This window comes from Phacochoerus africanus, chromosome 2, assembly GCF_016906955.1.
Source record: "Phacochoerus africanus isolate WHEZ1 chromosome 2, ROS_Pafr_v1, whole genome shotgun sequence".
Classification (NCBI taxonomy): domain Eukaryota; kingdom Metazoa; phylum Chordata; class Mammalia; order Artiodactyla; family Suidae; genus Phacochoerus; species Phacochoerus africanus.
Genome location: NC_062545.1, coordinates 265377111 through 265449199, shown reverse-complemented (window position 1 = coordinate 265449199; position 72089 = coordinate 265377111). Strand labels below are relative to the sequence as shown.

The following is a 72089-nucleotide window of genomic DNA, read 5'->3' as shown; positions in this document are numbered from 1 at the left end:
AAAAGTGAAAACAATTTTTATACATGAAAAAGAAATATTTTGGTCACGTCTGTGGCATGCAAATTTTTCTGGGCCAGGGGTTTAACCTGAGTAAAAACAAGAGCCACAACAGTGACAACATGCTAAGCCAACAGGGAATGCCTAAGGAAAAGTATTTGAAAGAGAAAAATGAGGAATTATAAAAATCATCTAGTTGAAAATTAACTAAACTATATTCTCCCCCTCTTCCCCTCTCAAATGTTTGCAAAGACATTCAACAGCTAAAAATTCAGTAATTATTTTCAGTAATATACTGCAATGTGAGGGATTTTGGACTATAAGTCTTCATAGAGGAAAGAAATTTGTTCAGGAAATGTCTTTGGGAAAACTATTAAAGCAGTATCTGGAAGATGAGCAAGTGACGACTCTTCCTAGGAAAGAAGAGGAATAGTGAGGGAGTATATCATGATATAAGCAGAAGCAGGGCAAATTGACGAGTCCTCAGCCCTGGATGTAAGTGCCCACAGAAACCTTGTCTCACACGTAGCAACATCCAAATGCTTGATTGTTAGTCAAGAACATATAGAAAATAGAATCCTGTATAAAACACTCCATTGTGTATTAATCTAAAGGATACTGCCTGGAGTTTCCTCCTGCCCACCTGCTTCCTCAGGCCTTGTTTCATGTCTTTGTTTCTCAGGTTGTAGATAACAGGATTTAGTGCCAAGTTTAGAAGTGTGTAGACAGTTGGTGCCATGTGGTCCGGTACAGTGTTCGAGGAAACAGGCTGTAGATAACAGGATTTAGTGCCAAGTTTAGAAGTGTGTAGACAGTTGGTGCCATGTGGTCTGGTACAGTGTTTGAGGACACAGGCTGTAAATAAATATAGAAGATGATTCTATAAAAGAGTATCACCACGGTGACATGATAACCACAAGTGGAAAAAGCTTAGGATTTGCTACCAGCTGAGGGAATTTTGATAACCACCATGATTCATATATAAAAGAAAGCAATGCATTGAAAGGGGGTACCCCAAAAAACAGATGTGGACAAACAAGACAATTTCACTAGAGAACTGAAGTCACAGAGAAAGTGATGGATAATGTTAGAGTCATAGAAAGTGAGCTTATTCAGCAGAAGTATATGTAGGAGTGAATGGAGGTGAGGCAATGAGCAGGAGAAGGCCACCATCAGGACACAGCGGTGGTGACTCATGATGGTGACATAGTGGAAGGGATCACAGATGGCCACATAGCAGTCAAAGGCCATGACTGCTAGAAGGCAACTGTCAGTGTTTCCCAAAGCATAAATGAAATACATCTATGTCAGACACCCAGCATAGGAGATGGTCTTATGGGACAGGAAGTTCACCAGCATCCTGGTGACAATGGTTGTTGAGAAGCAAATGTCAGTGAAAGACAGGAAAGTCAGGAAGAAATACATGGGGGTCTGGAGCTGGGGGTCCGAGTGGATGGCCAGGATGATGAGCAGGTTCCCTGTGATGGTGACCAAGTGCATGCTGAGGAAAAGGATAAAGAGTGGCTTCTTGTCCTCAGTCTGAGAGGAGAGTCCCAGGAGGATGAACTCAGAGAGACTGCTGGTTTGGTTGACTCTTTCCATTGATGTGGGTCTAGTTACATACAAGAAGTTCTGTTACTAAACATGCTCCAATTCTACACCCTAGACCATGAGAACCCAGCAAGTCTTCGTTTCCTTGATTTAGTCACAAAGAGCAGCTGTGCAGGGAAAGCTTGTCAGCCTCCTGGTGTTTGATGTGGTCCTTCCATCCCAAATCCATGGGCATTAGGTGGTATGAAATTTAGAGAGACAGAAGAGGTGTTTTTCCATTAGAAACTATCAGGGGTGGATCTCCTGATTCAAGATTTTTAGTTCCTATTCTTAGAAAAGCTCTGGGTGCTGATAACAGCATAAAGCAGAGAAATCTTTGCTTTTGTGTAGTTCAGATTGTAGTTTGGGAGCTAGATCATCGATGAACAAATATGGAATCTAATATCAGGTTGGGATATATTTGATAACAAAGGAAATCATTATAAGAGGATGGAGGTGACTGGGGATTGGAGATGGAAGTATTTTAGGTAGCAAAGTCATAGGACACTCATTCCTTATCAAAGCAAATTCAATTTTTATATCACTAGGGTTTATCTTTGCATTTTCTTGGACAGAAATCAGCATTGGCCAAAATAACCAGCAGGGCAAATCTAACAGGATTATTGAATCTACTTCAATAGTGTTTCTTTCCTTATCTGGGCACAAAATGAGAGCTTCATCCTCCTTCACTCATGGGATGCTGTCATCCTCAGTCTGAGCATGTCTCCCTTCTTTGGTCAATTTTTTTTCTTTAATTCTCTGTCCTAAATCATATGAGTACTGGATGGGTGTCCATTGGTGACTATTCAAATGATGTTTTAAAAATTCTTCTTTAATATGTATGTGTGTGTGTGTATATATACATATATATATGATATATATTATATGGATGTATATATACACATCAAGTTTATTTCACATGTGTGTGCATTTATCTATATACACTTTTTTTTTCTGTCACCAGTTATCTAGTGTTTCTTGCCACTCTAAACAATTCTGTAACAACAGATCTTGCATTAGCTAAAGTGCTTTAAATCACTTTTTAGAGACAGCATATTCATCTGTACCTCATGAATTATATTTTACACAGAAATTTTAAATATTTTGAGACATTGGTTATTCATGTATTCTTCAGTACCACACAAATCTATACAATAAAATACATATATCATGAAATTGTTTAAAAATTTTTTTACAGAAATGTTCTTTCACACATTTTATAAAGTGCTTTTTTTTTATTTTTAAGGCCATACCTGTGGCATATGGATGTTCCTAGTCTAGGGGACAAATTGGAGCTGCACCTGCTGGTCTATGCCATAGCCATAGAAATGTCAGATATAAGCCATGTTTGTGACCCGCAGAATAGCTCTGTGCAACATCAGATCCTTAAACCACTGAGAAAGTCCAGGAATTGAACCTGTATCCTCATGGATACTAGTCAGATCCATTTTCACTGAGCCATGACAAGAACTTCTATTTTCCTCATTTTGATAATTTCCTACATGAATTACCCTTCCATTCCCCTTAACTGATTAGATTTCTTCTTCCATGTTCAGACCTCTCCTTGTAGTTGCATGAGAGATGACTTATCTTTATATGTTGTAGAGATGGTGGAATTTGAAAATTTGGATATGTACGATTAACTGGCTCAAATCAACAAGAGATAATTGGCCGTGCATGGTCAAGGTGTGTCTGGTGTATGGAGCTGTGGTCGTGCAATGGACACTGCCCTGGACTTAAGATGAAAAGTAGGGGTATGATTTGTCCCGCATCACCTGCTCCCAAGCTGGTTCCTGATGTTTTATGAATAACAAGGGAGATACTATGTCTGTAAAACAGATTATCACACAAAGATCAACATTCAAAGATGAGTCATTTGTGGAAGGGCCGCCTGGGGAAGGTCGAATAGAAAACTCTGGTGTTTTGGTGAATTATTGGGAACCAATGCTCCAGATGGAAGATGTCAGGAGCCCCCACGCAGACAAGTAGCAAAAAGGAGGAAGGTTTTGGAGCTGAGATTCAGGAATAACAGTTCTAAAAGCACAGGGTGAGAGGCCAGGAATACTATATACAGTTTTTCTTTCCTCTTTTTCTGGTTATGCTTCCCTGAAAACATGCAGTACAGGTAACCTAGAAGTCCAACCGGATGTTCTTAAAACCAAGTGCCAAATGGAAAATTTACTTGGACATTATGACTTCTCAATCCATGAAATGTGTGAAAGTATCAAGGAAAAAAAATAGTAAAGTACCAAATTGAGTTGGGGAGCCCCTGGGTGGCCAGCTCACTGAAGCTCACCTCCATGTCCAGATGTTTTCTTTCCTTACCAACCTCCCCAGAAGATGATGGGCACCACATCTGATCAACAGGTGCACATCTACTTCTCAGCCAAAGTCCAGCTTCTCCCTCTGTCTCCCATGAAATCCTGGGCTGATTGGAAGGAGAGAAGCAGGAAAGGAGGGAGGAGCTGATGTCCTCCTCCAAAGGGAGAACACTTATCCCTTCCCTGTCCTTAGACCCCCATTACTTTCCTGCCACCTGGACCCCAGCTCACTGCTGCTTCTCCCAGCTCCAGATCTCAGGAGGCAGAGATCCTCTGACTCAGCAGGGAGGATTATCCTGGTTCTGGAAGCCCTGCCAGCTTCTCAGGATTTGGAGGTCTGCTGTAACAGCCTCTTGGGGCACTTGTTAGGCTGAGGGTGTTTTGGTGTGATGACCTCTCAGGGGAGTTTGTCCTGGGATCTCTCCAGGGAGAGAACACAGAATGGGAATCATGGTTAGCACAGCTGACTCCAAGGGGACAAGTGGATGCCTGAGGCTTCCTGTTTAGATGTTGGGGTGAATCTCATAGCATCTCAACCCCATGGCAACATTTCACAGGCATAGTTCCACTGCCTCAACTGTGAATTGGCAAGTGTGGACCAATAATTATGTGGTTGACCGTTTTCATTTTAGGAGATTCCATTGTGGATCAAGGTATATTCCAGAATCAGGCAGGTCCTAAGTCAATATGGGGAGGTTGCAGTTTTCAGGGGATTCAGTGGGGGTTGATCAATGGTGTGTACGCACTTTGCAGTGCCAGGGGATGTTTGTGGATAAGGTTTTTTTCTATGTGGGGTGAGGTTAATGTTAGTTTATGTATGTTTAAAGCACAGGGTTAGGCCAAGGTTATTGTCATATTTAGGAAAGGAGCTTTGGAAAAAATCATGTATGTTTTTTCAGAGTTTAGGCTCAAACAGTGTTTTGAAGTTTAATGTGGAGGAAATGAGATTCCCATTAGAATGTTGGCCTCCTTCCTAAGTGGTTGTTTTTACCAAGTTATTGAACCTCTATGAGCCTCAGTTTCTTCATCAGCTAAATGAGGAAAGCAACACCTCTTTGAACTAAAATAAAAAAAATTGTTTTGAATTTTATAGAGTTTATTTTATATTATGGTGATTGTCATCCACAACATTATAGGAAATAAATCATATTCTGCTGATGTCCTCAGAAGAAATCAGTGTCACACAACACATGTGCACCTGTTTCCTTAGACTTGAGTTAATTTTTAATATTTAATCTACATATTAAGATGAAATACTATGGAGACAGAAAGTCCTGTGTTTCAGACCTGCCTCCTGCTCTTACTCTTCACATGGCATTTGTCTTTCCATTCATTCAATTGACAATTTAAAATCAAATTATAGGTTTCCATCATGGTGCAGTGGAGGCAAGTCCAACTATGAGCCATGAGGTTGTGGGTTTGATCCCTGGCCTCCCTCACTGAGTTGGCGATCTGGTGTTTCCATGAGCTGTGGTGTGGGTCATGGATGCAGCTGTGGTGTAGGCTGGCAGCTATAGCTCTGATTGCACCCCTAGCCTGGGAACCTCCATGTGTCGTGGGTGCAGCCATAAAACAAAAGACAAAAAATAAAATTTTGAAAAAATTAAAAAATAGAATTAGTTCCCAGCTGTACTGAGACAATCCTCATATAACACTGTTTAAGGTGTATAACCCAATTTTTTGAGAGATGCATTTATTGCAAGATGATAAGCATTATAATGTCATTGAACATATACATTGCTTCATGTAGCTATAACTTTTTTTAGTAGTGACAAATTTTCAAATCTCTTGTAGAAACCTTCAAATATACAACACAATCTTGTTAACCCTAGTCAACATGCAGTAAGGTACAGCCCCAGAACTTATGTACCATATGTCTGAAAGTTTGTACCCTTTGACTACCTTCACCCATCTTTGCCAACCAGAACTACTCTCTCATGGCAATCTACTCCATATTATTTTTATTTTTACTTTTCACATGCACATATAAATGAGAACACAATGTTTTTCTGTCTGACTTATTTCACTGACATAATGTTCTCAGGGTTCAATATGTTGGTGCAAAGGGCACAATTTCCTTTTTTATGACTAAAGAATATTCCAGTAGTATTCACATTTTCATTATCCAGTCATCCATTGATAAACACTTAGGTTGTTTCCATATCTTTGCTATGATAAAGCTGCAATCAACATAGTGGTGCAGTTATCTGTTTGAATAGTGATTTCATTTCCTTATGATATATACTTTGAAGTAGGATTACTGGATCATATGGTGCCTCCATATTATTTTCTGTGTTGCCTTTCATTTTCATTTTGTTGATACTATTTTGCTACACAGAAGTTGTTTAGGGGAGTAATCGCTGTGGCTCCATGGGTTACAAACCCAAGTAGTATCCATGAGGACTCAGGTTTGATCCCTGGTCTTGCCCAGTGGGTTAAGGATCTGCCATTTCTGTGAGTTGTGATGTAGGTCACAGATGCGGCTCCAATCCCTAATTGCTGTGACTGGTGTAAGCAGGCAGCTGAAGCTCTGATTTGATTCAACCCCTATCCTGGAAATATACATGTGGTTGTTACCCTGAAAAACAAACAAACAAACAAAATAAATAAAAGCTTTTTTATTGTGTGTGTGTGTGTGTGTTTGGCTTTTCTTGTTTGTGCTTGGATGTCATATCCATAAAATCATTGCTAAGATCAATGACAAGGAAGTTTTTCCTTATTTTCTTCTTAGAGTTTTGTGATTTCTGGTTTTACATTTGTCTTAATTTTTGGGAGTAGTGTAAAATAGCGGTCCAGTTTCATTGTTTTGCCTGTGATATTCAGTTTTCCCACTACCATTTTTTCTAGGGCTGCACCCATGGCATATGGAGGTTCCCAGGCTAGGGGTCTAATCGGAGCTATAGCCACCAGCCTACACCACAGCCACAGAAATGTGGGATCCAAGCAATGTGTGCAACCTACACCACAGCTCATGGCAATGCTGGATCCTTAACCCATTGACCAAGGCCAGGGACCGAACCTCCAACCTCATCATTCCTAGTCTGATTTGTTAACCACTGAGCCACAATGGGAACTCCCTGTATGGGTTTATTTCTGAGTTCTTAAATCTTTTTCATTGGTCTGTGTTTCTCTTTTTTATACAGGTACCACATTATTTTGATTACTATAGCTTTGTAGTATATTTTTGAATCAGGAAGTGTGATGTTTTCAGCTTTGATCTTTCTCAGGATTGCTCTGGCTATTTAAAATCTTATGTGGTTCTATCCATATTTTAGGATTTTGTTCTCTTTCTACAAAAAATGCCATTGCAATCTTCATAGGGCTTGCATTGAATCTACAGATTCCTTTGGGTAGGGCAGATATTTCAACAACATTAATTCTTCCAATCCATGAAGAGGGTACATCTTTCCATGTGTTGGTGTTATCTCCAATTTCTTTCATCAATGTTTTCTAGTTTTCAGTGTATAGATAGATCTTTTATCTTGTTGATTAAATGTATTCCTAAGTAGGTGGTTTATTGTTTTTGATGCTATTGTAAATGGGATTTTTTTTCTTTGTTCCTTTTCCTTTCTCAGATAATTCATTTTTTTTTCTTATGTCTCTTAAGGGCTGCACCTGTGGCATATGGAGGTTCCCAGGCTAGGGGTCTAATTAGAGTTACAGCTGCCAGCCTATGCCACAGCCACAGCAACTCGAGATCCCAGCCATGTCTGTAACCTACACCGCAGCTCATGGCAAGGCCAGATCCTTAACCCACTGAGCAAGGCCAGTGATCAAACACAAAAACCTCATGGTTTCTAGTTGGATTTTTCTCCACTGTGCCACAATGGGAACTCCAGATAATTTGTTTTTAGTATATATAAATGCACTTAATTTTTTGTGCATGTGTGTGCCTTCTAGGATGACACCCACTATATGTGGAGGTTCCCAGACTAGGAGTCCAAATGGAGCTACAGCTGCCAGCCTACACCACAGCCACAGCAATGCCAGACTAAGCAGAGTCTGAAACCTATACCATAACTCACAGCAACACCAGATCCTTAATCCACTGAGTGAAGCCAGGAATCAAATCTACATCCTCATGGTTCCTAGTCATATTTGTTTCTGCTGCACCATGATGGGAACTCCAAAATGCAGTTGATTTTGATGTGCAACTTTACTGAATTTTTTTCATTCTTTGATGAATTCAAAAATTTTCTCTATATATTATGTCCTCTGCCAACAAAAACCATTTCACTTCTTTTTTTTTTTTTAGATTTGTACTCCTTTTATTTCTTTTTCTTCCCTAATTGCTTTTGCAGGGACTTCTAGTAATATATTGAGCAGGAGTAAGAAGAATGGGCATCCTTTCATGTTCCTGATCATAGAGGAGACTCTTTCAACCTTTCACCACTGAGTATGATGTTGCCTGTGGGCTTGTCATATATAGATTTTATTATGTTGAGGTTGTTATCATAAAAGGCTATTTTATTTTGTAAATGCTTTTTCTGCATCTATTGATCATATGGTTTTTATTTATTCTATTACTGTGGTGTACCATATGTATTGACTTGCACATGGTGAACTATTCTTGCCCAAAGGGATAAACACCACATGGTCATGGTGTATGATCCTTTTAATGTATTGTTGAATTCAGGTTGCTCATGCATTGTTTTGCAAATTTTGTTTAGTTGTTTTGTGTTATTGTTTGCTAAACTTTTTTAAGAGGATTATTCTGAATTTTTGCCAGACTGTTCATAGATCTCCATTCCTTTATGGTCAATTATTGGAGCTTTATTAGTTTCCTTTGGTGATGTCATGTTTCCCTGGTTCCTCATGATCCCTGATTCCCTATGTAAGTGTCTATGCACTTGAGTAAGTTTTCTCCCATTTCAGACTTTGCATTTTGTCTTCTGCAGTTATAGCCCTTCATCAGTTAGCTCATTTTGGGGTCATGGATAGTCCAGTGGTGGTGTCCTTGGGCAGGTAGGGCTTTGTGTTAAGGTCCCTATTTGGTGAAGCCAAAGTCTGTACTCTTAAGTTCAGGATAGTACCACTGGCTGGGCCCTAGTTTGGGTAGGATTTCTGGTTGTGCTCTGTGGATGGGTGGGGCTACTAGCTGGGCTCTGCATTCACCTCTGGGTCAGGATGCTGGTTATGATCCCAAGCAGGGTGGTGCCACTGGTTGGCCTCTTTGATTCGGCAGGGCTATGGGCTTGGCCTCATGGTCCCTACTGGCCAGGTCAAGTATAATCAGGCTGTGATCCCTGATTAGATGTTCCCTTTGTCTGGACTCTAAGTTCAAGCAAAGCCACAGGCAGGATTTCATGGTCGTATAAGTTCTCAGGCTGCTTTTTGCAGGTAGTCTAAGAAGCTGACTGATTCTCAAAGTAGGGCAGGGCGGCAGAATGGGCTTCATGAGGAGGTAGGCCACTGGCTTACTCTGCTGTTGGGAAAGGTCTCTGACCAGGCTTTTGTGTTGGGAGGGGCTGCTGGCTGTTTCCTGCAGCTGGGCAGGGCTGTGACTGTGGGGCAGGCATGGTTATTGTATAGGCTCCCTTGTTGGGTGGCCACAGGGTCTGCTCTGTGATTGGACTGTGTCATTGGCTGGACTCCATGTTTGGATGAGGTCACAGTCTGTGTCCAGCAAAGATACAAAGCCATAGGCCAGGCTCTGCTTCAGGGAAGGGCTGAAGTTTGGGTTCCAAGGCTGTCCAGAATCATTGTATTTAACACTTGGGGAGGACTGCTATTTTGGCTTCCTGTATAAGCATAGCTCTTGCATAAGTTAAACAGCTGCCTCAGTTTTTTGGCCATGTTTCCTGGTCCAGAATGGCTGCAAGTTGTTTTCAGCAGTAGGTGGGGCTTCATATTTGCTTTACGCATTGGCTAGAACAGGCTCCAGTTCTGATAAGGCTCCTTGGGTGGTGACCCTAATCCAGCAAAAGTGCCCATGGTTCTCTCTGGTCAGACAGGTCCACCAGCCAGCCACTGCAGATGGGCAGAGTCATTGGTTAGGATCTCTGCTTGGGTGCAGCTGCAAGGAAAAATGTGTGCTTCTAAGATCTGAGCACTGGTGGCTGCAAGCCACACTCTCCTTCTCTATATGGTGTGAATATACCATACTTTATAAAATGAATTTATCCATTCTACCGTAGATGACAACTTAGGTTATTTCCAGGTTGCGAGGCTCCATAAGTTTAACCTCTGATGTCATGATTTTATACCTATACCTTGTTGCACAGGTACGTGTGTTTGTCAGGAGTGTATACCTAGGAATGGTATTTATGGAGTATGTTTATCTTTACCTGTACTATTTAATAACAAATTGTTTTCCAAATCGACTGCACTAATTTATATTTCCACTAGTAGCATACTTTTCTGTGGCTCTACATTTTCTCTAACCCTTTATTTATTTTATTTTATTTTATTTTATTTTATTTTATTTTATTTTATTTACTTTATTTTTATATTTTTGCCTTTTTTAGGGCCACTCACATAGCATATGGAAATTCCCAGGCTAGGGGTCTAATTGGAGCTATAGCCGCTGGCCTATGCAAGAGCCACAGCAATGTGAGATCTGAGCCATGTCTGCAACCTACATCACAGCTTATGGCAACTCCAGATCCCCAGCCCACTGAGCAAGGCCAGGGATCGAACCCACAACCTCATGGTTCCTAGTTGGATTCATTAACCAATGAACCATGATGGGAACTCCCATTTTCTCTAAACCTTGATATTTATCCTCTGAATTTTAATTTTTGTCTATCTTCTCTGGATGTACAATGGCTTTACACTATGACCTAACTTGAATATCTCTGATTTTTAATGAAGCTTATCATGTTTCTATATGATTATTAATCATTTGGAGTTCTTTCTCTTTTGTGAGATATTTATTCAACTGTTTTTCATGGTTCCCCCCAACTCCCCCCACTGGCTTTATCTGTTTGTTTGTTTTTTTTTTTATTGATTTATAGGATCTTTATGTACTCTTAATCTGAGTGTTTTGTTGGTTTTGTGAATCTCAAATATCCTTCACCATTCTGTTACTTGTCTTTTTTTTTCCTTTTTCTTTTAAAATTTTTTTATGGCCATACCCATGCCTTATGGAAGTTCCCAGGATGGGGATAGAACCTGAGCTATTGCAGTTGGATTCTTAACCCACCAAAACACAGCAGCAACTCCCTGCTGTTCTTTTGAATTTCTTTCCCTTTAACTCAATGAAACAGCCTCTCCAGAAAATGAAGCTATCAGCCTTCATCACAGTTTTTCTTTTTGCACATCCCCGGGCCATAGGCAGGACCATCAGGCAGAAATGCCTGGGCTGGGAGAGGCTCCTAGGCCCTCCCTCCCCACTCCCTACCGACACACCCCTTTCCTGAAAGCTCCTCTGGCCTTGGTAGAGGCAGTTGGGCCTGTGAGCAGGCATCATGGTGCCTCTGGAAGACAGCATGTCGAAAATGATCTGTTCCCACTCATACATTCCCTGAATGGCTCTGCAGCTTGCAGGGTGACTGTGCTGGCCTGCTTCTGTGATGAGGGCCTACAGCCCATCCCCAGAGTGGCCACTAGAAGCCATAGTGCCCCATACACACCCTCTGCCTGCTGGATGTACCAGACCTCGTCTCTTCAGTGTAGGGCTGCTGCATAACTTTCTGACATATCTTGAAGCCTCTTCTCAGCTCTGCATCCTTGTGGCCACTCCATCCGTGGACAGGCTGCCCCAGGCTGCCATGTCATGGCTGCCTGTCTTTTTTCTTTGATGATGTCTTTTGATAAATATAAGTATTTAATTTCAACATTGTCCAATGTACAATTGTCTTTTATGTTTAGATTTTTCTGTCTGTTTCTTTTTTAAGAGATATTTTCATATCTAAAGGTAGCAAAGATATTCTTCTATATTATTTTCTAAAAACTACTGTCTTTTGGTTTTTCACTTGTAGGTTTGTTATTCATCAGATGTTACTTTTTGCATACGGTGTACAGTAGGAATCCAATTGTATTTTCCAACTGTCTTAGCTCCATTCCTGAAAAGATGTTCTTCAGTTCCTCATTCATAAGTCAATAGTATAACAATGTTTGGGTATGTTTCTGGGTTCTCTGTCTTATGGAAGTTATCATTTTTATTTAGCCAGTTACCAAAACCACATAGCCTTAATTACCTTATGCCTATAATGTGTCTTAATACATGGTAGACTAGTGACTCTCCAAGTATTGTTTCTAAATTAGTATGTCAAAATCACTTGAAGTTCCATAAGAGATGAAAACTCTTGGATCTCATGCAGACTGACTCAAGGGACATAGTCATAAGTCCATGGCCATGCCCACTCTTAGAGAAAAGTGTTGTGATCAAGATATTCCCTTCCAGGAGTTCCCATCATGGCTCAGCAGGAATGAATCTGACTATTATCCAGGAGCAGGCAGGTTCAATCCTTGGCCTTGACCAGTGGGTTAAGGATCCAGCATTGCCATGATCTCTGGTGTAGGTCTCAGAGGTGGCTTGGATCCTGTGTTGCTGTGAATGTGACGTAGGCCAGTGGCTACGTCTCCGATCCAAACCCTAGCTTGCGAATCTCCATAAGCCACAAATGTGGCCCTAAAAAAAAAAAAAAATGAAAATTTTTCTCTTCCAAAGCCAAAGTGCTGATAGTGATTAAAGGACAACTCTACATTGAGTAGAGATATGATTTCTTCATGCATGGAATGTTTCCTCCCTACCTATTTCCTCTCCTAAATGAGAATTAGGACAGTCAGTGGAAGATCCCTTTGGTGATCTGACCTAATTTATATCAGCCCTTTCCTGTCATGGCATGATGCTATTTCTCTTTAAACAAGACAAAACAAAACAAACTACAGAACAATAGATTATATTTCACATTTCTTAATGATTAGTAGTTTTAATTATACAACAAATACCCATCCTCTTTTATCAAATTTAGATGTTGCAGATAAAAACTAAAAGGCAAACATTATCTCCTTCTTCCCTATTCCCACTGTTCTTTCATAGACTAAACCATTTTAAAGGGTAAGTTTTCTTTCTGGTACATGATTTCGCCAAACACATGCAATGAACTTATATATGTTCATCATATGTACATACACATTCACTTATATCTGTATTTTTGCTCAAATAGGTTTACTGTTAAACATTTTTCTCTTTTTTATAATGGCTTTTTAGGTCAGTGATAGAGATATACCTCATTATTTGTAACTATTACTTGAGATTTCATTCATTGGAAAAATCAAAGCACTATTTATCTATTTCCCTTGATGTGCATGTAGATTATTTCTAATTTTTCTATTATAAACAATGCTGCAATCAGTGAGTGTCTATACACATACAGTTTTATGCACAATACAGTATTATTAAAGGCATGAGTCCAAGAACTACAAACAATAGGTCATAAGGAGTGACCAGAAATTTTCAAACCTGCACCTTCTCGTATAAAGGTGAAGTTAGTTTTCTTGAGGGGGGTGCTGATTAAAATGCAGATTCAAAGGCCGCACCTGCTACCTATTGAATAACAGTTCTGAGAATAATATAAGAGAATAGTAAAGGATAAAATTCTAAGATAAAAATAAAGTTTAAAATCTTGGAGTAAATAATAGCAAAGAATGAAAACAAAAGTGAACAGGATAAAAGTCACTGTCTGGATGACTGTTTACTTCCCAGGACAGTCCAATATGCCTCTGTGTCTGGAAGCTCCTAGTTATGTCTGTCTTCAATACACACCTATGAGTTTTAACACTTTTCAAGTCATTGAGAATCATTCTGAGTACATACATTAAATCTTCCCCTGGGAAGCAGACAGCTTTCTGAATGGTAATGATGGTGAGACTAGGGGAATCGAAGATAAGAGAAGGGACAAGAGGAGCCAGTTCCTAAGAGGCACAAACACCAGATGACCAGGGTAGAGACCCAGAGGCAACCTGGCCCTGTGCACACTGGCCTGATCATCAGGGCAGCTGAAATGGTAGGTCATTTGGCTAAGCAGGGCTAAGAGTTGGGCTTTTGTTCACTATGAATCCCAGAACATTCTGCAGTCAAAAGTATGGAAGAATGAAGAGGCATGATCTCTGCACAACTGTTGGACCAGACACATTCCTTGTTTGGTGGAAGTTTCCCTTTTATAAAAGTCTCAGTTTTGTTGTCAGTGTCTCTGTGACTCCTCCTCTCTTCCTATATCACTGTAAGGACTTTTGAAAAACTAGTTCATTACAGAAAGTTTATTAAGATTAGAATGATACTAAAAGAATACAAACTCATTGAATGCATATAAATTAGTTCTGGGAAATTTTGTGGAAAATAAAGATTTCAACAGTACCTAGGGAGTACCCATTGTGGCTCAGTGGTAATGATCCCAGCTAGTAACTATGAGGATGTGGGTTTGATTCCTGGCTTCTCTCAGTGTGTTAGGGATCTGGTGTTGCCAGGAACTATGGTGTAGTTTTCAGACATGGCTCGGATCCATTGTTGCTGTGGCTGTGGTGTAGGCCAGAAGCTGCAGATCTGATTTGACCTCTAGCGTGGAAACTTCCATACAACACATATGTGGCCCTAAAAAGCAAACCAAATAAAGAACAACATAATACCATTTGCAGAAACATGGATGGAACTAGAGACTCTCATCCTGAGTGAAGTAAGTCAGAAAGAGAAAGACAAATACCATATGATATCACATATCGGGAATGTAATATACAGCACAAATCAACCTTTCCACAGAAAATAATATCATGGACTTGGAGAATAGACTTGTGGTTGCCAAGGGGGAGGGAGTGGCATGGATTGGGAGCTTGGGGTTAATAGATGCAAACTATTGCCTTTGGAATGGATTAGCAATGAGATCCTGCTGGTTAGCACTGGGAACTCTGTCTAGTCACATATGATGGAGTGTGATAATGTGAGAAAATGGAATGTATACATGTATGCATAACTGGGTCACTACAATGTACAGTAGAAAAAATGGTATTGGGGAAATAACAATTTTAAAAAAGCAAACAAAAACCAAAACTAAACCAAAACTAAACAAATACCAGTACTTAGAGTGAATGAAAAAGATGTGGTTTCCTGGAGAAGAGAAAGATGGGAAGAATGGCATATATATATATGCAAATTGGAAGCCAAAATTTTGGTAGATTTGAACTGATTACTGAATCATAATAAAGTCTCAATGGTCAGAGTTCTGGTCTTGGCTCTGTGGTTAATGAACCCGACTAGTATCCATGAAGATGCGGGTTCTATGCCCACCTCACTTAGTGGATTAAGGATCTGGCATTGCCAGTGAGATGTGGTGTAGGTCGCAGAGGAAGCTCAGATCCAGCATTGACGTGCCTGAGGTATAGGCTGGCAGGTACAGCTCTGATTTGACCCATAACCAGGGAATCCCCATATGTCGTGGATGCAGCTCCAAAAAGAAAAAAAGTCTCAGTGGCCAATAGTTGCATGTGTAAAGATGTGGATACAACTCAAGATTCACTACACATGTATATCATATACCTGCTGATTTGCAAGAGTTTATTGTGTGTATCAGGATCTAGTAGAAACAGAGTCTTGAAGAGTTGAAATGCTTAGGAACATGCCTGCAGAGATTCTGACTAGGATTTCCTCCTGCTCATCAGCTTCCCCAGGACCCTCTTCATGTCTTTGTTTCTCAGACTGTAGATGAAAGGGTTTAGCATGGAGGACAGAACTGTGTAGACAGTTGTTGCCATGTGATCATCAACAGTGTAGCTGGACAAGGGCTTTAAATAGATGTAAAAGATGCTTCCATAAAATAGGACCACCATGGTAAAATGGGAACCATGGGTGGAGAAGGCTTTGCATTTGCCAGCAGCTGAGGGAATCCTGAGAACGGTGATAAGGATTCATATATAAGAGAAAGCAATGCCTAGGAAGAGGGTCACCAAAACAACCAGTCCTTCTGTCTTTATTGTGACATCATTGACAAATGTGTATGGAGGAGCAGGACAGTTTCAGCAGAGGGTTGATGTCACAGAGGAAGTGGTGGATGACATTGGAGTCACAGAATGTGAGACGATTCAGCAGAAGTGTGTGTAGCAGTGAGTGGAGTTTAGAAAATGAGTAAGAGGAGGCCACCAAGAGGACGCAGACATGGCAGCTCATGGTGGTGACATAATGCAAGGGGTCACATATGGCCACATAATGGTCAAAGGCCATGACTGCCAAAAGGCATCTGTCAGTGTTGCCCAAAGCATACACAAAATACATCTGAGTCAGACACCCAGGATAGGAGATGGTCTTCTGCTCCAAGAGGATTTTCACCAGCATCCTGGTGACAATGGTTGTTGAGAAGCAAATGTCAGTGAAAGACAGGAAAGTCAGGAAGAAATACATGGGGGGTCTGGAGCTGGGGGTCTGAGCGGATGGCCAGGATGATGAGCAGGTTCCCTGTGATGGTGACCAAGTGCATGCTGAGGAAGAGGATAAAGAGTGGCTTCTTGTCCTCAGTCTGAGAGGAGAGTCCCAGGAGGATGAACTCAGAGAGACTGCTGGTTTGGTTGACTCTTTTCATGGTCACGGAGCCAGGAAAAATAGTCAAGGTCCTATGATTTGTCACACATCTTTCTTTCATACCTGCAACCACATACAAGCCAACAAGATTTACTTTCCACCCATAGGATCATCATTTGCTAACACAAAGGCAACTATGAGCTTCGTGGTCCTTGAGGCTGCTCTTCCTTCCCCACCTCAAAGATTTCCCAAGCTTCTTGTATGGATAGTATGAATTTAGGAGGAAGAATTTTTGTTTAGGATCAGAAGTGAAACTTTCTGATTCCATTTAGTATTAAATCTTAGAAATGATTTTTTATTGAGCACCCACTATGTGAAAAATATTCTTCTGGGAGTGGGGATACAATTGAATATGACATACAAAGGCCAATTTGTGAATACTGTGTTCTAATGGGGAAGTGAATCAATCAATCAATCTATCTATCTATCTATCTGTATATCTATCTATCTATCTATCTTACCTCTGAAATTTCTTGGCAAAAAAAGGTTTGATAAAATAATCAGCAGGGGAAATTGGCACAAAATTGTAAATATACCATATTTTAATACAGAAATAAAATAGCACAACTAAAAACGATGTCAAAGGAATAAGGAACCTAGGTTAACAAAGTTTTCCTGGGCTTGTTTTATTTTTAGAGGCATTTATTTGAAAGCTCATATTCCTCAGCAAACATCAATTATACTATCAGTCCATACAAAGCTTTATTTGTATTTTTTCTTGTCTTTTTTGTCTTTTCTAGGGCTGCACCCATGGCATATGGAGGTTCCCACACTAGGGGTCAAATCAGAGCTGTATCTGCTGGCCTACACCACAGCCACAGCAATGCCAAATCTTTATCTTTAAAGTTTCTTTTTACTCATTTTACCTCTAATTCCTTAAAATCATGTTACTGCTAAGACTTTGCAACCATAAACATCCTCATGCTCACACAGTGTTTTATTTTTAATTTATTTTTTAATTTTTTGGTCTTTTTAGGGCCACACTCATAGTATATGGAGATTACCAAGCTAGGGGTCAAGTGAGACTTAAATGTTAGGCTGAACTCTGATATGCAGTGTCCATGCAATTTTTTGAACTAAATCAAATTCAAAAACCATATTTTGAGGGTGAAATAAGTACCTGACTGAGGTGGTATGTAGCTGGATTGCTGATGTTCACTTTCCATATCCAGATACCTTCTCACCTTTCCCAGTCAAAAAAAAAAGTCTGTTCTCCATCCTGTACCAAACTGGTTAAGTTCACATATAAAAGATGATCCTTTTGACCTTCTGGCCAGTGGTGATGATGATAATTGAGAGGAAGGAGGACAGCACAGCTTGCTATAGACTCTAAAGGGGTGAAGAACTTTCTCCACACTGCCTCACATCCGCCTTTCTCAACCTCTGCCTCTCAGCATATTTCTGATTTAATCTTCTTCCCATTGAGAAGGAAGAGATGCCCAGACTCACTGTGGCAAGAAGTCTACTGGTTGGGGAAACCTGTTATCTTCTCATGGGCCTGAGCTCAGCTCTCTGAGCCTCCTCTGGGTTCCTGATGATGAGAGATATATGGCGTGCTTATTCCAATCTGCCCCCCTTAAGAGAGTTTTCTCTGTGGTCTTTCCAGGTACAGAAATCACAATGGGCAGCAAAATTGAGTGCAGCTGCCCTCAAGGTGCCAGGGGACTCCTGAGGCCTCCTCATGAAGATTGAGACTATTTTTGGAGCTTTTTAAACTTATCATAAAATCTCCATGACATGTTTTAGTTTCCTCAACAATGGACGATCAAGGGTCATAGAGCATTGTGTGTGTGTGTGTGTGTGTGTGTGTGTGTGTGTGTGAATGTGTGTGTGTTTGGTGATTAAGTAGTTTGTTCTCTAGGAATCTGACCATGAGATGGAAATTAGCACACAGGATATTTTCTAGGGAGTGTTCTTGAGATCAACATTTATGGGAAGAAGAAGGAAGAGTTGGGTAGAGGGGAAGCTGGGTTGTGATGAAGTCCCATGGAAGGTCTCAGTTAACTCTACTGGGAGCCATGAAACCAAAACGTCAAAAGACATGGTTTTTTATATTCCCATGTTAGTCATTGGATATACACGTCCCATGGAAGGAAGCATGGTTTTTGGTGAAGGAGGTTCCTTCAGCCAGGGCCATACCTGAAGAGACCTTAAAGCCAGGGACTATCTTACAAGGCAAGCATTGATGAACTACTTACAGTCATTATCCAATTTGTCATGTACTTATACAATGAGCTGACTCATTTGTAAACCATACTCAGGCTTTTACCTCCTCTCAGCTGATTTATAGGGAATATTCCATGCAACCATGGCATTCCTTTTTTGGAGAGAGAAGAGGTAAAGAATAACTTTTTCTTTCTTTATTTAAAAATGATATGACTGTGTGCCTATAAAATAAAAAATAATGTGTAGTCAAACTACTGGATTTTTAGTGAATTTAGCTATGCTATTGTATACATAGTTAGTAGTAAAAATCTGTTTTATGATCCAGAAACAAGTAGGAAATAAAAAATTCTATTTTATTTTATTTTTTGTTTTAAGTGATTTTTACTTTTCCATTATAGCTGGTTTAGAGTGTTCTGTCAATTTTCTACAATACAGAAAGGTGAACCAGTAACTCACACACACACACACATACATCCTTTTCTTACATTATGATGCTCCATCATAAGTGATTAGATATATTTACCAGTACTACATAGCAGGATCACATTGCTATCCATTCCAAAGGAAATAGTTTACATCTGTTCCCAGTACATCCCACTCTCTTCCCCTCCCCCTTGGCATCACAAACCTATTCTCCATGTCCATGACTTTCTTTTCTGTGGAAAGGCTCATTTGTTCTATATATTAGATTTCAGATATAAGTGATATCATATAGTGTTTGTCTTTCTCTAACTTACTTCACACAGTATGAGGGTATCTTACTCCACCGATGTTGCTGCAAATAGCATTATTTTGTCCTTTTTATGGCTATGGAGTATCCATTGTGTATCTACACAACATCTTCCTAATCCAATCATTTGTCAGTGGACATTTGGGTTGTTTCCATGTCTTGGCTACTGTGAATAGTGCTGCAATGAACATACAGGTGCATGTGTCACTTTAAAGGAAAGTATTATGAAGACACAACCTCTCAAAATCTATGGGATGCTGCAAAATCATTGCTCAGAGGGAAATTTATATCACTACAAGCCTTTCTCAAAAGAGAAGAAAGATCTCCAATTGACAATTTAACCCTCAAACTAAACAAATTAGAAAAAGAACAAAAAAGACTTGAAGTCAGCAGAAGGAAGGAAATTATAAAGATCAAAGAAGCAATCAATAACATAGAGATTCAAAAAACAATGGAGAAAATTAATAAAACCAAGAGCTGGTTCTTTGAAAAGGTTAAAAAAAAACAAAAACTGACAATCCCTCAGCCAGACTCACTAAAAAGAGGAGAGAGAGAACTCAAATAAACAAAATTATGAATGCAAAAGGAGAAATCACAATGGGTACTGAAGAAATATAAAAAATCATTAGAGAATACTATGAACAACTATATCTCAACAAGTTTGAAATCTGGAAGAAGTGGACAGTTTTCTAGAATGTTACAGCCTGCCAAAACTGAATCAAGAGGAAATAGACCAACTGAACAGTCCGATCAGTAGAAATGAAATTGAAGAAGACATAAAAACACTTCCTACAAATAAAAGCCCAGTACCAGATGGCTTCACAGGTGAATTCCACCAAACATACAAAGAGGAACTTATACCCATCCTCCTTAAACTCTTAAAAAGGGTCGAGGAAGAGGGAGCACTCCCAAAGACATTCTATGATGCCAACATCACCCTACTTCCAAAACCAGACAAAGATATCACCAAAAAATTAAACTATCAGCCAATATCATTGATGAATATAGATGCAAAAATTAACAACAAAATCGTAGCCAACCAAATCCAACAACATATCAAAAAGATCATACACCATGACCAGGTAGGGGACATCCCAGGTCCACAAGGATGTTCCAACATATGCAAATCAATCAACATCATACACCACATTAACAAAAGAAAAGTCAAAATCCATATGATCATCTCAATAGACACAGAAAAAGCATTTGACAAAGTCCAACATCCATTCATGATCAAGACCCTCGCCAAAGTGGGTATAGAGGGAACATTCCTGAACATAATCAAAGCCATTTATGATGAACCCACAGCAAATATAATACTCAATGGGGAAAATCTGAATGCCTTCAAACTCAAATCTGGAACAAGACAGGGATGCCCACACACACCACTGTGCTTCAACATAGTTTTGAAAGTCCTAGCCACAGCACTTAGACAAACAAAAGAAATAAAAGACATCCATATAGGCAGAGAATAGATAAAACTGTCACTGTATGCAGATGACATGATACTATACATAGAAAACCCTAAGGACTCAACCCCAAAAGTACTTGAACTGATTAATAAATTCAGCAAAGTAGCAGGCTATACGATTAACATTCAGAAGTCAGTAGCATTTCTGTATACCAACAATTAAATATTAGAAAAGGAATACAAAAATATAATACCTTTTAAAATTGCACCTCACAAAATCAAATACCTTGGAATACACCTGACCAAGGAGGGAAAGGACCTATATGCCAAGAATTATAAAACTTTAATCTAAAAAAATCAAAGAAGATGTAAAGAAATGGAAAGATATTGCATGTTCATGGATTGCAAAAATCAACATTGTACAAATGGCCATACTACCCAAAGCATTCTACAGATTCCATGCAATCCCTATCCAATTACCCATGACATTTTTCACAGAACTAGAACAAACAATCCAAACATTTATATGGAACCACAAAAGACCCAGAATCGCCAAAGCAATCCTGAGAAACAAAAACCAAGCAGGAGGCATAACTCTCCCAGACTTCAAGAAATACTACAAAGCCACAGTCATCAAAACAGTGTGGTACTGGTATCAAAACAGACAGACAGACCAATGGAAGAGAAGAGAGAACCCAGAAATAAACCCTGACATCTATGGTCAATTAATCTTTGACAAGGGAGGCAATAATATAAAATGGGAAAAAGAAAGTCTATTCAGCAAGCATTGCTGGGAAACCTGGACAGCTGAATGCAAAGCAAGGACTCTAGAACACACCCTCACACCATGCACAAAAATAAACTCAAAATGGCTGAGACTTAAATATAAGAAAGGACACCATCAAACTCCTAGAAGATAACATAGGCAAAACATTCTCTGACATCAACATCATGAATATTTTCTCAGGTCAGTCTCCCAAAGCAATAGAAATTAGAGCAAAAATAAACCCATGGGACCCCATCAAACTGAAAAGCTTTTGCACACCAAAGGAAACCCAAAAGAAAACAAAAAGACAGCTTTCAGAATGAGAGAATATATTTTCAAACGATGCAACCGACAAGGGCTTCATCTCTAGAATATGTAAGCAACTTATTCAACTCAACAGCAAAAAAGCCAAAGAATCAATGGAAAAATGGGCAAAAGACCTGAATAGACTGTGCTCCAAGGAAGATACACAGGTGGCCGGCAAACACATGAAAAAATGCTAAACATCGCTGATCAGAAGAGAAATGCAAATCAAAACTACCATGGAATACCACCTCACACCAGTCAGAATGGCCATCATTCATAAGTCCACAAATAACAAGTGCTGGAGGGCCTGTGGAGTAAAGGGAACCCTCCTGCACTGTTGGTGGGAATGTCAACTGGTACAGCCACTATGGAGAACAGTTTGGAGATACCTTAGAAATCTATACATAGAACTTCCATATAACCCCACAATTCCACTCTTGGGCATATAGCTGGATAAAACTCTACATAAAAGAGACACCTGCACCTGCATGTTCATTGCAGCACTCTTTACAATAGCCAGGACATGGAATCAACCCAAATGTCCTTCAACAGATGTTTGGATTTGGAAGAGATGGTATATATATACACAACGGAATACTACTCAGCCATAATAAAGAATGACATCATGCCATTTGCAGCAACATGGATGGAAATAGAGAATCTCATCCTGAGTGAAATGAGCTAGAAAGACAAAGACAAATACCATATGATATCATTTATAACTGGAATCTTATATCCAGCACAAATGAACATCTCCACAGAAAAAAAAAATCATGGACTTGCAAAACAGACTTGTGGCTGCCTGATGGGAGAGGGAGGGTGTTGGAGGGTTTGGGAGCTTGGGACAATCAGACACAACTTAGAATAGATTTGTAAGAAGATCCTGGTGAGTAGCATTGAGAACTATGTCTAGATACTCATGTTGCAACAGAACAAAGGTGGGGAGAAAATGTAATGTATACATGTAAGGATAACTTGATGCCCTTGCTGTACAGTGGGAAAATAAAATAAAATAAAATAAATAAATAAATAAATAAATTTTTAAAAAAGGAAAGTATTATCCGGATAGATGTACAAGAATGCGATTGCTTGGTCCTATGGTAATTCTATATTTAGTTTTCTATGGTACCTTCATACTGTTCTCCAGAGTGGTTGTAGCAATTTACATTGCTACCATCATTGCAGGAGGGTTCCCCTTTCTCCACACCCTCTCCAGCATTTGTTATTTGTTGGTTTAATAATGATGGCCATTCGGAAGTGTGTGAGGAGGTACCTCATAAATTTGATATCCATTTCTCTAATAATCAGTGATGTTGAGCATTTTTTCATCTGCTTGTTGTCCATCTATATATTTTCTTTGGAGAAATGTCAATTCAGGTCTTTTGCCCATTTTTCAATTGGGTTGTTTGCTTTCTTACTGTTGAGTTATATAGGTTGTTTGTATATTTTAGAGATTAACCCTTGCCAGTTGCATCAATTGAAACTATTTTCTCCCATTCTGTAAGTTGTGTTTCTTTTTTTTTTTTCAGTTTTTCTTTGCTGTGCAATATATTGTCAATTTGATTAGGTCCCATTAGTTTATTTTTGCTTTTATTTCTGTTTCTTTGTGAGACGGACCTGAGAAAACATTTGTAAGGTTGATATCAGAGAATGTTTTGCCTATGTTCTCTTCTAGGCGTTTGTTGGTGTCTTGTCTTACATTTAAGTCCTTCAGCCATTTTGAATTTATTTTGGTGCATGGTCTGATCGTATGTTCTAGTTTCATTGATTAGAATGTAACTCTCCAGTTTTCCCAGCACCCCTTGCTGAAAGGTTCTCTTTTTCCCATTTTCTATTCTTTCCTCCATTGTCAAATATTAGTTGACCAAGGTGTCTGGGTTTATTTCTGGGTTCTTTATTCTGTGACATTGGTCTGTATGTATGTTTTGGTACCAGGTCTACATTTTCTTGATGACTCTGGCTTTGTAGAAGTCTGGGAGAGTTATGCTTCCTGCTTGGTTTTTGTTGCTCAGAATTGTTTTGGCAATTCTGGGTCTTTTGTAATTCCACATAAAGTTTTTGATTGTTTGTTCTAGTTCTGTGAAAAATGCCATGGATAATTTGATAGGGATTGCATGGTATCTGTAGATTGCTTTGTTTAGTATGGCCATTTTTACAATATGAATTTTTCCAACCCAGGAGCATGGAATATCTTTCCATTTATTTGAATCCTCTTTAATTTCCTTGTTTAGTGTTTTATAGTTCTCAGGATATAAGTCTTTCACCTACTTGGTAAGGTTTATTCCCCAGTATTTAATTTTTTGTGGTGACATTTTAAAAGTATTGTATTTTTGTATTCCTTTTCTAATATTTCATCTTTTGTATACTGAAATACAACTGATTTCTGAATGTTGATCTTGTATCCTGGCAATGGAATTTTAAAGGGAAAATTATACTTGTATCAAATTATATCAAGGACCTAGAAATAAATCTCACAAAATAGCTATAATATTTCTATAGTGAAAGCTATGAAATGATACTGAGAAAAATGTTCCAGTTCCACAAAGGGCAAAGAATATACTATGTTAATGGATTGAAAGATTTAATATTGGAAAACAGTCAATTTCCCCAACTTAATTTGTAAATTCTTCCTAATGCCAGTCAGAAATCTCTCTCTCCATCCTTCTCTCTCTCTTCCCCCTTTCACTTTCATTCTCTGTGTGTATCAGGTGAACATAGACAATTTTATTCTAAAATTCATAGGAAACATGCAAAAGAACAAGTCATTGCTTTCTGATTCCACTTCAGCTTCACCTGAACTTAAAATGATACTGATGTAAAGGCTTCCTTGCATCTTTTTACTGTTTATCTCCCAATCTCAGGATAAGGTATCTTGCCAGGTCTCCAACTTGCTATCAATTTCTTAGTTTTCTGGTCCAGTTACCATGGTTTCATTGATGTATCAGAACAATGTTACATTCTGTGTGATATCCAGATTGTCTGCATTGTTTCAAACTATATATGTGGGTATGTATATGTATGTGTGTGTGTGTGTGTGTGTGTGTGTGTGTGTATGAATGTATGGGTACATACACACATGTATGAATGTATATAATAGGATTTATCTATCTATATCTATGTCCTGTTGGTTCTGTTCTCCATAGAACCCTGACTGATATCCCAATTATTATAAAAATTGAATAATTTCGGCTCCTTATGTTTCAAGGTTGCTACTACAACTGTCATTCTCATTGTTGTTAGTGAGCTGGGGTTTATGATGGCATATCCTTCCATCAGTCTTACTTACAGAGAAAAGAAGAACCACTCTCAATAGTGAAAAATGAAAATTATTGTACATATTAGTGATCTCATATGATATTTCTTTCTTTGCATGATTTACTTCACTTAGTAAGATAATTTATACATCCATCCATGTTGCTGTAAATGGCATTATTCCATTCTTTTTAATGGCTTAAGAATATTCCATAGTAAGTATGTACCGTATTTTCCTTATCCAGTCCACTGCTTATGAACATTTAGGTTGCTTCCATGTCTTGGCTATTGTAAATAGTTCTGTAATGAAATTTGGGGTGCATGTATCTTTTGGGGTTTTTTTTAGCTTTTTTTTAGAATTGTTATTTTCCCAATACATTTTTTTTCCTACTGTACAGCATGGTGACCCAGTTACACATGTACACATTCTATTTTCTCACATTATCATGCTCCATCATAAGTGACTCAACATACTTCCTAGTGCTACAAATTATGGTTTTCTCTGGATAAGACTCCTGTATCATGTGGGTGGTTCTATATTCACATTTTAAAGGAATCTCCATACCTTTCTTCATAGTGGTTGCAGCAGCTTATATCCCCACCAGAAATTATACAGAAGAACCTATAAAACAGAAGCAGTCTCAAAGATTTTGAAACCAGATTTGTGGTTGCTAAAGGAGATACGTGGTGGGGAGATACATTGGGGAGTTGAGATGGACAAATCCCACTACTGTGTATAAAAGAGGTAGATAACAAGGTCCTACTGTATAGCACAGAGTAATCTACTCAATACTGTTCAATAACTTCTGTGGGAAAAGAGTCAGAAAAGGAAATGATATATATATATAAGCTGAAATTAACACAATTTTGTAAGTAAACTATTCTCCAATAAAATTAAAAAAAATCATCTGTCTTGTGTGTATCAGTAATCGTGTGTGTGTGTGTTTGTGTGTTCATGCATGTGGTGTGGTGTGGTGTGTATATACCATAATTTATTGACTTCCTTGTTGATGGATGTTTGGATTGTCTCCTGTTTAGGGTTACTATAAATAAACCTTCCCTGAATATTTGTCTACAGAAAAATGAAAATAAAAAACTTGTGTTCTATCTCCCATCCACAGTCTGCTTTTCATTAGATACCTTCGTATTTTAAAATTAAATGAAGACTTGTGTTGCTGTGTTACAAAGTGATGGTAACCAGAACAATTATTAAAGTGAATATTTCATTTGGCAAATTAATCAGGATATTCATCCACTAGACAACCTAGGAAACTGGCTGGGTTTAGTGCTTTAACACACAATATCCCATTTAACCCTCACAATAACCTCATGAGCAAAGTACTATTACCAGACCTGAGGAAATAAGACCTCCCAGAACTTCAGCCCTCATTAGGGCACCCAAGCGAATAGGTGTCAGAGCTAGTATTGATTTAAGGTCAGTCTCTGTCTAATGCCCTTGGGATCAATGTCACCACTCCACTGAATTCTGAACAAGCCCCAGCCCTTGCTCTTTAGGAGTGGGGAGACCTGGAAAATGTGCTCTAATGAAGGTTGGGGCCCATGATGTGGTCATATGCAAGGGCCAGGATTTACCCTCTCTGGTCCATTCTCTGAAGTATGGAGGGGCCAGCTCCATGCTATGCTTCCTTCAGATGCCAAGGTGATGCTGGTTGCTTCTGCTTTCTAATGTCAACAACAAATCAAGTACAGTTTCTCCTGGGACTCATGGCTTAGCCCTCTGGTCCCTTCACTGGTTACCTCTAAACAGGAAGGCAGAAAATTGGATAGTTAGCTCCTCTCATCAGAGCTCAGGGCTCTTTCCCCATTAGTATTAATCTAGTTGGTGAGTGGGGATCTTCCTGCCCATTTTTCTGCTGCTCAAAAACAGGCATCAAGAATTCATAAGATCCTGAGGTCACAGAAAACGTCCTCTTAATCTTTGGTTCCTTGGATACCAATTTCTTGAATAGAAACTAAAGGCTCAGGAATCAGCTTTGAGCAGATGTGTCTGAGCTCAGCAAGGATCGTCACAGGTCAGAGGAAGATGGGGAACCATTGCTTGGTATTGAGCATATATGTATGTGTTTATGTAAGAAAGTGTAGGCACATATGTATTTTTGTATTTGTATAACAGGGTATTTAGTGGGTAACTGAATCACATAGTGACTCTCTTTATGTAGGAAGGGATTAGATAGATTATGCAGGGCTGGAAAAATCTTGGCAGTGTGTGTGTGTTTGTGTGTGTGTCTAGATGCATGTGCTCTTGTGGTTTATCTTTGCTGCATTTGACTGCATGGCTGTGTGTATCTATGTGTGTGTATGCTATGTACTTTTTTGTGTGGATTGTGCTTGTCTTGATGACTAGGTGTGATGTTTTCTGTGTTGTGTATGTGTTTTACAAAGTGTGATGTTTATGAATCATGTTTTGTGTAAATGTGTTTGAAAGTAACACAAATTATGACTGGTTTTTACCTAGAGTGAGTACATGTCATAGAGGGAATGCATGTTGGTCCAAGGTCTGTGCTTTTGTGTGTGTTACTAGATATGCATTTTCTGTATAAAACACTCATGGAAGTTCCCATGGTGGCACAGAAGAAATGAATCTGACTAGTATCCATGAGGATGTGGGTTCTATCACTGGCCTCACTCAATGGGTCAGGAATCCAGCATTGCCATAAGCTGTGGTGCAGATCACAGATGTGGCTCAAATCCCACATTGCTGCATCTGTGGTGTATGCTGGCAGATCCTATTCAATCCCTAGCCTGGGAACTTCCATGTGCCATGGGTGCACCCCTAAAAAGGGGAAAAAATAACAATAAAAAATTGAAACACTCCCACTCTATTTTAACCAAGAATGGGTGTGGAAGAGAGGGAACTATGACCATGATCAGGAAGCCTGTGTGTGCGTTTATGTGGGTGCATGTAAGATAGACCCCCAGCTATGTTCTTTTCTGTCTCATCTCCTTTTATTCCAGAGATAGGTAATTCTAAGCAGAGTCCTCAAGCCAAGTTGTAAGCTCTTTGTTGATGTGATTTGAAGCCCCCATGGTGCTCTGACAGCACTTTTTTCCACTGGCTTTCAAAAATGCCCCATTTCTACTCAATAATATGGTAGTGGTTAAATGCTTAGCCTCTGGTGTCATGCACATTTTTATCCACATCTCATATTTTGATGCTTCCTGACCTTATGGCCTTGGGCTCAACCTTTGTGAGGCTCAGAAGCCTGAACTATGAAATACAAGGAGAGTGTTTAACTCAGTATATAAGTATGTACTACATGAGTGGTAACAGCATGATTATTCTTTAAACGCATAAGATTCTTAACTTGCTAGTCATTTCTTAACTGTTCAAGGCAGAGTATTTTGTGCAGAGGTGGAGGACACACCCCAAGAATCCCTGTCAACCTCAGGCTGACTCCTTCCTTTCTTCCTTCCTGAGCATGTATCCAGTTGTCTCTTGCTCAGAGGGTGGCTTGCATCAGGGTTCTATTCCTCCTGATCCAGTCACTTAATGTGAAGATCCAGCTTGACACATAAATTCAGGATTTCCCCCCAGAGATGCTTGAGTTCCAAGGAGAAGTCTGGTACAGTAAATGCCAGTGAGCAGCCAAGTATCAGAGGAAGCTGTAAGTTATTGCCTTCCACCTGGCCCCTACTGATGGAGATTACCTGCATGGCTGAGCTCCTCTCTATTCCTGAAGATGCTCCTTGGGCAGATACTTCTGGCTTAGAGGGATGCTCTCTCACTGGGTTCTCGCTCTCTCTCTCTCTCTCATTTAACTCCCAGTGAAGGCGTTGCCAGGCCTCTGGTGCAACGACTCTCAGAAGTCCTATGCTTGTGATCAGGATCCAGCAACAGCTATATGCTCTCAAGTATGTGATTTCAGACCTGTTTTCCCAAAAGTAACATCAAAATATTATTGTAATGTATGCTTCATAGGAATTCAATACAAGTTTACTGATTAATGAATTTAAATGCCTGTAAAAGTCTTTGGCAAATCAGAAAAGGTGACATCTATGTGACCATACACTCTGATTTTCCCAAGAAAGTTTTGCTGTAGGCCTGTTGTTCTGGTATAATTATTATATAACTTCTCCTTTTACTCTTCAAAGCATCTTGCCTCAGATAATAAAATACAGGGTCATCATGTATATAAGTATGAATATATATGATAATCAAGCGTGTGACTGGGGAAATCTTGAAGCCTTGAAACAATTGTAAGAAGCAGGGCCCAGGGTGTTCTGCCAAAGAAATGAAGGGCAGGACCAGTGGAATGGTGAAGAATAGAGTCTCTGATCATACTGATCTATTAGAATTAGGACTGTATTAGACATTATTACCTTTGTATCTTTGGGCTAATGATATAACTCTACTGAGATTTAGTTTCCTGAAACTCAAACTTAACATTGTTAATGCCTGTGTCTTATTAGGAACTCATGAAATATGTGTTATTATCAATGTTAAGATAAATTTGGGGAATTAGTCATAGTTAATCAGATGACCATGAATTCTAATAGGTATCCCAAATCCTATATCAGCAGCACATTCTTAGGTCTCTGCAAAGGTCCCTGGGCAAACTCCCAAGTATCCCACTTCATATATTTGTTCATATATTAGGGAGAGAGAGAAAGGTGATGATAAAGGAGAAGGTAGAGAGAGGGAGATGGAAAATAACAGAGTTGAGTGAAGAAGAAAAATTCATGGTTCTAAGATCACTACCATCAGGGAATCAATTCCCAGGGTCCATGGTCTGGGTCTATGCAGTTTCTCAGGGGGTATTAAAGTCTAGGAGGTTAACAAATTTCTTAGGCCAGCTACCATATTTCTGTTTTATTGAGCTTGTGGAGTTTGATGCCAAATCTACCATTTTAACACATCCTGCTATAATTATAGCAAACATTTTTGAGTACATTCTGTGCACAGAGCACATGCACTCACTCTTATCCCCCAACTTTCCATAAAAAGGTAATAATATTATTCTCATTTGACAGAGGAGCAAATGAGTTATCTAAAGTGTCCAAGGCTATGCAGGTAGTCACTTATCGAGGTTGGATTCCAACTCAAGCCTTTGGCTCCAAAGCTCTGTCTCTTAATCAGTACTCCATTTGTGCTCATAGAATGAAAGCTCCAAGAAGGAAGGGGATGGCTATTTTATTTTCTCTTCTATTCCCAGGGCCAAGAATAACCACTGGAACTTGGTTGAATAAGTGAAGACTTTTACACTCATCTCCTTTGAAGGAAAGTCTTGTTGGCCCCTGGAAATCTGATGCATTCTGGCACAATGGGGCAGACTGACAATTGAAACAGCAAATTTGTTTCAATTTTTACACACTCTCTGGGAAAAAAAAAAGAGCACATGACTGTAATATACACATCACACCTTATCTCAGTCTCTGCTATTTTTTTACTCCATTTATTCCCAGCTGAGTGAAGTACAGCATGAGGAGGGAGTTCATCCTGGGGCTCCCCATCCAGCCAGAGCAGCTGGGCGAGTTCTTTGCCCTGTTCCTGGCCATGTACCTGACCACTGTGCTGGGGAACCTGCTCATCATCCTGCTCGTCAGGCTGGACCCTCGCCTCCACACCCCATGTACTTCTTCCTCAGCCACTTGGCCTTCTCTGAGGTCGCTTTCTCATCTGTCACCCTCCCAAAACATGCTCCTAAACATGCAGATGCATCAACAATCCATCTCCTATGTGGGGTGAATTACTCAGATGTATTTTTTCATACTTTTCATTTGTCTTGACAATTTCTTTCTCTCAGTGATGTCAGGTATGTGGCCACTTGTCAGCCTCTCCACTACAGAACCATCATGAGAGAGGTTTTTTTTTAAATTTTGCTGATTGGATCCTGGTTCTTTTTCTTGTGTCCATGTGCTGTTGCACACTCTCCTTCTGTCCCACCTGTCCTTCTGTGCTGACAGTAGCATCCCCCACTTCTTTTGCAAATTTACTGCACTCTTGAAGATGACTTGCTCAGACACCTCCCTCAATGAGTTGTTTATCTTCATCAAGGAAGTCCTCCTTACCTTCTTGCCACTGAGTGCTATTTTGGGCTCATATGTCCACATCAGAGCTAGCTTTCTGAGGGTCCCCTCCATCAAGAGAATCTGAAAAACCTTGTCCACCTGTGGCTTCTACTTATTTGTGGTGTTTTTTTACTATGGGACTCTTGCTGTGACTTACCTATTCCCTTCATCATAAAATTCCAAAGTCAAAGGCAGTACTGATTCAATTATTTATACTGTGGTGGCACCCATGTTAAACCTATTGATCTATAGCCTAAGGAACAGAGACATGAAATTGGCTGGGGGATACGTTATAGGAGGGAAATTATTTTTGGCAAGTAAGAGCAGTTTTTTTTTTTTGGCAAGTAAGTTTATTTTGGCAAGTAAGTAAGCAGTTGCTAGTTATATATTGTGTCTGATTGTTTCCTAAAATCTAACTATATTGCAAAGTTTTTGGCTTTATTATCCACTCTTAAACTTGTTTCTGCCTGTGACAAAAATCTAGTGGAGAAGCATAAGTCATTGAACCCCATTTCCAAATTCCCTATTGCAATGTAGGATGTATTTCCAATTGGGTCTTTATTTGTGAGCATAGCCTACCTATGCCTGCTTAATTTTAGATTACTAAAATTAGTTATCTTTTGCTTCACAAACAGAAAGAACTGATTTTCAGAAAAGACAATGCTAAATGTATATATAAGTAATTACTTCTGACAAGCATTTATTATGTGTCTACTGAGTTTATGGAAATTTGTAGAAGTGAAAAAATGAGGAAAATATTTTTTCATTTGTAGAGTATATTAGTGGAGAGAGAATAAAAATAAACACAATATGCATGTAAATGTCATGATATTTAATTGCTATAAAAAGCAGCAGTGTGAAGACATCAGGAATGAGGGGGATAGGTTGCAATTTTAAGTAGTGTGGTGAGGATTGGTCACTTCAAGAAGGTGATATTTGAAAGAATTCAAGGCACCAAGGAACAGAGTCATGGGGATGTTTGCAGGAAAACTATTCCAGGGCCAGAAAACAGCAACTACAAAACTCCGAGATGTGACATTGTCAGGTGTGATGGGAGGGGGAGGGGAGAAGAGCAGTGTGAATCATTCAGCACCAACAGGGAATGAGGTCCTTAAATCTTACAATTTAAATCTTACTGTGAAATTATGTGTGTAGCCCTTGGTAGCTCTTCAGCAGAAAAGGAACATGATTCTTCTTTACAGGGGATCATGCTGACTGCCTGGAGAGAAGGGGGCTTGGTGGAAGCAGAAAAACCACCTAGGAGCTCTAGCAACTGTGCCATTAAAAGATCAATAGGCTAGGATAATAGCAGAGGGAGTAGGCAGTATTTGTAGAAAACTGCTTTTTGTTTTAACTCTGAACCAACAAGAGTTCCTGATGCATTGAGAGAAATGTGAGGGAAAAGATATGAGTCAAGGATTCCTATATTTTGATTTGAACCCATGGAGCTGTCACTAACTACAGCAGTCATGAAATAAATGTTGTCTGCCTGTGTGAGAAGCTGAAGGTGATGAGTCTGTAAACAACAATGAGAAAATACCCAGTGTTTACTTAAGATTTACAAAATGCCAGGCAATGTTCTAAAGTGCATTATGTGAAGTAACTTATACAGTCTTTTCAACTACTTGATGTTGGGGGGTGTTGACTGTTACTTATACTGAGTAATTTTTTTCCTTTGACTTCAGCCATGGCATAAAGAAGTTCCTGGGCCAGGGACTGGACCTTCAACACAGCAGTGACAATGCCAGATCCTTAACTTCCAGACCACCAGAGAACACCCTGATACTGAGCAATTTTCACGAGGGAGATGGTGACTGGTGGCTTATCTAAATCAGAAGTACTGATGGATAAACACTAGCCAATATTACCCAGAGACATGGTCAATACACAAATATTTGAGAGTTCTCAGATACTCCATAACTTCCCCTAATGACAAAGTTGCCCAGCTCTGGACACCCTGTTGCTTTTGTTAGTTTCTGGTCAATCAGCATAACCAGACTGACTTTCATGTTATTTCTTTTCTCTCTCTCTTTATGTGTCCTTTTTTTTTCCATTTCAATGATTGAAATATATTTTCTGTTATTTCAATATATTTTAGTGTATGTCTAGCAAACTCTCAAGCTAAACTAAGTGTATCTGAGATATTTTTAGATATCATTTAATGGAGGAGAAATCATTTGATCTTATAGCCATACCTATAAGGCCCAAGGATAATAGTTGTAATCCTAAAATAAAGCATCACACTCTCTTTCACATAGGAATTTTTAAAATCCATACTTAACTCTATGATTTAACTGGACCTTAAGGTAGCAAAAATTAGCTACTGTCACTGAGAGGTTCCAGATCCTCAAAGAGAGAGAAAGGATTTCCAGAAAGTTTCATGAGACTAAAGTTTTGGATAATATTAATTTATAGAGCTATACAGAACCTGTTTCTTTTCTTTTCTTTCTTTGTTTTTTTTTGGGTCATTTTGTTGCCACACCTGTGGCATATGGAAGTTCCCAGGCTGTGGTCAGCCTACACTACAGCCACAGTAACGTGGGATTCATGCCATGCTGGTACACCATAGCTCACAGCAACACCAAATCCTTAAGGCAATGAATGAGGCCAGGGATCAAACCCACATCCTCAGGGATACTAATAGGTTTTGTTACCCCTGAGCCACAATGGGACCTACCAGAACCTGTTCCTTGATTTACTTAAATATACCCAAGATGTTTTTCCTCCACAATCATTACAATTAAGTGAAGACAATTGGTACTTACCAGTTACCACAGCAATACATTTGTGTCTCCTTAATAGTTCTTGCCAGAATTATCCCTATGTAATCAAATGGCCTTCTTGTAATTACTGCACTTAAAAAAATGAATGGGTCTTTGGAAATATTCACCCCTTTTCTGCATGTGTTCAAAACAAATCCTCAGTTACTCATGTGTGATTAGTAGCCATATGAGGTAACTTACCAAGAGGGCACTCAGACACACATTCTGCCCATTTATTGTTCTGTCCTGTGTGCAGACTACATATGTCTAGGGACCAAGGTGTGGAAGTAGGTTTGAGCTACTGTTGCTCTGGTGGCTGTTGACATGAGTCATAAATATACAAACATTTAGTGCTTATTCATATGAGTCTTTTAAAAAACATTTTTAGACCAGTTTTAGGTTCATGACAAAACTGAGAAGAAGATACAGAGATTTCCCATGTACTCCTTGCCCCTACACATGCAAAGCCTCCCAAACTATCAATAACACCTACAAGAGTCGTACATTTTTCACCACTGATGAACCTACACTGACAAACCACATCATCCAAAGCCCATAGTTTACCTTAGAGCTCCCTCAGGATGTTGTACATTCTAGAGGTTTGGGAAAATGTATAGTGACATATATGCATCATTATAATATACAGAGTATATTCACTGTCTTAGAAGTTCTCTGTGATCCACCCATTCATCCTTGCCCCTGCCTCACCTCCCACAATTTTACCATCTCTGTAGTTTGCCTTTTCCAGAGTGTCATGTATTGGAATCATACAGTATTTAACCTTTTCAGACTGACTACTTTCTGTTAGTAATATGCATTTAAGATTTTTACATGCCTTTTCATGACTTGATAGCTCATTTCTTTTTAGTGTTGAATAATATTTCAGTGACTGGATGTGTCACAGTTTACTGATCCATTCACCTACTGAAAGACACCTTGATGGCTTAAAATTTTTGGCAATTATGACTACAGGTGCTATAAACATCTGTATGTAGGTTTCTGGGTAGACATAGTTTTCAATTCCTTTGGGGAAATATTGAGGAGTGTGATTGCTGAAGTGTATAGCAAGCACATGTGTTTAATTTTGTAAGAAACTAGCAAACATTTTCCAAAGGTATTGTACCATTTTGCATTACCACCAGCAATGTACGAGAGTTTCCATTGCTCCATATACTCATCAATATTTGGTGTTGTCAATGGTTCAGATTTTGGTCATTCTAATAGATGCGTAGTGGTATCTCATTAAGGTTTTAATTTGTATTTTCCTTATGATGTATGATGTGGAGCTTCTTTCATTTGTTTATTGTAATCTGTGTCTTCCATATGAGTTGTCTGTTAAGATCTTTGAGCCATTTAAAATCCGGCTAATTGTTTTCTTCTTTTAAAATTTCTTATTCTTCTTACATTTTATTTATTTTTCTACTGTACAGCATGGTGACCCAGTTACACATACATGTATACATTGTTTTTTCTCACATTACATGTTTCATCATAAATGACTAGACAAAGTTTGCAGTGATACACAGCAGGATCTTATTGCTATTACATTCCAAAAGCAATATTCTGCATCTATTTACCTCAAGCTCCCAGTCCATCCTACTCCCTCACCTTTCCCCTTGGCAATCACAAGGCTATTCTCCAAGTCCATGATTTTATTTTCTGTGAAAAGTTTCCTTTGTGCCATATATTAGATTCCAGATATGTCATATCATATGGAATTTGTCTTTCTCTTCCTGAATTCACTCAGGATGAGAGTCTAGTTCCATCCAAGTTGCTGCAAATGCCATTATTTCATTTTTATGGCTGAGTAATATTCCATTATGTATATATACACCACATCTTCCTAATACAATCATCTATCAATGTACATTTGGGTTGTTTCCATGTCTTGGCTGTTGTGAATAGGGCTGCAGTGAACATGTGGGTGCATGTGTCTTTTTTAAGGAAGGTTATGTCTGGATAGATGCCCAAGAGTGGGATTCCTGGGTGCTATGGTAGTTCTATGCACAGATTTCAAAGGTACATCCATACTGTTCTCCAGAGTGGTTGTACCAGTTTACATTCCCACCAAGAGTTCAGGTGTGTTCCCTTTTCTCCCCAACATTTATGTGTGAACTTATTAATGATGGCCATAGTGAGGTGCTATCTCATGGTAGTTTTGATTTGCATTTCTCTAATAATCAGGGATGTTGTGCATTGTTTCATGTGTTTGTTGGCCATCTGTATATTTTCCTTGGAGAAATGTCTATTCAGGTCTTTTGTCCATTTTTCAATTGGGTTGTTGGCTTTTTTGCTGATGAGTTGTACATGTTGTGTATTTTAGAGATGAAGCCCTTGTCCATTGCATCATTGAAACTGTTTTCTTCCATTCTGTAAGTTATTTTTTTTTGTTTTCTTTTTGGTTTCCTTTGCCATGCAAATGCTTGTCAGTTTTATTAGGTCTCATTGTATTATTTTTGCTTTTCTTTCTATTTTTTTGGGAGACTGACCTGAGAAAATATTTGTAAGGTTGATGTCAGAGAATGTTTTGACAATGTCTCTTCTGCCATTTTTATTAATATGTTTATGTGTGCACCTGTTTTTTGTTCAACTCGTTTGGGGCCGTCTGTGCTTCCTCTGTCTTTATATTGGTATCTTTTATATTTTGAAAGTTTTTAGTCATAATTTCTTCTAGTATATTTTCAATACCCTTTTCTTTTTCTTCTCTTTCTGGAATTCCTATTATGCATAGATTGGCCCACTTATTATTATCCCATAGGTCTCTTTTATTGCTTTCATGTTTTTTCACTTGGTATTCTGTCTGCAGTATTGATTGTGTCATTTTCATTATTCTATCTTCCACATCACTAATTCTTTCCTCTGCATTATTTATTCAGGTCTTTATTGCCTTTAGCTCAGTTTGTGTCTTTACAAATGTATTTTAGTTTTTCTTGGCTCCTCCTTATATTTTCTCATTCCTTTCTGTGGTAATATGCATTACTGTTCAAATCCTCTAATTCCTTCAATATTTTCAACTCTTTCCCTTTTGAACTCAGTATCCGTCAGACTGCAGAGGTCTGTTTCATTGTTGATTGCTTTAGGTGAATTCTCCTGTTGCTCTAACTGGGGATGGTTTATGAGCTTCTTCATATTGCTTGTGTTTTTCTTTTTCTGTGAATTTGGGGAAGCCTTGTAAGTCCATTTCTATGAACGAATACCCCCTTTTTTGGGAGGTTACTATTTATTTTTGGTGTGGGAGCTTGAATCTCTGCTGTCTCTTTCTTTGGTGTGAGCAGACTGTTACCCCCAGGATGCTCAGTGTGTTTTTAGGGTGAAGGAGGCAATGGAAGGGCCATCAGTTAGTGCCTGGTCATTGGGTTCTCAACAGAAGCAGAGACCTCCAGGAAAGTGGCACAGGTAACTCCTATTTGCAGGGCCCTGAGAAGTGGTAGTCAGTTCTAGAACAATCTGCAACATGGCCAGAGAATTTGGCAGCAGCAGCAGGGTGTGTGAGTTCCCAGGAGGGTGAGAGCAATAACAGCTTGTGTTTGATTGCAGTGACATCCTCTGAGGTTATTGTAACTGCAGGTTGTGCCTGTTCAGGGACCCCTAGTGGGAGTGGGCCATGACTATCTCTAGCATCAGTGACTGCTGCCATGGTTTGCCTCCACCACCTGTAGACCATACATGAAGTGATCCATTTTACTTAGCCCACATAGAATGTGCTGCACAGGCTGTTCCTTGTTGCAAGTTCCTGTGAAATAATAGAGATCTGGCATATGGGTACTGCCCTGAACTTTCAGCAGTGGCAGCAGCAGGGTGGGTGTATTCCCAAGGGTGCAAGAGCACCAAAAGTTGATTTGGTCACAGTGCCTTCCTCTGCGATGCCTTGATGTGATTGGGGATGCAAGTGGTGCCTGTTTACTGAGCCCTTATGGTGTTGGGTCCCTGAAACTTCTGCAGCCAGAAATAACTGCAGTGGTTTGCCCCCACCACCTGTAAGTCATAGAAGCACCTGACCCTGGTTATCCCCCACAGGATTTGCTGCAGAGGGTGCTCTTGGTTGAAGGTTCCTGGGAAAAGACAGTGATTAAGCATCTGGGTACTGCCCAGAATGTTTGGCATTGGCAGATGCAGGGCAAGTGTCCTCCCAGGGGAGCAAGAGCAATATCAGGTGGTATTCTATCATAGGGTCCTTCTCTGTGATGCCCTCTGAAGTGCTTGGGGCTGCAAGTAATTTTTGTTCAGATATCCCCAGTGGTGGTAGGCCATGCCCACCTCTGGAGTCAGGAATAATTGTGGTAGTTTTCTCCCACCACCTGCAGGTCTGTTCCTCCATGGGCTAGCAAGCAGCTTCCCACTTCTAGAGACACCAGGTCCACAGAAGGCTAGCAAGCAACTTCTGGCTACATAGGGGCTGAAGCTGAGATGCCCAGTCCAGGTCAGTCCAGTGAGCAGCTTCCTGCAGGAAAGGAGGCCTGGTCCACAGCAAATGTCAAAAGGTTTCTGGCTGTGTGTGGGGGAGCGGGATTCACAAGGAATGTTCTGCCCTCTTCTAGCCTGCAGGCATGCATGCACACTGGGGTGCAAGCAGTTGCCTATGGCTGTGCACCCCTCCTTTCTCCCCTTCCAAACAGTGTCACCTTGTCTCTCATGTAGGTCAGGACCTTCTCCTGGGTTCCCTATACTGTGGCTTTCCATTCCCCAGCCCTTAGCCTACTGCTCCCCCTGCCCACAACACACCATTCCTTAGCCCCTTAGGCTGTCTCCACACTGCCAGCCCCAGCCTGTAACCAGGGACTGACCACCAGAGCCTAAGTCTCAGCACCTAGTCTGTGGTGCCTGTGCCAGTGGTTCAGATGATCTGTGTATCTCTCACTCTGCTTTTCCATTCTCAGAACTGCTGCCCTTTACTCAGAATCTTGGAGGTCACTCCAGCTTGGCTGATGTTTCTGTTGGTTATGTGAATTCCCAGGGTTTGTGTTCCCTTTCTCCTTCACAGCTCCCTCTCAGGAATGCTAGTACTGTCCTGATTCCTTTTCTCTCTTTCTCTTTCTTTTGTTCTACCCAGTTATGTCAAATGTTTCTTGCCCTTTTTGGAGTTTTAAGTTCTTTTGGCAGCATTCAGTTGATGTTCTGTGTGAGTATTAAATGTAGATGTGTTTTTTTGATGTGTTTGTGGGAGAGGGTGAGCAAGCCCTCTTACTTTTCCACCATCTTGCCTTAGCTGATGGTTTTCTTTATTTTTTTAATTTTATAAATATATTTAATGAACTTTATTTTTTTAAATTACTGAATGAATTTTATTACATTTATAATTGTACAACAATTATCACAACACAATTTTTTAGCATTTCCATCCCAAACCCCCAGTGCATCCTCCCACCTCCCAACCTGTCTCATTTGGATACCATATGTTTTCCAAAGTCTGTGAGTAAATATCTAATTTGCAAAGAAATTCATTGTATTCTATTTTTAGATTCCACATGTAAGTGATAGAATATGATGTTGGTGTCTCACTGTGTGTCTAGTTTCACTTATCCTGATAATTTCTAGGTCCATGCATGTTGCTGCAAATGCCATTATTTCTTTCTTTTTAATGGCAGTGTAATATTCCATTGTGTACATGTACTGCATCTTCTTTATCCATTCCTCTGTCAATGGACATTTAGGTTGTTTCCATGTCTTCAATATTGTATGTAATGCTGCAATGAATATTGGAGTGCGTGTATCTTTTCGAGTCATAATTATCTCTGGATAGATGTCCAGGAGTGGAATTGCTTAATAAAATGATAATTCTATTTTTAGTTTTCTGAGGAATCTCCATACTGTTTTCCACAGTAGTTTCACCAATTTATATTCCCACAAACATTGTTATAGTGTTCCCATTTCTCCACACCCTCTCCAGCATTTATGTTTTGTAGATGTTTTGATGATGGCCATTTTAGCTGGTGTAAGATGGTACCATATAGTGGTTTTTATTTGCATTTCTCTAATAATGAATTATGTTGAACATATTTTCACTTGGTTTTTGGCCATCTGTATGTCTTCTTTGGAGAATTGTCTGTTAGTTCTTCTGCCCATTTTTTGATGGAGTTGTTTGTTTTTTTGGTATTGAGCGTCAGGAGGTGTTTATAAATTTTGGAGATTAATCCCTTGTCAATAACTTCATTTGCAAGTATTTTCTCTCATTCTGTGGGTTGTCCTTTCATTTTGTTTAGGGTTTCCCTTGCTGTGCAGAAACTTTTTAGTTTAATTAAGTCCCATTTGTTTATTTTTGTTCTTATTGTCATTACTATAGGAGGTGGATCTGAGAAGATATTGCTTTGGTTTATTTTGGAGAGCATTTGGCCTATGTTTTCCTCTAAGAGTTTTATAGTATCCAGTATTATATTTAGGTCTTTAATCCATTTTGAGTTTATATTTGTATATGGTGTTAGGGAGTGTTCTAATTACATTCTTTTACATTTGGCTGACCAGTTTTCCCAGCACCACTTATTGAAGGGGCTGTCTTGTCTCCATTGTATATTCTTGCCACCTTTGTGATTCCAAACAATGTTTAAAATATTTTGTTCTAATTCTGTGAAAAAAATCTTTGGTAATGTGATAGGGATTGCATTGAATCTGTGGATTACCTTGGGTGGTATAATCATTTTGATTATATTGATTCTTCCATTCCCAGAGCATTGTATGTCTTTCCATCTGCTTGTGTCAACTTTGATTTCTTTCATCAGCATCTTATAGTTTTCAGAGTACAGGTCTTTTGTCTCTTTAGTTAGGTTTATTCCTAAGTATTTTATTCCTTTTAATTTGATGGAAAATGGGATCATTGCCTTAATTTCTCTGATCTTTCATTGTAATATATGGAAATGCATTTGATTTCTGTGTATTAATTTTGTATCCTGCAACTTTGCCAAATTCATTGATGAGCTCTAAGAGTTTTCTGGTAGTGTCTTTAGGATTTTCTAAGTATAATATCATATCATCTGAAAATAGTGATAGTTTTACTTCTTCCTTTCCAATTTGGATTCCTTTGATTTATTTTTCTTCTCTGATTGCCATGGCTCAGACTTCCAAAACTCTGTTCAATAATAATGGAAAGAGTGGTCATCCTTGTCTTGTTCCTGACCTCAGTGGGAATTTTTTCAACTTTTCATCATTGAGAATGAGGTTAGCTCTGGGTTTGTCCTATATGTCCTTTATTATGTTGAGGTAAGTTCCCTCTGTGCCCACTTTCCTAAGGTGTTTTTTTTTTTTTTTTATCGGAAATGGGTGTTAGATTTTGTCAAAGGCTTTTTTCTGTGTCTATTTAGAGGATCACATGGTTTTTATTCTTCAGTTTGTTAATGTGGTGTATCACACTGATTGATTTGTGGATATTGAAGAATCCTTGCACCACTGGTATAAGTTCCACTTGATGATGATGTACAATCCTTTTATTGTATTGTTGGATTCGGTTTGCCAGTATTTTGTTGAGGATTTTTGCATCTATGTTCAACAGTGAAATTGGCCTGAAATTTTATTTTTTGCATGTGTGATATCTTTGTCTGGTTTTGGTATCAGGGTAATGGTAGAATGAGTTTGGGAGTGTTCCTTCCTCTGCAATTTTTTTGAATAGTTTTAGAAGGATAGGGATTAGCTCTTCTCCTATTGTTTGATAGAATTCTCCTGTGAAGCCATCTGGTCCTGGAATTTGGTTTGTTGGAAGTTTTTTAATCACTATTTCAATTTCATTAGTTTTGATTGGTCCATTCATCTTTTATATTTCATCTTGGTTTAGTCTTGGAAGATTATACTTTTCTAAGAATTTGTCCATTTCTTTTAGGTTTTCCATTTTATTGCACTATAGCTGCATGTAGTAGTCTCTGATGGTCCTTTGTATTTATGTGATGTCTGTTGTAACTTCTCCTTTTTCATTTCTAATTTTATTGATTTGAGTCCACTCTCTTTTTTTTCTTGATTTGTCTGGTTAAGGGTTTATCAATTTTTTTGATCCTTTCAAAGAACCAGCTTTTAATTTCATTGATCTTTTCTATGGTTTTCTTTGATCTATTTCATTGATTTCTGCTCTGATCTTTATGATTTTTTTCCTTCTACTAACTTTAGGTCTTGTCTGTTCTTCTCTCTCGAGTTGCTTTAGATGTAAAGTTAGGTTGTTCATTTGAGCTTCTTCTTGTTTCCTAAGGTAGGCTTGTTTTACTATAAATCTCCCTCTTAGAACTGCTTTTGCTGCATCCCATATGAGTTGGAGTGTCATATCCTTGTTGTCATTTGCTTCTAGGTATTTTTTAATTTCCTCTTTGTGTTCTTCAATGATCCAATGGTTGTTTAGTACCATGGTATTTAGTCTCCACTTGTTTGTGTTTTTCTGCAGTTTTTTTCTTGTTGTTGATTTCCAGTTGTATAGCATTGTGGTCAGAAAAGATGCTTGATATTATTTTAATTTTCTTAAACTTACAGAGACTTGATTTGTGGCCAAGGATGTGATCAGTCCTAGAGAATATTCCATGTGCACTTGAGAAGGATGTATATTCTACTGCTTTTGGAAGAACTATCCTATAAATATCTATTAAGTCCTTCTGGTCTAACACTTCATTTAGGGACTCTCTTTCCTTGTTGTTTTTCTGTCTGGATGATCTTTCCATTGCTGTAAGTGGGGTCTTAAAGTCCACCACTATTATTGTGTTATTGTCAATTTCTCCTATTAAGGTTGTTAGCAGTTGTCTTTTGTATTGTGGTGAGCCTATGTGGTGTGAATATATATTTACAACTGTTATATATTTTCTTGGATTGATATTTTGATCATCATGTAATGACCTTCCTTGTCTCTTAGAATATTGTTCATTTTAATATCTATTTTGTCTGATATGAGTATTGCTACTCCAGCTTTTTTGTGATTCCTATTTGCATGTAATATTTTCTTCCATCCTCTCACTTTCAATTTGTTTGTTTTTATTTTTCCCTTGAAGTGAAGTGGGTCTCTTTAAGAGAGCATATATATGGATCTTGTTTTTGTATCCATTTGGCCAGTCTATTTTTTGGTTGAAGCATTTAATTAATTTATATTTATAGTAAATATTGATATGCATGTTCTTACTGCCATTTTATTAACTGTTTTGGATTTGTTTTTGTTTCTCCTTTTTTCTTCCTTTCTTCTCTTATTATCTCCTCTTGTCGTTTGATGACTATACTTAGGGGGTTGTATTTGAGTTGATTTTTCTCATTGGTGTGTGTATGAATTGTTGATATATGGTTTTCAGCTACACTGAAATTTTGATATGAGTCTATATGTATGTGTAATTATATATATATGACTTTATATATTATATATATAATATATATATATGACTGTTTTAAGTTTTGGTCTCTTAATTGCAAGTGCATCTACATTGTCCTGTACTCGTAGACTCCTCTTCTCATGATTTCTGATTTTGGTAGTGTATTTGTACATGGATGATTTTCTACCTTTACTGTATATACGCCTTTAGTTGTGAACCTTGTCATTTGTGGTATTTTTGTTTCTTGTGGAGGCCTTTTTTTTCTGACTAGAGAATTTCCTTTACTGTCTATTGTAAAGCTGGTTTATTTATTTATTTCTCTTGTATTTTTTTGTCTTTTTACCTTTTCTGGGGCCACTCCTGTGGCATGTGTTTATTCCCAGGCTAGGGGTCTAATCGGAGCTGTAGACACTCACCTATGCCAGAGCCATAGCAATGAAGGATCTGAGCTGTGTCTGCAACCTACACCACAGCTCACAGTAATGCCATATCCTTAACCCACTGAGCAAGGCCAGGGTTTGAATCCTCAACCTCATGGTTCCTAGTCAGATTTGTTAACCACTGCACCACAACAGCAACTCCTAAAGCTGATTTAGAGTAGCTGAATTCTCTTAGCTTTTGCTTATCTGTAAAGCTTTTGATTTCTTCTTCAAATATGAATGAGAGCCTTGCTGGATAAAGAAATCCCGGTTGGAGTTTTCTTCCTTTCATCCTGTTATGTATATTCTGCCACTCCCTCCTGGTCTGCAGGGTTTCTGTTGAAAAATCTGCTGATAACCTTATTGGGGTTCCCTTGATGTTGTTTCTTTCTTTTCCCTAGCTGCCTTCAATATTTTCTCTTTGTCTTTAACTTTGGTCAGTTTCATTAATAATGTGGCTTGGAGTGTTCCTACTTGGGTTTATTTTATATGGTACTTGTTGTGCTTGGATCTGAGTGAGTGGTTCCTTTCCCATGTTAGGTAATTTTTTGGCAATTATCTCTTTGAATATTTTTTCTGTCCCTTTACCTCTCTCTTGTCTTCTGGCACCCCTATAATATGGATGTTGGTGCATTTAACCTTGTCCTAGACTTCTCTGAGACTCTCTTCATTTCTTTTCTTTTTTTTTCTATTTTCTGTTTTGTATCAATGATTTCCACTAGTCTGCCCTCCACCTCACTTATTCGTTCTTCTACCTCCTGTATTCTGCTGTTGAGTTCTTCTAATGAACTTTTTCAGTTATTTTATTTGTAATCTCTGCTTGCTTAGTTTTATATCTTGTATTTCTTTGCTCAGTGTTTGTTGTACATTATACATATTTCCCTCCAGTTTATTTCCAATGTTTTGCATCATCTTCAGCATCATCAGTCTAAAGTCTTTTTCATGGAAGTTGGTAATTTCCAGATCACTTACCTGTTTTTATGGAGTTTTTCCTTTCTCACTTATCTGAGGTACAGCTTTTGCCTTTTCATTTTATAGGTTTTTCATTTGGTATCCTTTTTGCAGACAATAGAATCATAGCCTATGTTACTTCTGCTATCTTCCCCCCTTGTGGCTAAAGTTGTTACAGGGGCTTGCTGTTGTCTTCCTGATGGGAGGTACTGGTGCCTGCCCACTGGTAGCTAAGGCTGATTTCTGTCCCTCTGGCGGTGGGGCTTCCTCTCTGGGTGAGATTAGATATGCCTGTTTGCCTCGGGCTTCTTTAGGCTTCCTGTTTACTGATGGGTGTGACTGTGATCCCCCTTGGATTATTGTTTGGCCTTGGGCTTCTTAGTGTTGGTGGGTGGGGCAAGATTTTCCCAAAATGGCCACCCCTAGTGGAACACATGATGATGTATATTCCCAAGCATTTTGCTTCCAATGTTCTTAACCCACAATGAGCCACATTCACCTCCTGTTTTCCCAGGAGATCCTCCAAGAAATGCAGTCAGGTCTGACCTGGTTTCCTATGGAGCCTCTGCTTTGCCCTGAGACCTAGTGCACATGGGATCCTATGTGTGCCTTTCAAGAATGGTCTCTCCATTTCCCCCAGTCCTATGGAGCTCCTGCACACAAGTCCCACTGGCTTTCAATGCCAGATGATCCAGGGGCTCTTTCTCCCAATCTCCTGACTGCACTTCAGCTCTGCCTGAGGGCTTTCTCTAGCACTGTGGGAGTTTGCAGCCATCTAGCTGATGAAGATATCAATTATAGTATGTTAAACAAAGGGAGCACAAAAGTGGATAGCTTAGTCTACATAAATTTGTATCATATAATTTTATCTTCATTCTGTGGGGACAAATTTAGTTCTTTCTGGGGAGGGGTTAGGTTCCTGTTAAGATCCAAGGAATTCATTAACCAATTAATTCAGGTATTCATTCACTATCAGTGTTACATCAATGTCAATGATTCTAGATGTGATTATACATTTTTGGAAGATACAAAGATAATCACATCAAGATATAATATTTATTGTTCACTTACTATGTGCTTTAGCATGAATTATCTCATTTAATCTCAATAAGAGTTTTGTGATGACAATTCAGTTATTATCTACATTTTACAGCTGATGAAATAGGACTGAGATAATACTTAATATGCTCAGGGCCAACAGTTAATGAGGAGCATAGCCCAGATCCAGTTCTTTTGGGTATGAGTCCAAGGACTCAATCTCCTTCCTCTACACTTCCCTGGAACAGTTTCTGTCCATGCCCTGAAGTCTCTCCTAGGTGAGAGGAATTTACTGCAGGATGTGAAGTTAAAACAAGATTTGTGTTCTAGTGACAGCAACTATTAGCAGTGTGGGGGCTTGCAGAAACTAGACTTTCTGTTCCTGGACCATAGTGTGGTATTAGAAGCATTGGTGTTGGAAGGTGACTAAGCTATTCCTACTTCCCAGTTGGGACTATGAGCAGACAAAGAGAAACCCAGGCTGTCCCTGAGATCTGGGGAATCCCCTGAGGTGGCTCTAGCAACTCAGTACCCCCAGCCCCTGTGCAGGCTCCTCCCCAAATTTCAAAAAATTTGGAGACAATTCATCTAGAAGAATTCATCGCTTAACAGGGAGCTTAAGGACTTTTTATGAATCCTATCAAGGCTTTTAAATGGTGTCCTCTTGCCTTCTGCTCTCGAGTTCAACAACAGACACAGAACCTCAGGAGGTCATGGGTTCAGAGAGGATTTCTCTTTTGTTCCTGTTGTTCTCAACAGAAGCTCAAGACTCAGGAAACTTCCTGGATCAGAAGTTGCCTGAATTCACTTATGGAGTAGCCCAGATCCACATGAGCTGGAAGTTCTAGGTGGGAAAGATGTGTTTCTGTGCCTGGAGGTCAGCTTGTCATTCCACATGGGCCTGTGTTTCTTTCCACCTATAATGTGGATATGTTTTCTTCAGGAGTTTTGTCTCTATGGTTTGTGTGTGTGTGTGTGTGTGTGTGTGTGTGTGTGTATGTGTGTGTGTGTGTGTGTTTACCCTATGTTTTATTTGCAGGTATTTTTTATAGGGTTGGTTCTTGTGAGTGGGGTTCAAATGTCTCACTGATCACCTTCACCTGTGTTGAGTGTAGGTCAGTGGAGCCTGGAACATTTCATCTTGCAATGAGTGTATGTGCTAGTGACTATGTAGCAGCCATGGTTAATGTCCTATAGATCAAGATGGTGAGAAATTACAAATCAGTAATTTAAGTGTGCACATTATGTTTCATGTTCAAGTTTTAGGGGCTTCTGGTTCATGCATATGAGCCAAAATATTCCTTTAACTGTCTTTCAACATAGGCTGCCCACTGAATTGGTGAGCAGATTCACATGCATTTCCACCCCTGTGTATATGACACATACTAATAGATATGAGCTCTGTGTCAGACTGGGGTCCACTCCTCAGTTTGGTCCTCAAATGTTTTTGTGATCTTAGGAAGTGACTTCAATTGGCTAAGGGTCAAGAATCTTCCACAGTTGAAGGAGAAGTAACTCTTCCTACATCACAGTGTTATTTTGAGGATTAAGTGAGGAAAGCCTATGAATTATTCAGCATAAAGCCTGTCACATAATTGGTACTGAGTAAAAAAGAAGGTATTTTTATTATCTTGCTCCAGAATCCATGTTTGAGTCATGAAGATTCCTCTTTCACTATCGTCTAGGGCAGGACTGGCAGAAGTCTGGGAAAACATTTCCCTCCAAAGGCCCTTTTTCAGACTTCAAGGTCATGGGATGACCTTCTTTCCAGGACTCATGGGCCAGCTGCCTCCTTCACATGGTCCTACCTGAATCAAGATTATGATTGGTTAAGTTCATCTTGTCCCATTCCAGTTTCTTTGTGAGGGCCAAAAAATGTATGTTGAGTGAGTGGCCATGCCACTATAAATTGTCCTTATTGTCCTCCTTGGTGGCCATGAACTGAAATAACCAGTGACCCAAGCAAGAGCCTAGTCCTGTTACTCTGTCCAAACTTGTATTGCTTGCTTCATGACAGGCTGGTAATTTGAGAGCCATTTGTTGGGGAAAAGGAATAGTGAATGTATTTGGAAAGCCAGGAGATGGAGAAGATGGTGTCCCAAAGAAGCATCTTCCCTGAGTTAGCCTTCAGGTTTCTCTTATACTAAAGGAGGTAAGTGTATGTTTGGTTTCTGAAAACTTCTTGGTGTTGGAATCTTTTGTTCTTGGAGCTGTCCATATAGGTCAGGACAGAGTACTCCGGTAAACATACAGCTAGACAAATATTATTCTCTGTTCTGCAACTTTTTAATCTCCATTCGAATTGGAAAGTGTTACATCTTTAAAGATCAGAGTCTTGTGAATGGGTTCTTCTGTACATTTCAGGATAGAGGCAACATTCCTCACATGTAGAAAAATCAATAGGATAGAAAGGTTAAAATAAAAGAAACAGGTCCATTAATAATGCAAATTTGCCTTCTATTTTAGCATCTGAGGGTGACTTGCTATCCTGCCCCTATACATGTTTGAGAATGTCCCTCTTGAGTCCTTCTTCAGGGCTATGTTTGTAACCCTTGCCTTTAACATAACTTCCAAAGAAATACTAACCTGGAATCCACCATCAAAAACCCAAGACATATCAATGACAGTTTAAACAATGACAGATAAAACAATGACAGTTTTATCTCTTCTCTGCCTATATGGATGCCTTTTATTTCTTTGGATTGTCTAATTGCTGTGGCTAGGACTTCCAAAACTATGTTGAAGAGCAGTAGTGAGCGTGGGCATCCCTGTCTTGTTCCATATTTGAGTGAGAAGGCTTTCAGTTTTTCCCCATTGAGTATTATATTTGCTGTGGGTTCATCATAAATGGCTTTGATTATGTTCAGGAATGTTCCCTCTATACCCACTTTGGCGAGGGTCTTAATCATGAATGGATGTTGAACTTTGTCAAATGCTTTTTCTGTGTCTATTGAGAAGATCATATGGATTTTGACTTTTCTTTTGTTAATGTGGTGTATGATGTTGATTGATTTGCATATGTTGGAACATCCTTGCGAACCTGGGATGAACCCTACCTGGTCATGGTGTATAATTTTTTTGATATGTTGTTGGATTTGGTTGGCTACGATTTTGTTGATAATTTTTGCATCTATATTCATCAATGATATTGGCTGATAGTTTTCTTTTTTGGTGGTATCTCTGTCTGGTTTTGGAAGTAGGGTGATGGTGGCATCATTGAATGTCTTTGGGAGTGCTCCCTCTTCCTCGACCCTTTTTAAGAGTTTAAGGAGGATGGGTATAAGTTCCTCTTTGTATGTTTGGTGGAATTCACCTGTGAAGCCATCTGGTCCTGGGCTTTTATTTGTAGGAAGTGTTTTTATGACCTCTTCAATTTCATTTCTGCTGATCAGATTGTTCAGTTGGTCTAATTCTTCTTGATTCAGTTTTGGCAGGCTGTAACATTCTAGAAAACTGTCCACTTCTTCCAGATTGTCAAATTTGTTGCCATATAGTTGTTTATAGTATTCTCTAATGGTTTTTTGTATTTCTTCAGTATCCATTGTGATCTCTCCTTTTGCATTTCTAATTTTGTTTATTTTACTTCTTTCTCTCATATTCTTAGTGAGTCTAGCCAGGGGGTTGTCAATATTTTTTACCTTTTCAAAGAACCAGCTCTTGCTTTTATTAATTTCTCTATTGTTTTTTGAATCTCTATTTTATTGATTGCTTCTTTGATCTTTATAATTTCTTTCCTTCTGCTGAGAAGTATTTTTGTTCTTTTTCTAATTCGTTTAGGTGGAGTGTTAGGTTGTCAATTTGGGATCTTTATTCTTTTTTGAGAAAGGCCTGTAGTGCTATAAATTTCCTTCTGAGCACGGCTTTCGCAGCATCCCATAGATTTTGAGAGGTTGTGTCTTCACTATCATTTGTCTCAAGGTATTATTTAATTTCCTAGTTGATTTCCTCAATGACCCATTTGTCCTTTAGTAGCATATTGTTTTGTCTCCATGTAGTAGGTTTTTTCTCCTTTTTTTCCCATAGTTGATTTCTAAATTCATAGCATTGTGGTCAGAGAAGATACTTGAGATAATTTCTATGCTCCTAAATTTATTGAGGTTAGCTTTGTGTCGCAATATGTGATCAATTCTTGAGAATGTTTGATATGCATTTGAGAAGAATATGTATTCTGTTTTTTTTTTGGATGTAGTGCCCTGAAGATATAAATTAAGTCTAACTTTTGTATTGTTTACTATAGGATCTCTGTTGCTTTATTGGTTTTCTGTGTAGAGGATCTTTCCATTGGTGTGAGATGACATGATACTATACATAGAAAACCCTAAGGACTCCATCCAAAAACGACTTGAACTGATTAATAAATTCAGCAAAGTTGCAGGACATAAGATTAACATTCAGAAGCCAGTTGCATTTCTGTATACCAGCAATGAAATATTAGAAAAGGAATACAAAAATATAATACCTTTTAAAATTGCACCTTACAAAATCAAATACCTCGGAATACACCTGACCAAGGAGGGAAAGGACCTATATGCCAAGAACTATAAAACTTTAATCAAAAAAATCAAAGAAGATGTAAAGAAATGGAAAGATATTGCATGTTCATGGATTGCAAAAATCAACATTGTAAAAATGGCCATACTACCCAAAGCAATCTACACATTCCATGCAATCCCTATCCAATGACCCAGGACCTTTTTCATATAACTAGAACAAAAAATCCAAACATTTACATGGAACAACCAAAGACCCAGAATCACCAAAGCAATCCTGAGAAAGAAAAACCAAGCAAGAGGCATCACTCTCCCAGACTTCAAGAAATACTACAAAGCCACAGTCATCAAAACAGTGTGGTACTAGTATCAAAACAGACAGACCAATGGAACAGAAAAGGGAACCCAGAAATCAACCCTGACACCTATGGTCAATCAATCTTTGACAAGGGAGGCAAGAACATCAAATGGGAAAAAGAAAGTCCATTCAGCAAGCATTGCTGGGAAACCTGAATAGCTGCATGCAAAGCAAGGAATCTAGAACACACCCTCACACCATGCACAAAAATAAACTCCAAATGGCTGAAACACTTAAATATGAGACAGGACACCATCAAACTCCTAGAAGAGAACATAGGCAAAACACTCTCTGATATCAACATCATGAATATTTTCTCAGGTCAGTCTCCCAAAGCAAGAGAAATAAGAGCAAAAATAAACCCATGGGATTTCATCCAACTGAAAAGCTTTTGCACACCAAAGGAAACCCAAAAGAAAACAAAAAGACAACTTTCAGAATGGGAGAAAATAGGGTCAAATGATGCAACTGACAAGGGCTTCCTCTCTAGAATATATAAGCAACATATACAACCCAACAGCAAAAACGCCAATCAACCAATGGAAAAATGGACAAAAGACCTGAATAGACTGTGCTCCCAGGAAGATATACAGATGGCCAGCAAACACATGAAAAAATGATCAACATTGCTTATCATAAGAGAAATGCAAATTAAAACTACCATGAAATACCACCTCACACCCGTCAGAATGGCTATCATTCATAAATCCACAAATAACAAGTGCTAGAGGGAGTGTGGAGAAAAGAGAACCCTCCTGCACTGTTGGTGGGAATGTACACTGGTACAGCCACTATGGAGAACAGTTTGGAGATACCTTAGAAATCTATACATAGAACTTCCATATGACCCTGCAATTCCACTCTTGGGCATATATCTGGACAAAACTCTATTTATAAAAGACAAATGCACCTGCATATTCATTGCAGCATTATTCACAATAGCCAGGACATGGAAACAACCCAAATCTCCATCAACACAGGATTGGATTAGGAAGAGGTGGTATACATACACAATGGAATACTACTCAGCTATCAAAAAGAATGACATCATGCCATTTGCAGCAACATGGATGGAAATAGAGAATCTCATCCTGAGTGAAACGAGTCAGAAAGACAAAGAAATATCATATGATATTACTTATAACTGGAATCTAATATCCAGCACAAATGAACATCTCCACAGAAAATGAAATCATGGAATTGGAAAATAGACTTGTGCCTGCCTGATGGGAGAGGGAGGGTGTTCGAGGGTTCGGGAGCTTGTGGTAATCAGACACATCTTAGAATAGATTTACAAGAAGATCCTGCTGAGTATCATTGAGAACTATGTCTAGATATTCATAATGAAACAGAACAAAGGGTGGGGAAATAATGTATACATGCAAGTATAACTTGATCCCCTTGCTGTACAGTGTAAAAAAAAAAAAAGTACATTAAAAAACCCAAGACATCTGAGGTAAGTAATTTATCTCCTAGCTATACTTTCCACATTTATAAAATGAATAAATAACATTTGCCTCTTCTGGAATTCCAGTTTTTGGTCAGTGGTTAATGAACATGACAAGTATCCATGAGTACTCAGGTTCAATCCCTGGCCTCGCTCATTCGGTAAAAAATCCAGTGATGCCCTGAGCTGTGGTGTGTGTGACAGACACAGCTCATATACCATAGGCTGGCAGCTGCAGCTCTGATTGGACCCCTAGTCTGGGAAATGCCATGTGCCACAGGTGTGGCCCTAAAAAGACAAAATACACAAAAAAAATACCATGTTTACCAAGCAGTCCTAAAATAAAATTATTATGTTGAGAGGTTAAAGTTTGTGAAAGTCCTTTGTGTGATATTTAAACATGAGTCACAAATTTTTCTTAGAGGGAGTTAGGAACATTTTTGAGAAAGGTAGTGGACATAATAGAGCTTCTCTGAATATTTGAACTACTGACCGTCTAATTGCCATGCTTAGTGGTTAAGAACAGGGATCTTGGTCAGACAGAACTGTGTTGTGTTTGCACATGTTGCACTTAATTTTGTGTATCTTTGCACATTTGAATAATGTATACCTGTGTTTTATTCTTGTTATAATGAGTGTAAGAATACTTATTTGGGCCACTATGAAGATTTAATTTGAAAGTGCATGTAAATCACTTGGAAAAATGCCAGGAACTATTGATACTGGCTTGGAAGCCTGGAATGGACAGTTTTGATAACAGGATATTTTAATTGACTCAAAACAGGGAGGATGCAACAAACTATACCAAAAGCCCTTGACATAGCTTTTGTAAATCTCTTCAAATGTAAGGAGTTTCATATCATTTTTAAGAGGAAATGAATGATTTATGCCTCTTACCTGGGGCCCTTTTCCCTTTTTCATCCATCTTAGCAAATTACAGAGTTTTGAACTTTGCTTGATGTAAAGATGTAAACTTGAACACAGAGACTTCTCAGTCCTTGTTGACTCCTATGTACTCAATATGGGACAAAGCAGTTGTTCAATAACTATTTATTGAATGAAGAATAAATATCCATTTGTTTCCTTGGAAAAAGCCTTGGTTAATGTGAGATTTTGAATTATTATTGGAGCCAGATTTGGAAAGTTCATTCATTCACCAAAAATTAAGAGAAATTAATGGAAGTGTAGAAAAATTAAGAGCTTTCATATTACAATGGAAGTGACTATAATATTATGGCATGTTTATTGACATTTCCCATTTTTCCCAATTCCCAGCTGAGACAAGAAGGACATGAGGAGAAAGAACCAGACCTGCATGACAGAGTTCCCCCACCTGTGGATCCCCATCCAGTCAGAACAGCAGGGCATGTTCTTTGCCCTGTTCCTGGGCATGTACTTGACCATGGTGCTGGGGAACCTTCTCATCATCCTGCTCATCAGGCTGGACCTTTGCTTCCACATCCCCATGTGCTTCTTCCTCAGCCATTTGGCCCTTAGGGACATCTCCTTTTCATCTGTCACTGTCTCTAATATGCTGATGAACATGCAGACTCAGAAACAATCCATCTCCTATGCAGGGTGCATTTCTCAGATGTATTATGTCACACTTTTTGGTTGTCTTGACAATTTCCTTCTCACAGTGATGTCTTATGTCAGGTATGTGGCCATTTGTCAGCCTCTCCACTAGACCACTTCCATGAGGCAGGAACTGTGTTTCTCCCTAGTACCTGGGTCCTTATTTCTCTGTTGTATCCTTGCATTGTTGGTCAACCTGTCTTTCTGTGCTGCCAATACCATTCCCCACTTCTTCTATGACCTCACTATACTCCTGAAGTTGTACTGCTCAGATATCTACCTCAATGAGCTGGTCATCTTTACTGTGGGAAGAATGCTTTTCATCCTGTCTTTGAGCAGTATCTTGGGTTCTTATATTCATATAGGGACCACAGTTCTGAGGGTGTCTTCCACCACGAGACTCTTTAAATATTTTTCCACCTGTGGCTCCCACCTCTTTGTGGTATCTTTATACTACCAGACACTTGCTAGTATTTACTTAGTCTTCTCATCATGAGACTCTAATGACAAAGACACAATTGCTTCTCTTGTGTATGCAGTAGTTATTCCCACACTAAACCCCTTAAACTATAGCCTCAGGAACAGAGATATAAAACAGGCCTTAGAGATACTTGTCAATAGCACTAACTTCTTGAAGTAAAAATCACTAAATCTTCTTATTGCAGTCATGAGGACAGTGAGATGTATCTCCTAAAATTATCATATGGTTGACAACAATGTAACTTCAAATAAATATGCATTCAGCCATCATACATAGTGTTAATATGTCAATAAAATCCAGTTTGTTACTTTCCTTGTTAAATATTCTCTATCTTTAATTATTTTTCTGCTCCACCATCTCTTTTAAAATATGTGAAAAACCTTACACAAAATATGTCACATAATAATGATTGTGGTTTTTCCCTTTTCTCCTTTTAAATATGTTTATTTTCCCTTACATATATTTTTATACTGTGTTATTGAGAACTCACAAAATTAGCATCATGTTCAGGTCCTTGTGCACTGATTCCTCCCTGTAAGATGTGCTGAAATTGACTTTCACTGTCTTCAAGCTGATTGTGAATATCTCTTTTCAGCTCCAAAGTAAATGACACCAAGCTCTTGGATTGAAATCAGCTATGATGGGCATAATTATACTATGTAAATTGGCAAATGCTACAAAACAGTGCTCTCCTATGATAGGGGGTGTTTATTATTCATTTAATATCATACCATTACATTTATAGTGAGGGGAGAATTCCCTTTAACAATGGGTCCTACCTTCACAACTCATTTACTTCTGATATTAATACAGATATACCAGCTGTCTTTTAGTTGGTGTGTACATGGCATTTCTTTTCCAACACTTTAAACTTTTTTGTGTCCTTATAGATGTAAAGTGTTAGTTCTTAGCAGTGTAAATTGGGTTTTGTTCTTTTTATGTATCTTGACCATCATTGTATTTCTGGAAAATTTGATCTATTAACATCTAATAGAATCAGAATGTATCTGAACTTATGATCTCCATGTTGCTATATGTTTTCTAATGGATACAACTGATTTCATATTTATCCTCTCTTATCTTTATCCAGTTTCATTAATCAAATATATATGTTTTTATTCCATATCCCCTCCATTAACTTATTAATCATACATTATTATTATTTTATAATTCTTTTCTGTGCGTCATGTAGAGATCATGAGTTACTTTTTCTTAATATTTTTTATTTTGTTATTATGTTCTAAACAACATGAATTTTACCATTTTAACACTTTGAGGTATACAATTAGGTGGCATTTAGTAAATTCATCACTGCTATTTTGTTCTAGGGCTTCAAAAGGGAAATATGGAACATCAATGCAGTTGAGTACTTCACAGCTATGAAAAAATAATGGCAAAGATACCTATGAATCAATATGGAGGGATTTCCAAGATATATTGTTAAATGGGAAAAAGCAATGTGTACAAGAGCATTTATAGTATGATACTTCCTATGTGAAAACAAAGGAAAACAATATATGAGCAAGAGGAAACACATGTGGAATCAAACTGAAACTAATGAGACTGTTTATCTACAGGGGATGGGGTGGGAATAAGATAGAAAAGATGGGGATATGAGTATATTTATCTGTATAGTTTTGAGTATGTTATCTTTTGCCACTAAAAACTAAAAAGAAGGTGATGGAAAATAAAGTAAAATAAAAAAACACAAAAAATGAATATAGTTATATTTCCAGTTAATATTACAATCAGACTAAAGGGTAAAATAAAGTAATTATTAGTGAACAGTGAATTTTGTATACATGCTACTCTCACAATAACAAAAAAAGCTGTAAGCACATTATATGGTAAGCAATTTTTTTGGAGCTGACATTAGTTGGCCATTAACAGTGGTTTCAGTTCAAGCTTCTGAAATTATATTTATTCAAAGACTTAGTAAATATGTAAGCTTGAATGACTCCTCACTGGAGGAAAGGTGTGATGTTCATGGAAAAAGAGAGGCTAGAAAGAACTGTATGGTGTTGAGCTAGAACTGAAGATAACTTGAACTCATGGGTTGTAATGTGTATAAACAGATTGAAATTATAAATCAATATATTTCTTGTTCCCATCTCCCATTCTTTCTGTCCCACTCCTGACCTAACTCTTATGGGTAACCATTCCTTTAGTTTGCTTTTTTCTACATTCTATATCCTTTGTTTCTTTTATTTATTTATTTTTAATTTATTTTTATTATTATTTTCCCCAGTACACTTTTTTTTCCCACTGTACAACATGGGGACCCAGTTACACATACATGTATACATATTTTTTTCTCCCATTGTCATGCTGTGTTGTAAGTATCTAGACATAGTCCTCAGCGCTATAGAGCAGTATCTCATATGTTTCCTGGCTGTATTCTTTGAGATAATTGAGAAGCCTTGTAGGCAAAAAACACATGCAATGCCAAATTTGATTTTTGAGTATCAGTCTCTTATAAAAGGAAGCAAAGTTACTTAGAAAAATGGCAGATTCTAGGGCTGAGGCCAGGACAAGACCTGGGAAAGTTCACTGAGCTTGAAAATAAAGTGTTCAATGAATCATGGGGACACAGGAGCCAGCTGGAAGGGCTCCCATTGACCAACTCTAGAAAAATTAGAGATTTAAAATATATAAAATTAGTAATGAGTTACCACTGAGAATAAATAAGAATTCACGAGTCCATGATTATATAAATAAATCAATGAAAAAAAGAATGAATGTGGATTAAGGGGAAGTTCCTTCCTATAAGATAATATATCTAATCAACAGAGGAAATGATCAAATAAGAAAATCACCATTTGGGCACCACATTTGCAATAGTGTGTTCAATATAAGAATCATCAAAGGAAGTTAGATATAGTGGGTAGTATTGTATTAAGAAAAGTGTTGTGGCTATATAGTCTCAAAATATCTACCAAATGAGACTTACTTAATTACAAAAGTTAAAATAGTAACTTAATGTAGAAAACCTTGCAGAGATCACCTTAACAAATTGATCAAGGATAAAATCCCTAGTTGTTAAAAAAATGTGTTTTTTTTTTTTTTCCTTTTAGGGCTCACCTGTGAAATGTGGAAATTCCCATACTAGGGGTAGAAATGTAGCTGCAGCTGCAAGCCTAAACCACAGCCATAACAGCAAGGAATCTGAGCAAATCAATGGCTTACAATGCAGTGCCCTATAATGCAGCTTGCAGCAATGCTGGATCCTTAAACCAATGAAGGATGCCAGGGATATTAGTTGGGTTTGTAAATTGCTGAGCCAATAAGAGAACTCCAAAAGAACACAAATTCATAATGAAGCTGTGCAATTTTTGAAAAAATCTGGACATGTAAGACTGATGTATGGTATTAATTAGGAAACATGGGTAAAGCCTTTAGCCTATGCTTCAAAAAATTATTCACTATTATGAATGATAGCTTGTGGACTAGTTTAGCATCAAGAAGCTTTACTTAATATTGTTTTGAAATATGGTTTGCAGGGCCTGTTTTGATCAGTCAGTAGAGCATCAGACTTTTAATATGAGGGTCCAAAGTTCAAGTTCCTGTCCAGGTGCTGTGTGAAATATAGTTCACAAACAATATTATGTTAGTTTCAAGTGTATGATGTGGTGACTTGACATTTTCATACATTATTAATTATTAATCTAGTAATGATCTATCCCCATAAGCTTTTATAGTATTTTGGGTCATATTATTTATGCTGTGTATTAAATCCCAAGGTTTCTTTATTTTATCACTGGAGGTTTGTTCCACTTCATCCACATCACCTATCTCATCCCTCTCCCCCAGTCACTGTGCCCTCTGGCAACCATGGTTTCTTATCTGTATTTGTGAGTCTGTTTTCATTGTGTTTTGTTGATTAGTTGTTTTGAATTTTAGACTGCAGATGTAAGTGAGATGCTATGATATTTAACATTGTCTCTCTGCCTTATTTCACAGAGCATAATAGCTGCTAGATCCACCCATGTTGTTGGAACATGGCTGTGAACAGTGTAATGCACTTGAATATCTCCCTTATGGCCATGTTGTTGCCAATGAAAGTGGCAGAAATTTTTGTCACCATAATGGGATGGCACAGATAGTTGTTTTCATTGATGGGGATTCACTTTCATTCTCTCAAGTGTGGATATCCAGTTTCCCAGCACCATTTATTGTGTGGTTTTGGCTCTCTTGTCAAATGTCAGTTGAGCATATATGTGTGGGTTTACTTCCGGGCTCCACATTCTGTTCCAATTTTTATATCTCTCTTTTTATGTCAGTAACATACTGTGTTGATTTCTAAAGGATTGAAGTATAGTTTGCAATCAGGAAATGTGATGCCTAAGGGTTTGCCGATTTTGCTCAAGATGGCTTTGGCTCTTGTGGGTCTTTTGTGGTTTCATGTGGATGGAATAAATGATGGTGATGGGATGTAAGCTCCAGTGCACTTCAGGATCAGTGGTGTGGGATCTCAAGGGCTGGTCCTACTGTGTAGTCCTTTCTGCAGTGGATGGAGTGGCAGATTTCATTGTGGCTCTTGAAAGTTCAAGGATGTTCATGGCCACTCCTTTTCCTCCTGGGCAGGCAGAAGGGGGGACAATGTGTTTCTGATATTAGAGACATCTAACCGGATTCCTGTAGCTCAGCCCCTTTGGACCCTGCACTAGATCCATATCAAGAGGAAGGCAAGAAATTGAGCAATTAACTCAATTGTCTTCTTCTTTAAATCAGAAGCTTGGGGGTATGTTCCCTGGGGTCTCAGTTTTGTTGGTAAATGTGGATCTTCCCTGTTCAGTGTTCTCCTTCTTATCAACAGGTGTGGAAGTGATAAATATCCTAAGGCCATGGAGGCATAAGAGTTGGGTCCACAGGTAGTATCCTGGACCTGCAGAGACCAGAGCAAGGTGGGGAGACATCACTTGGCCTTAATGTGTGCTTTGATGTGAGAACTATGAAAAAGAGAGAGAGAAAATGTGTTTGCATTGATTGTATAACCATGTGTTTTTATGACTGATTTACATGCTGACCTACATGGTGCCACCATCCTCAAGTGGCTATAACATGAAAATGTAAAAAATGACCTGAAATTAAAATTTGTGTTTATCAGTTTAACTAGCTATATTTCAAGTCTCCAGTAGTCACAGGAAACTGGTGCTTCTGTATTGGACATCATAGCTATAGAGTTTTCCCATGGTTGTGGAAAGTACTATTGTACAGTGCTAATAAGAGACCATGGAGGTTGGAAATCTGTAGTACATGTGTGCTTGGGTTGCTGTGCTCATGTTGCTTCTTTTTATGTGTTTTGCGTGTTGGGTTTGACCATATGTGTTTCTTAGTATGTGTAGTGGATTTTCTGCGTCTTTGAGTGTGTATGGTTTGTGAGTTGTGTGGGTGACTGGATGTGGTCTTCGCATATTTTTTAAAGCAGCTTGTGAGGTGTAATTGATAGACAAAATCTGCACATATGTAATGTATATAATTTGCAGAGTTTGGACATGTGCACACACTTATGAGGCTACCAGCACAATCAAGGTCATCAACATATATGTCTCCTCTCAAAAAATCCTTATGTACTTTATATGTGGTAAGAAAACTTAATATGAGATCTACTCTTTTAAGGAACTTTTAGGTGCACTATATAGTCTTTTTGACTCTAGGCCTTATGCTGTATAGCATGTCTCTAGAACTAATTAATTCATCTTGCATAACTGACACTTTATTTCAATATAATAACAACACTGCATTTCCCCTCCCCCAGCCCTTAGTGACTGCCATTTATTTTCTGCTTCTATGAGTTTGTCGAAGTGAAATTATGCAATATTTGTCCTTGTAGGACTGGCTTATTTAACTTAGGATAATGTCTCCTCATTCTTACATCTTGCCTTCCTGTTTTTCAAGGCAAAACGATATTCTGTTGTATGTATATGCCCCATTTATACATTCATCTGTCTTTGGACATTTGGTTTATTTCCATAGCTTATCTATTGTGCACAGAGCTTCAGTTCACATGGTGGAATCAATACATCTCTGAGATACTGATTCCAGTTCTTTCTGGTCTATACCCAGATGTGGGATTACTGGATCATATGGTAGTTCTATTTTGAATGTCTTGGGTAATGTCCATACTGTTTTCCATAATGGCCACACAACGTTACATCTCCACACACAGTGTAGAAGGGTTCTTCATTTCTTTTTTTTTTAATTGTGATTGACATAATATTCTATTTTATGTTTTTTTAATTTTTTTTGTCTTTTGTCCTTTTAGGGCCACACCCACAGCATATGAATGTTCTCAGGGTATGGGTCTAATTGGAGCTGTAGCTGCTAGCCTACACCAGAGCCATGGCAATGCCAGATACAACACTTGTCTGCAACCTACAACACAGCTATGGCAATACCAGATCCTTAACCCATTGAGTGAGGCCAGGGATCAAACTTGCATCCTCATGGTTCCTAGGCAGATTCCTTTATGTGCACCAGAATGGGAACTCCAAATGATTCCATTTTAATTTTGTAAGTAAGTTGGTATGAATCCATACAAACCTCACTTCTGAATAGGGTGATTATTGGTTGGAGAGGGCCAAAAACAGCACCTGGTGTCTTTTCTTGTGCCACTATGTGTCATGCTGAGTGTCTGATTCTGTGTATAACACACATAATCTACTCTCCTGTCCTTGGATGGTTGTAGAGCAGAGAGGGCCAGGTGAGGGCCTGGGAAATATGTGTATTCATTTGATCTGGTCAGACAGCCTCACAGCCTGAGTCTTCCTTTGTCTCATCTCTAAACATAAACAGGCAACAAACCAAGTCCTCTTTATGCTAAGTTAGTGGCACTTTGTCCAGATGGTTTGAAGGCTACTGAACCTCTTGCAAAGTTCCTCATTGGTGTTTAATGATTTCTACACTTCCATTCTGGGGAACAGGATGGGATATGTCTTGGAACCTTGTCTAGTTAATGAGATGACTGTGAATTCTGATGTAGGTCCTTGGTCCTACAGCCTCTGCAATATCTTGGCTCTCTGGTCCCTATATCAGGCAGATTCTCTTGTCCCTCACTGTTCATGCATGCTCCTAACTGAACCATTTTAAAGCCCTGGTGTTGGAAGGGGAGAGAGAAAGAAAGGCAGATATGAAGGAAATTATTTTTGGAAGGAAATTATTTTTGGAAAAAATTTTAAAAATACAATGAGTCAAGTGCTGTGAACCCACTAATCTTCAAGTGGTATCCACAATTGGGGTCTGTACTGTTTTCTGGATGTGAGATCAAGACCTCAGAAGTAGGGAGATGGGATTAAGACGGTGGAATAGAAGGACCGGAGCAAACTTCTCTCCTAAAAACAACAAAATTCACAACTAAAGATAGCACTCTTCACCCAAATGGACCGGAAACCTTAAAAAAGATACCCCACTCCAGAAGAAAAACAGAAGGCCACATCAAGAGGTAGGAGAGGCAATTTCACAATATAAACAACCCCCTACCTCCTGGGTGGGAGGCTCCACAGACTGCAAACTAACTGGTTCACAGAGACTCACCTGCAGGAGTGAGAGTTCTGAGCCACACATCAAAATCTCACGTGTGGGGATCTGGCACAGGGAGAAAGAGCCGCGGAGCATCTGGGCTTATGTGCAAGAGCTCCAAAGGACTGGGGGAAATGGAGACCCCATTCTTATAAAGCACACACAGATTTTAATGTGCACTGAGTCCCAGAGCAAAGCAAAGTCTCCAAGGGAATCTGGGTCAAACCTGACCGCAGTTCTTAGAGGACATCCTGGGAAAACAGGTGAACGTGGCTTGTTGTGAGGGAAGGACATTGAAGGCACAAATCTCAGGAATATTCAGCAGCAGTGACTTTCTCTGGAGGTGGCCATTTTGGGAAAATCTGGCCCCACCCATCAGCAAGCTTCTGAGAAACCCCAGGGCAAACAACAACCTAGGTGGGATCACAAACCTACCCCTCAGTAAAGAGGCTACCTAAAGACCATTCAGTCACACAGCTGCCTCTAAGCCCATCCAGAGACTAAGCCCCATCCACCAGAGGGATTAGAATCTGCTCCTCCTACCAGGGGGCAGGCATCAGCCCCTCCCATCAGGAAGTGTACACCAAGCCCCCATACTGGCTTCAGCCACAAGGGGGGCAGACATCAGAAGGAAGAGAGGCTACAACTCTATTATCTGTAAGAAGGTCACCACACAAAAAACCTATCAAAATGAAAAGACAGAGGACCATAACTCAGATTAGGGAGAAAGGAAAAACCCCAGAAAAACAGCTAAGCAAGGAGGAGATTCTTAGCCTCCAGGGAAAAGATTTTAGACTGTTGATGCTGAGGATGATGCAAGACATTGGAAATAAACTGGATGCAAAGATGGATAACTTACAGGAAACACTGACCAAATAGATACAAGATATAAAACTTAAACAAGAAGAGATGCAAAATACAATCACTGAAATAAAAAATCACTAGAAGCAGCTAACAGCAGAATACAGGTGGCAGAAGAACAAATAAGTGAGGTGGAGAAGAGATTAGTGGAAATTACGGATGCAGAACAGAAAAGAGAAAAATGATTGAAAACAAATGAAGAGAGACTCAGAGAACTCTGGGACAACGTGAAACACACCAACATTCATATTATAGGGGTGCCAAAAAGAGAAGAGAGAGAGAAGGAGACAGAAAAAATATTCCAAGAAATAATAGCCGAAAACTTCCCTAACATGGGGAAGGAATCACTCACTCAAATCCAGGAAGCACAACGAGTAGCATACAAAATAAACCCAAGGAGGAACACCTAGAGACACATATTAATCAAACTGACCAAAATTAAAGACAAAGAGAAAATCTTGAAAGCAGCTAAGGAAAAGAAACAAGTAACATACAAGGGAATGCCAATAAGGCTATTGACAGATTTTTAGGTAGAAACTCTGCAGACCAGAAGGGAGTGGCATGATATACTCGACATGATGAAAGGAAAAAACATCCAACCAAGATTACTCTACCCAGCAAGGCTCTCATTCAGATTTGAAGGAGAAATCAAAACCTTCACAGGTAAGCAAAAGCTGAGAGAATTCAGCAACACTAAACCAGCCTTACAGCAAATACTAAAGGATGTTCTCTGGGCAGAAAAGAACAAGAGAATAAGGAAAGGAAAAATTCCAGCCAAAACAAATCCAAAGTAATTAATAAAATGTAATAAGAACATAGTATCTATAATTACCTTAAATGTTAATGGACTAAACGCCCCAACCAAAAGACAAGGACTTGCTGAATGGATACAAAAACAAGACCCACCTATATGCTGTCTTCAAGAGACCCACTTCACTTCTAGGGACACATACAAATTGAAAGTGAGAGTATGGAAGAAAATATTTCATGCAAACAGGGATCAAAAGAAATCTGGAGTAGCAATACTCATATTAGGCAAAATAGACTTTAAAATGAAAAATATTTTAAGGGACAAAGAAAGACATTACATAATGATCAAAGGATCAATCCAAGAATTTGATACAATGATTTTAAATATCTATGCACCCAGCACAGGTTCACCACAATATATAAGGCAACTGCTAACAACTTTCAAAAGAGAAATTGACAATAACACAATAATAGTGGGGGACATTAAAACCCTACTTACAGCAATGGACAGATCAACCAGACAGAAAATCAATAAGGAAACACGGCTCTGAATGAAGCATTTAACCAGATGGACTTAATAGATATTTATAGGACATTTCATCCAAAAGCAACAGAATACATATTCTTCTCTAGTGCACATGGAACATTCTCTAAGATTGATCATATCCTGGGCTACACATCCAACCTCAGTAACTTTAAGAAAATTGAAATTATATCAAGCATCTTTTCTTACCACAATGCTATACAACTGGAAATCAACAAGAAAAAAACTGCAAAAAAACACAAACACGTGGAGACTAAACAACCTATGGATCACTGAAGAAATCAAAGAGGAAATTAAAAAATACCTAACAGCAAATGACAGCTAAGACAAAACAGTCCTAAACCTATGGGATGCAGCAAGAGCTGTTCTAAGAGGAAAGTTTATAGCAATACAAGCCCACCTCAGGAAACAAAAAAAAGCCCAAATAAACAAGCTAACTTTACATCTAAAGCAGCTTGAGAGAGAAGAACAAACAAGACCTAAAGTTAGTAGAAGGAAAGAAATCATAAAGATCAGAGCAGAAATCAATGAAATTAAAGGAAACCATAGAAAAGATCAATGAAATGAAAAGCTGGTTCATTGAAAAGAACAACAAAATTGATAAACCCCTAGCCAGACTTATCAAGCAAAACGGAAAGAGGACTCAAATCAATAAAATTAGAAATGAAAAAGGAGAAGTAATAACGGACATCACAGAAATACAAAGGATCATAAGAGACTACTATATGCAACCATATGCCAATAAAATGGAAAACCTAGAAGAAATGGACAAATTCTTAGAAAAGTACAATCTTCCAAGACTAAACCAAGATGAAATAGAAAAGATGAATGGACCCATCACATGAACTGAAATTGAAACTGTGATTTAAAAAATTCCAACAAACAAAAGTCCAGGACCTGATGGTTTCACAGGTGAATTCTATTAAACATTTAGAGAAGAGCTAACACCTCACCTTCTGAAAATATTTCAAAATATTGCAGAGGAAGGGCTACTCCCAAACTCATTCTGTGAGTCCACCATCACCCTGGTACCAAAACCAGACAAAGACTCCACAAAAAAAGAAAACTGTAGGCCATTTTCACTGATGAACATCGATGCAAAAATCCTCAACAAAATACTAGCAAACTGCATCCAATACATTAAAAGGATTGTACATCATGATCAAGTGGGATTTATCCCAGGGATGCAAGGGTTCTTCAATATCCACAAATCCATCAGTGTGATACACCATATTAACAAACAGAAGAATAAAAACCATATGATCCTCTCAATAGAGACTGAAAAATCTTTTGACAAAATCCAACACACATTTCTGATAAAAACCCTTCAGAAAGTGGGCATAACGGGAACCTACGTCAACATGATAAAAGGCCATATACGACAAACCCACAGCGAACATCATTCTCAATGGTGAAAAGCTGAAAGAATTACCACTGAGATCAGGAACAAGACAAGATGTCCACTCTCGCCATTACTCTTCAACATAGTTCTGGAAGTCCTAGCCACAGCAATCAGAGAAGTAAAAGAAATAAAAGGAATCCAAATTGGAAAGGAAGAAGTAAAACTGTCGCTATTTGCAGATGACATGATACTATACCTAGAGAACCCTAAAGACTCTACCAGTAAACTGTTAGAGCTCATCCACGAATTTGGCAAAGTCGCAGAATACAAAATCAATACACAGAAATCAATAGGGTTTCTATATACTAACAATGAAAAAGGAGAAAAGGAAATTAGGGAAGCAATCCTATTTACCATCACATCCAAAAGAATAAAATAGCTAGAAGTAAACCTACCTAAAGAAAGAAAAGACCTATACTCTGAAAACTACAAGCCACTGATGAAAGAAATCAAAGATGACACAAATAGATGGAAAGATACACCATGCTCATGGATTGGAAGAGTTAATATTATCAAAATGACTATACTACCTAAGGCAATCTACAAATTCAATGCAATCCCTAGCAAATTACCAAGGACATTTTTCACAGAACTTGAAAAAAAAGTTTAAAGTTTTTTTGGAAGCACCAAAGACGCAGAAAAGCCAAAGACATCCTGAAAAAAAAAATGGAGCTGGTGGAATCAGGCTCCCGGACTTCAGACTATATTTCAAAGCAACAGTCGTCAAAACTGCGTGGTACTGGCACAAAGACAGAAATATAGATCAGTGGAACAGGTTATAAAGCCCAGAATTTAACCCATACACCTACAACTAACTCATCTATGACAAAGGAGGCAAGAATATACAATGGAGAAAGGACAGCTTGTTCAATAAGTGGTGCTGCTGACAAAACTGGACAGACACATGGAAAAGAATGAAAGTAGAACACTCCCTAACACCGTACACAAAAATAAACTCCAAATGGATTCAAGACCTACATATAAGACCAGACACTATCAAACTCCTAGAGAAAACACAGGCCAAACTCTCTCTGACACAAACGACAGCGTCATCTTCTCAGATCCACTTATCAGAGTATTGACAATAAAAACAAAAATAAACAAATGGGACCTACTCAAACTTCAAAGTTTCTGCACAGCAAAGGAAACCCTAAACAACACAAAAAGACATCCCACAGAATGGGAGGAAATCTTTGCAAGTGAATTGACTGATAAGGGATTAATCTCCAAAATTTATAAACACCTTCTCCAGCTCCATACCAAAAAAACAAACAACCCCGTCCAAAAATGGGCAGAAGATCTAAACAGAAAATCTCCAAAGAACAAAAAAGATGTTCAATGTCACACATTATTAGAGAAATGCAAATCAAAACCACGATGAGGTACCACCTTACACCAGCCAGAATGGCCATCATCCAAAAGTTTACAAACAAGAAGTGCTAGAGAGGGTGTGGAGAAAAATGAATACTACTACACTCTTGGTGGGATTGTAGACTGGTGCAACCACTGTGGAAAGCAGTATGGAGATTCCTCAGAAAATTAAACATAGAACTACCATTTGATCCAGCAATCCCACTCCTGGGCATCTATCCAGAGAAAACCATGTCTCACAAAGACACATGTACTCTAATGTTCATTGCAGCAGTATTTACAATAGCCAAGACATGGAAACAACCTAAATGTCCATTGACAGAGGAGTGGATTCAGAAGATGTGGTACATATGCACAATGGAATATTACTTGGCCATCAAAAAGAATGAAATACCAGCATTTTTTGCAACATGGATGGACCTAGAAACTATAATGCTAAGTGAAGTCAGCTATACATGGAGACACCAACATCCAATGCTTTCACTGACATGTGGAATCTGAAAAAAGGACAGACTGAACTTCTTTGCAGAACGGATGCTGACTCACAGACATTGAAAAACTCATGGTCTCCAGAGGAGAAAGTTTGGGGGGTGGGGGGATGTTCCTGGGCTGTGGGATGGAAATTCTGTGAAATCAGATTGTTATGATCATTATACAACTACAGATGTGATAAATTAATTTGAGTAATAAAAAAATGGAAAAAAAAAACAAGACCTCAGTAGTAAATACACATTTTTGGGAAGCTACTTGTTCTTGTGTGATGGCCTCCTATATCGTTGCCATCTTTAGTTCCTCACGTCTGCTTCCTCATCCTGTCCATAATGAAATGATGTATTTAATTTTGGGCTCACTCTCCTTTTGATTGTTCTTTTTAGTCAGTATTTATTGACTCATGATATATTCTATCAGTTAAAATTTTTTGTTGTAAAAAATACATCTCACAAAATGTAGCATTTCAATAATTTTTGTGTACATTTCTTTGGAAGTAAGTAATTCACATTGTAGTACAAATATAACCACCATCCATCTCCAGAATTTTTGATCTTCCCAACTGGAAACTCTGTACCACTGAACATTAATTCCTCCTTTTCCTCCCCATACCAGCCCCTGCCAGTCACCATTCCATTTTTTGTCTTTATGAATTAGACTATTCTAGGAATCTCATATGAATGGAATCTTACAGTATTTACACTTTCGTGACTGCATGATTTTACTTAGCATACTGTCTTCAAGGTTCATTCTTGTTATGGCTGTATCAGGATATCTTTTATTTTTCAGGCTGAATCATATTCCACTCTATGTATAGACCACATTTTATTTATTCAATCATTTGCTAAAAGTCATGGGATGTTTCCGTCTTTTGGCTACTCTGAATAATGCTGTTTTCAATGTGGGTGTATAAATACCTCTTTGGCCCCACTTTCAATTATTCTGGGTATATAAGCAGAAGAAGAGTTCCTTAATCATATGGAAATTCTATTTAATTTTTTGAGTATCTTTCTTAATGTTTGTCTTTTCCTTCCTCCCACCCTCCCTCCCTCCCTTCCTATCTTATTTCCTAACTTCCTTCCTTCACATCTTCCTATTTATCTTTCTTCCCTTCTTTATTTCTTTCATTCTTTCTTCTTTTTTTTTGTTTTTTACATCAATTCTAATGATAAAAATAAGATTTTGTGTTGAGCAATTTATTTTGTTCATGGTGCATTAATCTTCTGAATAGCACTTTAAGTGGTGTTTGTGAGAGTGTGTGTGTGTTTATGTGTTAGACAGACACAAGGACATAAGAAATCTGACAGTAGAGCCATGGAAGTGACTGTGTTTTATTTACTACTCCCTCCCTACTCTCTATCATGATGTCTCCACTTTGTAAAAAAGAGAATGAGCAGTTGCTTATTTTCACTGAAGCATTTTATTGAAATCATATGCTTTCTCCATGAGACTGTCAAAGTGTTCAGACAAATCATGTTGTGTTCTTCTCACCAGACTGGATGAGGCATCAGTGCATGAGTGCAGTGCAGTGAGATCTGTCTGTACACTGAAACAGTCACTCTGAGAAATCAGCTGATCATGTGGTAACTGCAATGCTCAGTACTTTTAAGTTCTAGGAAATTCTTATTTCTCTTCATTCCCTAAAAAGATTAATGCAGCATGAGGAGGAAGAACCAGAGAAGAGCAGCATGTAAGAGTTACAAATCCAAGTGCTCTCCATCTGGCAAGAGTAGCAGGGTGTGTTCTTTGTCCTCTGCCTGGGCATGTACCTGACTATGGTGCTGGGAAACCTGCTCATCATCTTGCTCATTATGCTTGACCCTCACATCCACACCCCCATGTACTTCTTCCTCAGCCACTTGGCCCTCACAGACATCTCCTTTTCCTCTGTCCACTGTCCCTAATATGCTGATAAACATGCAGACACAGTATCAATCCATTACCTAAGCAGGGTATGTTACACAGACATATTTTTTTCATAATTTTGCTTGCATTGATAACCTTCTTCTTGCAGTGATGGCCTATGACAGGTATGTGGCCATTTGTCACCCTCTATGTTACACTATCATCATGGGAGAGAGGATGGTGTCTTTGTCTGTTGGCTGGATCCTGGCTCCTCTCCTCTGCCAATACCCTGACCCACAACCTACTCCTAGCTCAACTGTCTTTTTTTGCTGACAACATCACCCCCCTCTTCTTCGGTGACCTTGCTGCCCTGCTTAAGCTGTCCTGCTCAGACACCTATCTCAATGACCTTGTCATATTCAGTCTAGGGTCTGCAGTTTTCATTTTTCCATTGAGTGGCATCCTGGTCTCTTATGGCCATATTGGGCTCTCCATCCTGAGGGTCCCCTCTACTAAAGGTATCTGCAAAGCCTTGTCCACCTGTGTCTCCCACCCCTCTGTGGTGTCTCTATTATATGGAACAATAATGGCCCTTTACCTTTCCTCGTCTTCAGGCCAGTCTCATTGTAAATACATCATTGCTTCTCTAATGTACACAGTAGTCACCCCCATGCTGAACCCTTTCATCTACAGCCTGAGAAACAGAGGCATGACATTGGCTCTGGGGCTTTTTTTCAGAAACAATAATCTTTTAGCCAAGGGAGAATCTCCTAACCATGTTATTATTTTCTCACTGACCTTGCTAGAAAAGCATTAAAATTTGTGCATTGACCACCCTTGTCTCTAGCACTTTCTTCACTGTTCTTTAAATAGTCATTGTTATTGGATCAATCTCTTTCCCTTTAGTCATATGTCTTATAAATTTATTTTTCCATAACCCTTAATATGATGATTCCCATAACACACATTCAACCTGTGGTCTTCAATGCAGAAATCTCCTGTGTGTATAAGCATAAATATGTTTAAATTTTATTTTTAATATGTTGTATAATTATAACTTTTGGCATTATACATATTTTTGAAGTATATATATGTTTTGAGTTTTATTGTGTTTATCTATTCTTGGGCATTGGTTTTTCAATTGTTTATTTGATTAATTATGCATTTAATTTGAAGTATAGTTGACTTACAATGTTGTGTTAGATTCAAGTGCAAAGTGATTAGATCTTTCATATAGTATGCAGTATATATGCATATTTTCATATTGTTTCCCCTTATATGTTATCACAAAATGTGAGTACATTTTATGTTCTATAAGATTGGTCCCTGTTTGTTATCTATTTTATATACAGAGTGTGTATATGTTAATCCCAAACTCATAATGTTCATCGCCCCTTTCCCCTTCAGTAACATTAAGTTTGTTTTCCATATCTGTGTGTCTATTTCTGTTTTGTGTATAAGTTCATTTGTATCCCCATTTTTTTTGTATTATTAGGGTTGCACCAGCAGCATATGGAAATTCCTGGGCTAGGGGTCAAAGCAGAGCTACAGCATCTGGCCTATCCCACAGCCACAGAAACATGGGATACAAGCCATGCCTGTGACCTATACCACAGTTCAGGGCAATGCTGGATACACAACCCACTGAACAAGGCCATTGATTGAACCCACATCCTTATGCATACTATTTGGATTAATTTCCCTGTGTCACAAGTGGGACTCTCTGTATATTTTTTTTCAGATACTAGATATAAGAAATATTACATATGTTTGTGTTTGTCTGGTTTACTTCATTTAGTGTGATAATCTCTACCTCCATGACACTATTTCATTCTTTTTACCATTGAGCAATATTCTGTTATATAGCTGTACCACATCTACTTTATCATTCATCTGTTGATGGACATTTGTGTTGCTTTCATGTCTGGCTTCTCACCTTCCAAAACTACAAACATTCAGTTAAGTGTTAATATTTCATTTTAGTAAAGTCCAAAATCCTTATATTGTCAATGCTGTATCAAGTTAATATAGTACTTTTGATGGTTTTCTAAACCAAAATAAACCTTATTTTTATTATGCTTTTGACCATAAGGGAGCACAGAGTAGTCAATCCAATTACCAAATTTCCCCATTCCAGGAAGACTAAATTTTTCCCCATAAACTTGATGTTTGCATTGAGACCAGTCTACAGGTATTGGATTTATTTTAGTCTTGGAAATGAGTGTTGCATTTTCCCTACAGATGTCACTTCTTATATGAAAAAGTGGTAACTGTCTGAATTTACAATTTTTGCACACAAAAATAGATACTGCATTACTACTATGTGCAAGGAAATTTTCTATATTCTGAGAATGCACGTTTTTTTAAAAAAAGTATACCCTTGTAGATTTTACATTCCATCACTTCTGATCCAGCTCATGATGTTCTTTTTGTCCATAGATATATATAAGCTTCTAACACAACATAAAATTATTTTTTTAAATATGCCATCATAGAACTGGGCTGAAATTTCTATGGCATATGGTATTATATGTCTGAAATAAATAAATTCTAAGTTTTTGTTTGTAAAAAAATCTATGAATAAAGATGACATAAAAGGAGGAGCAAGAATTTCCTGGCAAAGCTCAGTGGTAACAAACATGACTAATATCAGTGAGGACACAGGTTCATACCTTGACCTCAGTTAGTGGGTAAGGGATCCAGAATTACAGTGAGCTACAGTATAGGTCTCAGCTATGGCTTGGTTCTGACTTTGCTGTGGCTGTGGTGTGGGCAGGAAGCTACAGCTCTGAATCCACCCCTAGCCTGGGAATTTCTATATGCCACATGTGTGGCACTAAAAAGCAAAAAAGGGGGGAAAGAGTGCTGGTTTGTGGTTCATAATTAACATCTTGTGGTGTAGGCAGAGCTCATTGGGAAGGTAACATTCAAAGATGCTAGTGAGGACAGGGAAGTGAGCCACGGGGCTGCCTGGGCAAAAGCATGGAGATCAGCACCTAGACATACTCTGAGGGGAGGTGGTGTCTGAGCTATCCCAGGGACATTAATTGGGCCTCTGTACAAGGACAGGACTAAAAGGAGGAGGCATTGGAAGTGATGAATTCAGAGATATCAGAGGACCAGAGATGTAGGGCACTTAAGATCATGGTAGGTGTATTAGTCAAGATTCTCCAGAGAAGTTGAATTAATAGGGTGTGTATGTGTGTGTGTGTGTGTGTGTGTGTCTATGAGAATGAGATTTATGATTTCCTGTTGTGGCATTATGGGATCGGTGGTGTCTCTACAGTGGCTTAAAGGATCCTGTTTCCACAGCAGTGGTGTAGGTGGCTACTAAGTGTCTCATCTGATCCCTGGCCTGGGAACTTCCATATGCTACAAAAGAGAAGAAATAAAGAAGAGAGAGAGGTTTATTTTATAGAGTTGGCTAACATAATTGTGGAAGCTAGCAAGT

General features: G+C 38.6%; 5 pseudogenes; 3 read left to right on the top strand and 2 right to left on the bottom strand.

Annotated features, from left to right (window-relative positions):
* The window catches only part of LOC125120902 (olfactory receptor 1L8-like), a 3172-nt pseudogene extending 1573 nt beyond the window's left edge, over nucleotides 1-1599 (bottom strand).
* A 13883-nt stretch (nucleotides 1600-15482) lies between these two features.
* LOC125121369 (olfactory receptor 1L8-like) lies at nucleotides 15483-16420 on the bottom strand (annotated as a pseudogene).
* A 14070-nt stretch (nucleotides 16421-30490) lies between these two features.
* LOC125120901 (olfactory receptor 50-like) lies at nucleotides 30491-32381 on the top strand (annotated as a pseudogene).
* Nucleotides 32382-53093: 20712 nt separating this feature from the next.
* LOC125120900 (olfactory receptor 1J4-like) lies at nucleotides 53094-54017 on the top strand (annotated as a pseudogene).
* Nucleotides 54018-54044: 27 nt separating this feature from the next.
* Nucleotides 54045-69455, top strand: LOC125120899 (olfactory receptor 1J4-like; annotated as a pseudogene).
* The last annotated feature ends 2634 nt before the right edge of the window (nucleotides 69456-72089 follow it).